The following is a 59175-nucleotide window of genomic DNA, read 5'->3' as shown; positions in this document are numbered from 1 at the left end:
TCTATTATGTTGTAGAAATCATTATTATCTCCAATATAAAAATTACAAGCACAAATTATCAAATTCTTTCTACTCCATATATTTTTTATTCTTTATCTTCCTTAATTTTTTATTTACATAATGATACCCTGAGAAGTTCCCGAGTCATCTTCAGACTGGGGCAGAGATAAGAGGAGCCGGGAGGTAGGGCAGGATAACTCGCATGGTGTGGAAAGCCGGGGAGCGGAGTCTCGAAAGAGTCTAAGAGAGAGGGTACGTAGGAGCTTGGTCGGGTGGTAAAACCCGACGGGTCAGGCCCTGGGAAGTGCGAGTCTCGGGGAGGCCCGAGAGTTACTTACCCGAGACGAAATGACAGGGTAGTTAAGTCAACGCATTGTGGGACACTCCCACAAATAATTCAAAGCCATGTTCCCTCCCATGACCAACTAAATGTGGCCCACGACCTTGTATCGTGACCACTACCCGAGAAATAAAAAAGATAAATGACTTTGAGGTTTTATAAATACCAGTGTTCTAAAAAGCGCGCTTAAGTACCGATTAAGCGCGATTAAGCGTGGAGCGTGGAGAAAAAGCTTCGCTTTGAAGCAAAGTGGGAATAAAGCGGTCAAATCATAGTTTGACAGGATTAAGCGTGATTAAGTGCGTTTTTTTTTATATTTTTTAATTTTTTTAATTTTTTTAATTTTGAAGGTATGTATGTTTTTTTAAATAATAAATTATTTTTAGAATTTAGATGTTTATTTTTTAAATTTTAATTATGATTAAGCGTATCTGACAATGATTTGGTCAATATTTAACATTTTTTATATGGTCTAATTGCAAAAACAACTAAAGAATAAATGCATTAGACTTAAATTTATCGTATTTATGAATTATTTTATCTATTTATTGGTTTGAGATAATTAAAATTACACTAAAAATCAAAAGCTTTTTCAAGCTTAAGCCCGTATTATTTCCGCTTAAGCCTGAAAAGCTTGGAGCTTGCCATCCACACTTCGGACCACTTCGCGCTTTTTAGAATCTTGATAAATACCCCAAACAGAGATAAAACAGAGTTCACTTTTATCTCACAAAAATACTCTCTACATTCTACTATTATCTTCCTTGTGTAAATATTTTTGTTGACTTAAGCATCTGAATGGTTATGCCGAAAAATATTCCGACGTCATACTAACACTTTCTTGTTCGAGTGTGTGCAGATCTCGGAAAGACATCACATTGACTACCCGGTAACTCCATCCAAGCCGGTCAGAACTTCTACCCATTATTTGAAAAAGCACCTATCCGAATACCTGATTTTCCCGGATGACATCACATAATTTTATGTATTATTACGTTGCAACTTACAAGTGCATGGCTTCAGCCTCTAGTTATTTGTTATAGTTTGTGATGGGTTTGCATGGCGTGGGGTCCTTAGCTCAGTCCTAGAGCAATGGATTGCATAAGCCATAGGTCACCTGGGCGGTTTGAATCCGGTAGGCCCTCATTTCGTAGACATTGTTTGGTTTGATGTATTATTAATTTATGTATAACTTATTCCAATCAATTTCGTCTTATTTTCGTCATATTATTTATCTATTTATTAATTAATAATTTTACATCAATTAAATCAAATAAATTATAATCTATCCATCAAATCAAATAATGTATTAACTATTTTTTATTATTTATTTTTAATTTTCATTATATTACTTATATATGGATTACTTATCCTATCACTCAAACTAAACGGTGTCTTAATGCATTCACAAGAACTTCCCCTGATCCTTTTTCAAGTTAGTATCTCTGCCAACTAAATAGTGTGTATACACACACACACACACACACACACACACACACACATATATATATATATATATATATATATATATTTGACAAGCACACACACATATTTTTTAAATGAAAACATAAAATAATTTAAGAAATTAGCTGTGTTTTTTTAATAAAAAAATGCTAAAATAACGATTTAGTGTTTTTTGCATTTCTTTTGCTTTTTTCAAATTAAATATATATATATATATATATATATATATATATATATATATATATATATATATATATATATATATTTGACAAGCACACACACATATATTTTAAATGAAAACATAAAATAATTTAAGAAATTAGCTGTGTTTTTTTAATAAAAAAATGCTAAAATAACGATTTAGTGTTTTTTGCATTTCTTTTGCTTTTTTCAAATTAAATCATAAATTATTTCTTGCAGAAACAATGTTATGAACGAAGTTTGGAAAATTTTGTTGTTGTGGTGTCGATCTTGTATTCTTGTTTTTAGTTATTATTATATCTTAAAATAATAATCTTAATTTTTTTTAGTTGTTCTATGTTACAACTATGTTTTATTATGATGTGTCCATTTCAAATTTCAATTAGCTCGATTGGTTGTATAGTATAAAAAATTTGACTTGTATTATCACTAAAAAGTTTATATTTTAGATCTAATTTTAACATGGCCTATGTTTTAGGGTCCAGGCTATGCTATACCGGGTGTGCTTCATCCTGTGCAGCATCTGTTATTCATTGGGTCCGGGACCCACACAACCAAGATTCCACCGGGTGAAGTTCACCCGGTGGAGCATAGTGCCTCCCATGTTTTAGCATTACATAGTTTTAATCATAAAACAAAAAGATATTCTATTTCTATTTGCACAAAATTTGTGTAGATATGGCCTTAATAGGTGCAAATGTATCAACTTGAGTGAAAAATAATGGAAATCTAACTCCCACAAATCAGACGACAATGAATTCCAAATTTAATCGTTGGTTCCAATCTCTTAAGAAAATATTGCGCTAAAAATAAAGGAAATGGCACTGGAAAATAAAAACAAACTCTCGACATAGGCCCCGTTTGGTTTCAAAAGCCAGACCAAAAAATCACTTTTTTAAGGGAGTGTTTGCAATAGATTGTGCTTTTGTAAAAGTGATTAATTTATAAATTATAAAAAAGTGAAGAAAAATCAAAAGTTGGTAGTGTTTGGAAACAAATGTGAAAATCTAAAAATCAAAGTTTGGTAATGTTTGATAAATAAGTGATTAGAATGATTTTAACAATGACCTTCTTATTATAATCACTTTTGGATAATCATAATCACCACATGACTAGCTTTTGGATTTTAATTAAGTTAAGCATAAGCTAACACATAATCTAGGTTTAAAAAACACACAAAAATAATTTTTTAAAGTCAAAAGCTAACAATCAATTTTTTTTAGTGATTGCAAACACTCCCTAAGTGCTTTTCAGTTAACAAGGTGTTTGGTGACCAAAAAAGTGCTTAAATAAGCACTTTTTAAGTCAAAATTAAAGCTTTTTCAAAAGCCAAAAATTATAGTTTAAAAAAGTGCTTTTTTTAAAAAAAATGCCTACCAAATCTAAACGATGCCATAATTTTGTATTTACAATAAACCGTTTTACTCATTTTTCTTTGTGTGTTCTTTCTCTGCCGATTCCTATTTCTTTTGTTCATACTCTTGGAAGTTTTCCTCACTCTTTGGTTCCACTTTACACAATCTCTTTTTTTTGTCGATAACTTGTAGCTTATCTAAAGCAAAGATTCTAAATTTAAGACGAGGTCTAGGCATAAAAAAAAAATCGTGTTTGGCTTGGGACAATTTCAATTAGCCAACTTAATTTTAGTCCAAACATATGCCCCACAAGTAGAATAATGCTAAAGGTACAACCAATATCTCGTACACCGATATATACAACAATTATGTCGTGATATTTTGTTATTATCTCGTGAGATTTTTATATGATATCGTGAGATTTTGCATTCAATGTATCGTGAGATTTGATAAATAAAATTTTGTATTAATTTTTTTTGTGGTGTAAAAATTATTGTACAAATTTGGATGTACATGTAGCATTGCTCAAACAAGTATAGCCCATTGAGCCAAAATGTCGCTATGTAATTCAATTTCTCCTCTTTCATTTCTCTCATTTACAATCACGAAACCCAAAGTAGTATTTACTGCGTCGGATCGCCAGATTCCTCCTGAAAATATTAGATATTCGGTAAAAATTATGGCAAAATTCTATTCTCACACAAGCTTCAAAAAATTCAAAAATAAATCTCCATCCTTGTAATTCTAATGCCCTAATTTCAAATTTTACTCCCAATTCACCCATAACTCACTCTCTCACTGAGTGACGAGTCTCATTCCTCACCAGAAATCTACAACACCACACTGTCAGCCACTTAATTCCCACATCACATTTACTGACCACGACTTTTGTAATTACACATCAACGATTTTGGTTGAAAATAAATATAGCAAACGGATTAGGTCAAGTTATGGTACATGGATGATGCGATCAAGTATCGTACCCACATAGATCAACGTTTAAGTACTAAGAATATGAATTATTTTTCTAAATTTAGATTAATAAAATTCAAGTGATATTGTGAGATAAATTAATTAAATTAAAATAAAATAAAATAAAATAAATAAAGCACGACAATAAAACTAACTAGGATAGAAACTTGGGAGAAAATTAAAATTCTTAAAAAAACGTACAATAATACCGAACCAAGTTATAATCTAAGTGTCAAATTAAATTCAACAAATTAATTATTCAATTCACAACGAAATTCTCTAAATCATCTATTAACCAATTCTTCGAATTAATAAATCTAATTAAATCTAACAATCTACTTATTTCTAATTGAATTTAATTAAATTAAACCACTTCAAGTCGTTATGAAATTTCAAAATTTCAACCTAAAGTCGTATACATAAATTGAATCTATTCCTAGTCAATTTTTCTATATGTTGATTGAGGAACAACATTGGTGTTGTACATTGAAAAAACCTTGATTTGCAATATTCCATATGTGTAATTAATTAAACATATTATTTTTTAATCCTGTGATATGAATTAGAGAAGCTAATTCAATGCACAGTATCTGATGTTGTTTCTCTCTTTTCACAGCAGAGGATCCAGATCCGTTGATTGATGCGATGACAAAAAATATTAATATATATCCTTTCGGTTTTAGATTAACCAACCAACATGCAATTTAATTGGTCAGATTAAAAGACACACATGATAAACAATATCAATCAATGATAAAATAAATAAATAATCAAATCAAATCCAAAAATAACTTGCTCGGTCCTATTGTGGCTTAGTCTTTAAAAGTCTACTCCATACATTCAAAACAAAAGCAAAAACTCATGTTTACAACCATGAAGGAAAACATGATAAAGAAATATTGGAGTCTTCTTCTCTAAGTTTTGCAATTCTAGCCGTTACGTTAGGAGAAATCTGCTGCTAGCTGTGTGAAGTATGCGTGTTTTTGTTTTTGTTTTTTTAAAAAAAAATCATTTTCAAATTAGACTCCAAGATAATAACAAAACTTTTATCAAAAATTCATTTTCTTGTTTTATTTTCTTATTTGGAGAATCTTGTAAAATATTCTTCTATCTTTTTTAGCACTGCGTAGAATTGTTTAACTTTATCTTCAAAATTAATCTTTTCCCACATTTTTGTCGAACCTAGAAATAATATAAAATTAAATCAGCGCAAAATAGAGAATAAAATTATATTATAAACACGAATACGTCAAAATAAAATGCTAAAATATGTATCGGATTCGATCTTAATTACAACATCCAACAACCCACGATAAATGAAACTCATTTAATTTAATTCATATTTTGTGGGGTACTTAATTAATTAAATAATATGTCATATGTAACACAAAAAATAAAATTATGTAAAGTAATTATGAATTGGTCAGGTATTGGATATGAGTCATATGACACCGTAAAAGGGAATCAACACTAACCAAGTAAGAAAGCTTCCGTAAATATAAATTTCGGGCGTAGGAATAATTTGTATAGGAGAGTAAAGATTTTAAATTGAAAATTTATTTGAAAGAAATATGATTCGAATTTAGGAGGACTTGGACAAAACAAGTCCATTTAAATGAATTAACAACATAGTGGGCTCACTTATTCTATATTCTATTCTATTCTAGAGTTAAAATAAGCTCAAACATAAAACAAAAACCCTCCCTCTCCCCCTTCCCCTTCCCCTTATAGTTCAGCCGCCAATCCACATCTACCTTTCCCTTCCCCTTAGTTTTCCAAACGAGGCAAGTTCTATGAAACTCTTGACGTACCATCAAAGCGATCTCTGTACTTATTTCAAATATTTTATGCGTGTGTAGATTTAAATTTCTACATATTTTTCAATGTCTTTCTCTTCCGATGAGTTTTATACATGTTCATGAAATAATTTAATTTAATTAAGTATGAAAAACATGAATTCTTTTCTACCAAGTAATGGACATGCCTTTTATTTATTCAAACGTGAATGATTTTCATGGAATAAAAGACTAAAATGTTTTCTTAGAGAAGTATTAATGAAGTTTTGATGTTTATGCGTATTTGTGGAGATAGTAAGAGATTAATTAGTACCTTGGGATGAGCTATGAAGATGACTTTTCCAAACTTATATAGATGGGGTGTATTAGATTCAGCCAGGCCGTGTCAAATATTATGATTAGGTTGGCCACTAAAAGTAAGATCATGCATACGATGAAAAGATCAGAGAATGATGACCACAATTGCGCAATAATTCATCTACGGCGAAAAAGAATGCATGTTTAAGTTCCTATAATCATGTTCTATGCATGCCGTATGTTCATAATTCTTATATGCATTTGCTAATATTTTTTTTTTTGTTATGTGAGAACCCGCTATCTTTTGGTGCGCATTGAATAAACTTTTAGACTAACGCAATAGCCTGCAAACTACGCTAGGGCAATACAGGGCTAGTACAAGAAAGTGTTGGTAGGGAGAATCGAACTCCTGACTTTTGGCCAATAGCTCACCTACTCCACCAACTTGAACACCCCATTGGGGGCATGCATTTGCTAATTATATTGTATAAACGTATTGAGTCTTTAAATTCGTTATACTTAAATAATGTAGGTGAGGATGTTAATAACAACGATGTAGAGACCGAGTAAGAGACAGAGTAATCAAGGTGACGAGAAGATTGCGTGACATGCATAAAACTCATCTGCGAACCTCGATGGTATTTAATTTCACAGTCGTATACTTTCAGTAGTGCCAGCTCTAGAGGGAGGCCAACAGCTGCCTAGGCTTTCCCTAATGTGGGCCCTTAATTTTTTTTTAAATATATCTATTATATATATAAATATGTAGGTTTCATTGTGAATTTACATTGTTGTTCTTGTGTATTTAATGGCTCTAATTAATGAGTTTTCTTTATTAATTTATAATTAATTTAATTATATGGTTTATACTTAAACATTACTTACATAAAACATGATGAAAAAATTATTGAGAGCTATTGTTTTATCCATTTGATTTCATATTTCTTATCTTATCTCTTTAGTTGTGTTGTTAGCTAAAACTTATGATTTTAAATATTAATTTTTATTTATCTATATAGATAATATATTATCTATTATCTATTTATTATTATTATTATTATTATTATTATTATTATTATTATTATTATTATTATTATTATTATTATTATTATTATCTATATAAATATATGTAGATTTCACTGTGAATTTGTCCCTGTGTATTTAATGGCTCTAATTACTGAGTTTTATTTATTAATTTTTAATGAATTTAATTATATGGTTTATATTTAAACATTACTTACATAAAACATGATGAAAAAATTATTGAGAGCTATTGTTTTTACCATTTGATTGATTTCATATTTCTTATCTTATCTTTTTAGTTGTGTTGTTAGCTAAAACTTATGATTTTAAATATTAATTTTTATTTATATATATATAAATATGCAAGTTCTATTATGAATTTACAAACATCTTCTTGTTTGTTTAATAACTTTAATTAATGGGTTTCATTTTGGTTTTCTAATTAATTTAATTTATATGATTTATTTTTATACATTACTTGTATAAAACATGGTGAAAAACTTATTGTGAGTTATTTTTTTTCCTTATTGCTTTCTAATGAATTTAAGTTATATAGTTTATGTTTAAACATTACTTGCATAAAATATGGTGAAAACATTATTGTAAGCTATTTATTTACCAATATGAATTATTATTTATTATCTCTTTGGTAGTGATTGTTTGCTAAAACTTATGTTTTTAAATATTAATTTTTATTTTTATTACATATAATTATGCGAGTTCTATTGTAAATTTACAAATATTATATGGTTGCCATTGTGTGTTTAATAACTTTGATTAATGAGCTTTCTTTATTACTTTCTAATGAATTTAAGTTATAGTTTATTTAAACATTACTTGCATAAAACATGGTAAAAAAATTATTGTAAGCTATTTATTTTCTCATTTGAATTATTATTTCTTATCTGTTTAATATCGGTTTTTTGCTAAATTAAACTTATATTTTCAAACATTACTTTTGATTTTTATTATATATAAATATGCAAGTTCTATATATTGTGAATTTATAAATATTTTCTTGTTTGTTTAATGACTTTAACTAATGAGGTTTCTTTTTGGATTTCTAATGAATTTAATTTATATGGTTTATGTTTATACATTAGTACTCCTATAAAACATGGTGAAAAATTATTGTGAGCTATCAGTTTTTTTTTCTTCATTTGTATTCTTATTTTTATCTCTTTAGTTGTGGTTGTAAGCTAAAAGTTATGTTTTCAAATAAATTTTTTTTTACAACCAATATTTTTTAGTTGAAATTAATTCTCCAATTAATTTAATTGTTTTTTATTTCCTCAATTATTATTTTGTGCATTGTTTGTTTGGTTTTTTCATAACACTTTATCTTTAACAAATCTACTAATTATGTTTAAAATAAGGCCAGAATTAATTTTTTTTTTCATTTTCTCATTAATATTTTTTGGCATTGTTTGTTTGGTTTTCTTCACACTTTGTCTCTATGTCCATTGATTATTTTAAAAATAAAGCTATAACTTATGTGCTTAAATAAATTTTGTTGCAACCAATATTTTGTGACGTTACAACTATAATGTGTTTTTTTTTAAAAAAATTCTTCACCAATTGGCTGGATTACATTTATCATTTACTCGTGTATACATTACTTGCATAAAACATGGAGAAAAAATTATTGTGAGCTATTTTTTTGTTTGAATTCTTATTTCTTATCTCTTTAGTTGTGATTTGTAACTAAAACTTATGCTTCCAAATATTTGTTTTTATAAGTAAATATGCAAGTTTTATTGTAAATTTACAAATATTTATTTATTTATTTAATGACTTTAAGTAATGGTGTTTCTTTGTGACTTTCTAATTAATTTAATTTATATGGTTTATGTGTATACATTATTTGTATAAAACATAGTGAAAAAATTATTGTGATCTATCTTTTTCTTCTTCTTTTTCTTCTTTTTTTTTTTCCATTTGAAATACTTGAATTGTATAATTAGTTTTTTCTTTGATAATTTTTTCATTTGGTATTTAACTCACAAGACACTATTATTAGAGCTTAAGGCGGAAAAAAAAAATTCAAAACATGTTCATACAGGACTCAATCACTAACTCATACAAAAGAACAATTATCAACATACTATATTGAAAATTGTCTAATAATTAATTAAACACATATATTAAAATAATTCTAATTAATTAAGCTAAAGTAATTTACAATTATCATATTTTATCTTTTGAACTAAAGTCATTTATTCTTAACATTTTTTCACAATTCCGCATGTTAATCTTGAATCTTAATTATGATGTATATTTTAGTTTGTAAATAGTTATTAAATTATGATTCAATAAATTTATTTTGACGCATAAATATTGATATTTAAAATATTAATTTTAGATGTATATTGTATGCATGTAATACATATAATCATTAACATAAAAGTTTAAAAAAACCCCATAAAACGTGAACTAGACAAGATATAGAAAAAAACTACATAATTACACAAAAAAATTATCACAAATAAAAACTAAATAATTGTCTATTACCTATAGCTTATTGATATTGAATTCTGAAGATTGAAGATCGGGGAAAGTGGGAGACTTTATTTAGTTAAAAAAATCTCAAAAATTAACATTTGATTGAGCTAAAATGACTCACTACAAAGTTAGTGGAGTAAAAGATGCAACACAATGTGAACTAATAAAAATATTAAATGAGTTAAACTGTATGAAACTCAAATATACAAGTATCTCATTTAGTTTAAAGAGTTCACTCACCTACATAGTTATGTTGCATCATTGCACAAAGTCAAAGTTCACATACTGTACTTGTGACGTCCGAAACTGACAAGAGGGTGGAGATTAATCGCCGGTGTCAAGAAATTAAAAAAAGCGGCTCTTGACAGCAGACTTCTAGGTAAAGAAGAACATGAATGAATCGATACCGAAATGAGAGATGTCTGAAACTATGTAGGTATGTGACTGTATGTGGTGTCGATCCTCAAATGTACTGACATTAATCTTGGACAAACACTGTCATAGGTAACCACACACGATATTTTATTGATCCACTGGGTGTCACACGGTTACAAGAAACAAGAGCTGAGCAATGCAACTAAACTGACTATCTCAAGGGATATCAGACTCAACATGTTTATCACATGTTCATACATAACATGATGGTATAAAAATACATCATATGATAGATAATAATGCAATACATAAACATGCATATTCAGCTGGATACCTATGTCAATAGTTATGTACCTCTAAAAAACCGGTTTAGGAGCACATAATCTAAGTACTAGCCTAAAGATAAGTGGATGTCATATCACTATTTTGTTTTTTAAATCAGAAGTATTTGCTAATCCAGCAGATACTACATAACTATTAAGGATTCAGGACAATAATTCCATCTATAGTTAGTCCATAGAATTCGAGAATGCCTTAATTGAGCATAATTTCTCTACAAACTCGGTAGCACACTGCTAGCCCTCGATAATATGGTTATAAACACTTAAATATAAACTGAATGACTCAAGAAACTCTGTTATACTTAGGAAGAATTTCGTGTCTATTTGAACTTATGTGTTTAAATCAAAGTTTTTTGCAACTAACATTTTTATGATTTTTATTTATAAATTAATTAAATAAAACAAAATAAAAAGGGGGAATTTGTGATAAATCCCTAATGGCAAATTTGAATTTCTCCTCAGTCCCCGTTTCAGACATTATTTGTTCTCAATCCCTGACAAAAGCCTGCTCTTTGTTTGAACTCCCTATTATGGCCAATTTACCAAAATGTCCCTAAATAAAATGATTTATGAAAAGAAAATAAAACATGATGGTTCCACTGTAATCGTTATTTTTCCTCTGTTCTTTTTCTTGATTCTCTTCTCCCAAACCTTTCTCTCTCAATCTTAAACATTTAATCTATCAACAAAAATGTCGCAGATCTATGTTTAATCGGTTAATGTTGAAGATATACATTGACGTGGGTTGAGGGAATTTCCCATCTTTGTGCTCAAACGAAAATTTTCACATATTTGCAGGTTAGTTTTTAGATTAGAAATCTTTTAAATTTTGAGCAAATAAATTATTGTCACAGCTTGATGTATGTCTTACAAATTTAAAATGTTGAATTGATGGAATTATTTGAGCTTTTTTATGATTATAGAGGTGGTGTTGAATTTTCGGGTATCGCGTTAGTTTTACAGATTAGCTTACTAATATCAATTTTCACGTCTGTTACTGGGAATGCAGTTCATTTCATGAGCATTTGTGATAGATTAGCTTATATTTCGTATTGTTCTCGATTATAATGTTTTAATTCTTAATTTTGGGGTTTTAGTTCTATAATCTTACATTTATACTGTGATTTAAATTATTAGAATTAAAATCTAGTATTCTGAATTGAATTTGTTATTTTGTACTGTTTATGTGTAATATATGATGAAAGAATATATTATTGCTTTGATTTACTGTATTGAAGAGCATTCCCCTTTTGTAGTTTGAGAATGGAGTTTTACAGATTAGCTTACCAATATCAATTTTTACGTCTGATGCTGGGAATGCAGTTCATTTCACGAGCATTTGTGATATATTAGCTTTTATTTCGTATTAATCTTGATTATAATGTTTTAATTCTTAATTTTGGAGTTTTAGTTCTGTACTATTACATTTATACTGTGATTTAAATTATTTGAATTAAAATCTAGTATTCTGAATTTGTTATTTTGTACTATTTGTGTGTAATATATGATGAAAATATATATTATGCTTCGATTTATTGTTTTGAAGAGCATTTCCCTTTTGTAGTTTGAGGATGGAATCTGGAAGTGGTCCTTGCAATCTTTCGTTTTTGGGTTGCTGTAAATTTAAGAAGCGGCTGTTTGTCATCTCAATCTTCAGTGGTTGTAGCTTGATGGATGTTTTTGCTAGTCTGAGCAAAAAATGTGCACAAATATCTCTGGAATTCACTATGCTTCAATACGTAGCTCCACTGCATAAGATGCTTGTGTCTTTGAATGATGATGATGATGTCCTTAATATGATTCATCTTCATATGTGTGTAAAGCTTACGACGATTGAATTGAGGGCAGAGAAAAGAAATGAACACTTCAACAACTTGAATGATGGGAGGTAAAATATATTTACTTATTATTAGCCGTATTTTCATTCTCCTATTTTGATATGTTTAGTAACATGTTTAATAAAAAAAATTAAAGGTTAAATATTGTAGATTGCTTTGTATAAATTATCAATTAGCTGTTTGAAACCAAGATTAATTTTTTAAAATTTAAAATTTGTTTTTGTGGTTATTGTTCTTTTTTATCTTATTAATTGTATATTAAACTGGTAAGGGTTGATGAGAAAGACACACAGTCGAAGAGTGACAACGAGGTTGAACAGCCCCCTTGCACCAATACTATAGATGCCTGAATTAATTGTATTCATGGTGTAGGACAAACATTCAAGGGTGCTGGTGAATTTAGGAATTATTTGAAAAACTTTTCTGTTGCCACAAGATGTTCATTTATGTATGTAAAAAATGAAAGCGAGAAGGTTATTGTGATTTGTAGTGAAAAGAGTTGCGGTTGGAGAATTTATGCTTCGAAACATAAAAGAGACAATCTTTTTGCCATCAGAAAATGTAAACTGCAACATAATTGTGGTGAGAATAATCTACGTAGCAGAGGGCATCCTAGAGCCGATGCCTATTGGATAGCAAATGTTGTGAAAGAAAAATTGAGAGGAGAGCCCTCTTATCGTCCGTGTACAATGCAGATGGACTTGCAAAGAGATTTTGGGGTAGAGTTAGAATACCGCAAAGTGTGGAAGGGTAAAGAGTTGGCGATGCATGATATTCATGGCACAGATGAAGGATGCTATGATAGATTAAGATGGTATTGTGATGCTGTTAAAAAGACTAATCCTGGTAGTGTTGTAGAGTGTGAGATTGAACCTTTGACTAAAAAATTCAGATGGTTGTTCATTTGTTTTCATGCATGTGTCATCGGTTTTGTTAGTGGTTGTAGACCATTGATATTTTAGGATGGTACTCATATAAAGAATAAGTATAAAGGATGCATCTTAGTTGTTGTGTCGAAAGATGCGAATGATGATTTTTTCATAATTGCTTATGTCATAGTAGATGCGGAGAATGATGCAAACTGGGATTGGTTTTGTTATCATTTGAGTCGTGTGCTCCTTTACTATCAATGCATTCCATTCGATGAGTTCATATTTTTCTCGGACAGACATCCCAGTATCATCAAGGTAGTGAATCAAGTATTTGTTGGGAGTCACCATGCTTATTGTTTGAGACATTTAGTAGATAATTTCGTTAAGCATGTAAATTCCAAATTACGAATCCCTGAGCAATTTTACTTTAATTTTTTCATATTATCTGATCATTTTAAGCTCGATCTAAATTTTTATTAATCTTTATAGGTGTTGAGAAGTTATCCCAGACATAACAAAAAACATTGGTCTTTGGTATTCAAGAAAGCTGCGTATGCTCCGTCTTTCAAGAGTACGAGCAACATATAAACAATATATTAGAGTCAATTCCACTTGCCAGAGGGTTTATTGTAAATTCTGATCCACAGAGTTGGGCCAATGCATTGTTTGTTGGCAATAGATGGGGTGTTATAAATAACAATATAGCCGAGTGTTGGAATAGTTGGGTTAGGCCAGCTCGTCATCTGCCTATTGTTGCTATGGTTGATCACATACGCGTGCAGATAATGAAAATGATGCACTGACGACGTGAATCAACTCTACGCATGACCAAGGAATTAAGTCCAAGAAAAGAAAAGTCTGTTGTAAGCGCATATATGGAATCCCGAACATTAAGAGTTCAGCGTTCGTGTGATTGGAAGTTTGAGGTTGTTGATGGTGAAAAGTCATTTGCCGTGGATTTAGTGGATATGACTTGTTCATGTAGAGTTTGGCATATCAATAAGATTCCGTGCAAGCACGCCATTTCTGCCATTGAGGCGAAATCTATATCTGTGTATGATTTTTGTGATAAGTATTTCAAGATCGAAGCATATCGCGCTGCGTACAAAGGACATATTAATCATATCCCAACCTTTGACATCAGTGAGTCATGTGTTGCTGAATCCAATATAATCCAAGCTCTTTCTGTGCGTAGTCAGCCCGGTCGCAGAAGGACGAAGAGAATACCATCGCAAGTTAATACACGTGTCTCAACATGTGGTCGTTGTCATGCAAGAGGACACAATAGACGCAGTTGCAAGGAACCGATAGAGTAGCTGTAATTGTTTAAAAATATGATGTTTTAATTATTTGTTATTAGCATAACTTTTTAACAAAAATTATTCAAAAATTATTCATAAATTAATCTTGACTGTTAAAAAAATATGCAGGGGCAAGCGATTACTGGAAGCTGGTTCGAGCATGAAATTGCCCTCGAAAAGGCACACACGTTCGAGTGGAAACATTGCTGGATTGCGCTTGGTTTGAGGCTTTTGTGGAACCATCTGCTGTCACATTTTAACTTGATCTCGGGTCGTTAAGTGTATTGTGTTGTCTTAAGTTATTCTGAAACCAACTCTGTTTGTGGTAAACAAATATGTAATGTTCGAATTTGATAAATGATCTTTGTCATTACTGTTTCAGTGAACGATGTCTTCTCAGTTAACTAATCAAGTAAGTCGTTGCTTTAAATTTTCAAATGACAGGTACTAATTGCTATGTATATCGTACAACTTGTATTTAATTTGGAATAAAACTGAATAAATTTGGAACTTATTGTCTGATTATTACAATAAACAGAGCTAGAAGTAAAATTAGTGCACGAATAAAACATGTGCAACCAAAACAACAACATATTTCTACGATATGGTCGGGCCCTGGTGTTCTAGTAGACTGGTTGTCTAGCACATCAGAGGACGAATGCTCCTTCTTCTTGTAATTGAACTGTTCTGTTGAATCATGGATGGACGATGCTGCAGATTGTTGATTCATTGAATATGCATAGCTCTCTATACCTTTCTTACTTGTGTCTGGTTTGAAATTTGATGATTTTTGGAGAGATTCACCGTGATAATCATCGTACCAAAAAAATCAATTTTTATGTTGCAGCTCACGAGGACAAATATAATACAACTCTCCCGGGCGGGTCGAACGTGGTCCGGCTCTTCGTAAAATCATTTCTTCGAAACCACATAAACATTGTGATGCAATCTTCATTTCCATTGTACTCGATCTTGAAGAATGAAATTTTATTTTGAAAATCAAAACCCTAACCAAACGAGAAAGAAGAAGTGAATGGATAAAGTGTACCGACAGAGCTTAATAATGAGGGGTAGGTGGGAGTCAAAGTCTATTTTTATTATTTTTGTTTTATTGTGAAGGTCAAAAGAGTAATTATAATACATGTGACATGTCATATTGTTCCGTAAATCAAACAGATAATTCCGCATAATTCAAGGATTGTTCCATATATGTGACATTTTGAGCCGATACACCTTAGCCATCTTGGTGCATTTGCAAACGATAAATCTCAAGTTCACAATGACATGTCATCTTATGCCTTAAATCGAACAGATTATTCTGAATATGTATTGGAACACATTGTTCTCGATTAAATAATATTTATCCCATCCATACGTACTAGTTGTGCTCGATCTCTCACTGACTTGTTCTTAAAGATGAGTGAAATTAGAGTAAATGATAGTCTTTAAAGACGAGAAAACATCATATTAAACAAGTTGTGAGTTTGGATTTTGGACAATATACCCATATTATATACATTGGGTGGCAATGGACATCTACAAATAATTCTCTCATTAGGTCATGATCAATGTCTCTCTCCTACACCTTAGACAATGTAGAGCACAATTCATTACTAGACAAACACTTGGGTGATGGTTCCACCAATATCTAAGGATTGAACACTTCTCTCCACTTGTGTCATGCAGTGTATTATATGATTTTGGTGCATGTTAACATGGACATGCCTTATTGTTCCTCATATCGAAAAGATTATTCTTCATAATTCTAAGATTGTTCCTAATACATGACATTTTGATCCAAAGCCACTTTCACTAGGACAGTGTAATTCTCATGGCCCACAATGTTTGTCCTACAATTGGAACACATTGTTCTCGATTGAATAATATTTATCCCATCCATGCGTACTAGTTGTGCTCGATCTCTCACTGACTTGTTCTTAAATATGAGTGGAATTAGAATAAATGATAGTCCTTAAAGACGAGAAAACATCATATTAAACAAGTTATGAGTTTGGATTTTGGACAATATACTCATATTATATACATTGGGTGGCAATGGACATCCACAAATAGTGCTCTCATTGGGTCATGATCAATGTCTCTCTCCTACACCTTAGACAATGTGTGAGGCCCGGTTACTCTAATTACATTTAATTATCATACAAACAAATAATTAGAAGTCAAAGCAGTGGAAAAACGATTTAAAATAAATTTTGGGCCTATAAAAATTTCGGCATGACCTCCCCGTAAGTAGGACATCCCAAAATACACAGACAACAGTTTATTTAAAATAACTAAAACTAGGACCTCAACAAACTTAAACATCACACAACCATGTGCCGGCCAGGCACGAAAACAAATTAAAACAGTTAACACATACCTGAGCCGACAAGGCTTGATAATAATTTAAAACATAGCAGGAACTCTCAAATACAACAAAAATACATCGGGGCATCTCCCCGGAGAATATAAAAATGACTCTAACATAATACATAATATAACTCCGATAATACATAATATAACTGGGAGACAAGACATGATCCAACCTCCTCAACGAGCTCCGCCAGCGGACCCTCCGCCTGGTGCTGAAAAGTCACTTGGGTAGCCTACCATGGTGCCAAACAGCAGCCACAGTAGCTGTAGTGACCCTGCATGGAATCACCTACTAACTGGTAACTAATAACATGCATTAAACTTAATACAGCAAAATACTTAACAGAGTAAAAACGTGCGGAAACATAATCCATAATTTACATATCAGCTTAGTAATATAATCCAGGCTTAAATCTGTAGTGATACAACCATATCGAAATTCTTAAACAGTAAACATTATACAGCTAATAAATCGAATCTTGCTGTATAATAAAATCCTCAAGGCTCCTGCTCCCTAGTCCTGCCTTGAACTACCAGCTCCGTCCATCCTGCGACCTGCCCCATAGAATAGGGTGTCCAAGATAACAACTAGGACGTGAGCGCTAACGCCCAGTACATAGACATGAGTAAACATATGTATATAATGCATGCAACATGATGACTGGTACAGGGTCATCTGAAAAGTCATGCTCAGAACCGGCGCCATATGAGTGCTGCCACCGCACGGATCAACCTCTGGGTGCAACCACACTCGTCTAGTACACCAGAGTAGACAGACATAAATGCCCCGCCGTCGCGGTACTCTCAGTGACAGACTATCGAGTATAGAGCTGAGCGGCTCTATAGTCAGGTATAACAAGAAATAGGCTCAACGTGTATATGCACATGACATATGGATATAGAAAGCGGTAAATCATATATCATGCCATATAATAATGCCAAATAAATGCAACATATAAACATGTATACTCGCTGGCAATCTCAGTCAATGTGTACGTACCTCTAGGCTAGTTCAAGTATAATAGGATCCTAGGTTCCAAGCCTATATTCAAAAGTTCACCGTATCACTACATAAATTCTATAAGCCTTAACTAAGCTAATAAGTACTCCCAAAACTTAAATAGATTCCCGGACCATACCTTCGTCCGTAGTTAGCCCTTTGGAGTCGCTAGTCCCGGATGACTATAACCACACCTTGGTTATTCCAGAACCTCTATTATAATCGATAGGGCCCTCAAGTGTATATCTCACACTATATAATTGAAGAAGGAAACGCGGGAATTCGTATTTCAAAACTGAAGCAAATGAGCCCTATTTATAGCCAAAATCTCGGCAACGATCGGAACCACCGATCTCGGGATCGGAGCTTCCGATTCCAGCTCATTCTGTGCATGTCCGACACGTCGGGATCGGAACCACCGTTCCGGGATCGGAACTTCCGATCAAACCCCCGATCAACACTTGTCAAAACTCACGGCTGAGTCATCGAGCATTGCTGGCTGGCTGAGATCGGAACCTCCGTTCCTGATCGGAACGTCCGATCTCCGTGCATCCGATCTGCTTCCGAAGTGGTCAGGATCGGAGCTTCCGAACTGGGATCGGAGCTTCCGATCTGGCCCGAAGTCAAAAGCCCAAATTCCTCTTCCGAAGTCCAATAACACTCCGAAATAGATCAATTACCAACCCTTAATCATGTTTAACATATTATTATCTTAAAATGGTTTCCGGGTTACTACATTCTCCCCACCTTTAGATATTTCGTCCGCGAAATAACATCTAAAGATAAATCAAGATAACAATATGAAACAACAAACCATGTCTTATTACAACAACGGTAATTACATCTTATATGGTAATCAAAAATACAAAGCAAACAACTCAGGATATTCTGCTCGCATACGACTCTCAGTTTCCCAAGTTGCTTCTTCAACGCCTCGGCGCTGCCACTGTATCATCACAAGTGGTATAGTCTTGTTCCGAAGAACTTTCTCCTTCCTGTCTAGGATACAGATTGGTCGTTCAACAAAAGACAGATCTGGCTCTAGCTGAATATCAGTAGATTGAATCACATGAGATTCATCAGCTATGTACTGTCGAAGCAACGACACATGAAAAACATTGTGTATACTGGAAAGAGATGGCGGTAAAGCCAAACGATAAGCAACATCTCCGATCTTCTCCAGTATCTGGAAAGGCCCAATGTAACGAGGAGACAACTTGCCTTTCACACCGAATCTCATCACCTTTCTGAAAGGTGATACTCGCAGAAAAACATATTCACCAGGCTCAAACTGAAGTGGCCTGCGGTGAATATTCGCATAACTGGCTTGTCTATCTTGAGCAACTTTGATCCTATGCTTGATCAAATCTATCTTGTCTACAATCTGCTGCACCAATTCAGGATCCTCGACTTGCCGTTCCCCGACTTCATCCCAGAATAACGGAGTACGACACCGTCGACCATACAATGCCTCGAAAGGTGCCATATCAATACTACGATGATAACTGTTATTGTAGGCAAATTCAATCAAAGGTAACTGATCTTGCCAAGATAAACCAAAATCCATGACAGAAGAACGTAGCATATCCTCCAGCGTACGAATAGTGCGCTCTGACTGCCCGTTAGTCTCCGGATGATACGCCGTGCTCAAACTCAGAGTGGTACCCAACGCCTGCTGAAAACTACCCCAAAAACGTGAAGTAAATCGCGGATCTCTATCACTGACAATACTCACTGGAATCCCATGTAATCGCACAACCTCCTGGATATATAAGCGTGCCATGCGATCATAAGAATATTACCGGTTATAAGGAATAAAGTGTGCTGATTTCGTCAAACGGTCAACGACAACCCAGATAGCATCACACTGACGTGAAGTCATAGGCAAGTGGGTAACAAAATCCATAGTCACGTGCTCCCACTTCCATTCGGGAATCTCAAGATTCTGCAGTAATCCACCTGGTCGTCGATGTTCAGCCTTGACCTGTTGACAAACCAAACATCTCGAAACAAACTGATAAACACTTCGCTTCATCCCCTTCCACCAGAATCTAGTTCGCAAGTCCTTATACATTTTCATACTTCCAGGATGAACTGATAATCGACTCCTGTGAGCTTGAGATAGAATATCATTCCTGAGTTCCGCAACATTAGGTACAACCACTCTATTGGATAGGTACAATAAACCATCTGCCTGAAAATGGAATCCAGATGTATTAATTCCATTGGCTAGACGTGCCAATCGCTGAGTCTTAACATCAGATATCTGAGCATCTCTGATCCGAGAATACAATGCTGGCTCAGATAGAATAGTATACAAACGAATCCCATTCCTCCTTTTCTTGTGCTTGAGAAAAACTCAATGAACAGCACTCTTGAATCATATGAGATATTTCATTAGTCTGAAGTGCAGACAGTCTCACCTGCCGACTCAAGGCATCAGTAGTAAGATTAGCAGAACCTGGATGATATTTGATTTCACAATCATAATCCTTCAGGAGATCCATCCAGCGTCTCTGTCGCATATTCAACTCTGCCTGAGTGAATAAATACTTCAAACTCTTGTGATCCGTAAATATCTCAAATTTCTCGCCATAAAGATAATGTCTCCAAATCTTGAGCGCAAATACAATGGCGGCTAACTCGAGATCATGCACTGGATAATTACTCTCATGCAACTTCAACTATCGAGAAGCATAGGCAATAACATGTCCATGCTGTGTCAAAACACATCCTAACCCCTGACCAGAGGCATCAGTATAGACAACATAACCTCCTGATCCAGAAGGTAGAGCTAGCACAGGTGCAGTAGTAAGACGTCTACGCAGCTCGTGAAATGACTCCTCACAATCCGAGGACCAAATGAAGGCAACATCTTTCCGAGTAAGCTGAGTCAAAGGCCTGGCCAACTGTGAAAAATTCGCGATGAACCGACGGTAATATCCCGCTAGACCCAAGAAACTACGAATCTCAGCAACCGTCGTCGGTCGAGACCAGTTCAGCACTGCCTCTATCTTACTAGGATCAACAGATATCCCTTCATTAGAAATCACATGACCGAGAAATACTACCCGATCAAGCCAGAATTCACACTTACTTAATTTCGCATATAGCTGCTTATCTCGTAACGTCTGTAGAACAATCCTCAAATGCTGTGCATGCTCATCCTTGTCATGAGAATAAACAAGAATATCATCTATAAAGACGATGACAAATCTATCTAGATAATCTCGAAATATCTGATTCATCAGATTCATAAAGACTGCCGGTGCATTCGTCAAACCGAATGGCATCACCAGAAACTCATAATGCCCGTATCTGGTCCTGAAAGCAGTCGTAGATATATCTGAGTCTCGTACCCGCATCTGATGGTATCCAGATCTCAGATCTATCTTCGAATAAACAGAAGTACCCTGTAGTTGATCGAACAGATCATCAATCCGCGGCAAAGGATACTTATTCTTGATGGTGACACGATTCAAATGCCTGTAATCAATACATAATCGCATCGATCCATCCTTCTTCTTGACAAACAAAACAGGTGCTCCCCACGGAGAAACACTCGGACGAATATATCCCTTGTCAAGCAGATCCTGTAACTGCCGTTTCAATTCCCTCATCTCTGACAGTGCCAGACGATAAGGTGCTCGGGATATAGGCGTAGTTCCTGGTACTAAATCAATACCAAATTCAACCTCTCGAACCGGAGGAAAACCAGGAATCTCATCAGGGAATACGTCAGGAAACTCGCTGACAACCGGTAGCTGAGCAATACCCGTACTACTCATGGACATATCAACTGCATAGATGAGGTAGCCCTCCCCACCTGACTCCAAGACATGACATGCCTTCAGAGCCGAAACAAGTGGCATCGGAGGTCGCGCACCCTCACCATAAAAGTACCAGCTATCACCCTCAACGGGATGAAACTGTACCAGACGCTGATAACAATCCACAGTAGCGTGATACAAAGTCAGCATATCTATTCCCAAAATACAGTCAAAATCCGTCATCGCTAATATCATCAAATTAGCCGATAACACATTACCCTCAAACTCCAGAAGGCAACCCATCACTAGACGCTTAGTTATTATCTCTTGCTCCAACGAAGTAGATACAACTAAATCCATATCTAATGATACGTAAGGTAATCTATGTCTCTTAACAAAGCGACTAGAAATAAAGGAATGCGATGCTCCAGTATCAATTAATACAAGTGCAGGAATACCACATAACAAGAAGTTACCTGCCAACATGCGATCGCTTCCCTCAGTAGCCTGCTCCTGAGACAGAGCAAACACCTGCCCTTGAGTCTGGGGACGATAACCAGAAGAACTCTGTGGTGCTGGCTGCTGACGTGGAAAAGTAGAAGCTTGAGATCCAACTTGTGATCCCGATCCACTAGCAGAACCCATACGCTGAGGACAATCTCTCCGCAGATGTCCCTGCTGACCACAAATATAACACGCCCCAGTCGCTCTCCGACATGAAGCTGCAGGATGCTTCCCACCACAGTGGCTACAAAACTCCTCCTTCTTCTTCTTCTTCCCAAAGCGGAAAGTACCTCGTGAACCACGAGAACCAGACGAAGTAGTAGGAGTAGAAGAAGACGTAGGTACAGATGGCACAACAGATTGAGCTCGAGGCTCAAAAGATCCACTAGGCTGTGCTGGCATCATCAACTGTGCACGCCTGTTGCTAGTCTCCACAAGATGGCAACGGTTCACCAAAGTCTCATAAGATACCGGTTCATCACAGACGACAATCTGAGAGTAGATATCTTGGTTCAGTCCTTGCAGAAAGATATCATATTTCGACGCATCACTCTCATTGATATGAGGACTGAAAGGTAGCAGATCAAGAAATCGCTGCTGATACTGATCAATAGTCATTGATCCTTGCCTCAGAGTAAGCAACTCCATAGATCGTGCTTGGCGAACAGCCGGAGGAAAATACAATTTCTGAAACTCCCGACAGAAATCCCCCCAAGTCACCTGTCCTCTCTCAGTACGTGCCTGAGCAACCTTGGCATCCCACCAAAAACGTGCTCTATCCTCTAGAACGAATTCTAGAACTTCCAATTTCTGCTCCTCAGTACACTCAAAAGCTCGGAACGTGCTCTCAAGTTTAGACATCCAGCTTCTAGCTTGTTCAGGATTCTCGCCTCCCACTAAGGGTTTCGGTCCTACCTGCATAAACTTATTAATAGAGTAGCGACGTCGACCCTCATGAGGACGATGTTGATCATCATGATGATGATGGCGACGATGATGATGACCACTTCCCTGGCCAACACTACCGTGACTCTCGTCAGCCATATCCTGAAAAGAATTGCACATTAAAATCCCAAATGCGCAAGAATTACTCAAGACTAAACTAAATCCCAAGTACTAATCCCAAAATCTATGCATGCTCTGATACCAAAAATGTAGTGACCCTGCATGGAATCACCTACTAACTGGCAACTAATAACATGCATTAAACTTAATACAGCAAAATACTTAACAGAGTAAAAACGTGCGGAAACATAATCCATAATTTACATATCAGCTTAGTAATATAATCCAGACTTAAATCTGTAGTGATACAACCATATCGAAATTCTTAAACAGTAAACATTATACAGCTAATAAATCAAATCTTGCTGTATAATAAAATCCTCAAGGCTCCTGCTCCCTAGTCCTGCCTTGAACTACCAGCTCCGTCCATCCTGCGACCTGCCCCATAGAATAGGGTGTCCAAGATAACAACTAGGACGTGAGCGCTAACGCCCAGTACATAGACATGAGTAAACATATGTATATAATGCATGCAACATGATGACTGGTACAGGGTCATCTGAAAAGTCATGCTCAGAACCGGCGCCATATGAGTGCTGCCACCGCACGGATCAACCTCTGGGTGCAACCACACTCGTCTAGTACACCAGAGTAGACAGACATAAATGCCCCCGCCGTCGCGGTACTCTCAGTGACAGACTATCGAGTATAGAGCTGAGCGGCTCTATAGTCAGGTATAACAAGAAATAGGCTCAACGTGTATATGCACATGACATATGGATATAGAAAGCGGTAAATCATATATCATGCCATATAATAATGCCAAATAAATGCAACATATAAACATGTATACTCGCTGGCAATCTCAGTCAATGTGTACGTACCTCTAGGCTAGTTCAAGTATAATAGGATCCTAGGTTCCAAGCCTATATTCAAAAGTTCACCGTATCACTACATAAATTCTATAAGCCTTAACTAAGCTAATAAGTACTCCCAAAACTTAAATAGATTCCCGGACCATACCTTCGTCCGTAGTTAGCCCTTTGGAGTCGCTAGTCCCGGATGACTATAACCACACCTTGGTTATTCCAGAACCTCTATTATAATCGATAGGGCCCTCAAGTGTATATCTCACACTATATAACTGAAGAAGGAAACGCGGGAATTCGTATTTCAAAACTGAAGCAAATGAGCCCTATTTATAGCCAAAATCTCGGCAACGATCGGAACCACCGATCTCGGGATCGGAGCTTCCGATTCCAGCTCATTCTGTGCATGTCCGACACGTCGGGATCGGAACCACCGTTCCGGGATCGGAACTTCCGATCAAACCCCCGATCAACACTTGTCAAAACTCACGGCTGAGTCATCGAGCATTGCTGGCTGGCTGAGATCGGAACCTCCGTTCCTGATCGGAACGTCCGATCTCCGTGCATCCGATCTGCTTCCGAAGTGGTCAGGATCGGAGCTTCCGAACTGGGATCGGAGCTTCCGATCTGGCCCGAAGTCAAAAGCCCAAATTCCTCTTCCGAAGTCCAATAACACTCCGAAATAGATCAATTACCAACCCTTAATCATGTTTAACATATTATTATCTTAAAATGGTTTCCGGGTTACTACATTCTCCCCACCTTTAGATATTTCGTCCGCGAAATAACATCTAAAGATAAATCAAGATAACAATATGAAACAACAAACCATGTCTTATTACAACAACGGTAATTACATCTTATATGGTAATCAAAAATACAAAGCAAACAACTCAGGATATTCTGCTCGCATACGACTCTCAGTTTCCCAAGTTGCTTCTTCAACGCCTCGGCGCTGCCACTGTATCATCACAAGTGGTATAGTCTTGTTCCGAAGAACTTTCTCCTTCCTGTCTAGGATACAGATTGGTCGTTCAACAAAAGACAGATCTGGCTCTAGCTGAATATCAGTAGATTGAATCACATGAGATTCATCAGCTATGTACTGTCGAAGCAACGACACATGAAAAACATTGTGTATACTGGAAAGAGATGGCGGTAAAGCCAAACGATAAGCAACATCTCCGATCTTCTCCAGTATCTGGAAAGGCCCAATGTAACGAGGAGACAACTTGCCTTTCACACCGAATCTCATCACCTTTCTGAAAGGTGATACTCGCAGAAAAACATATTCACCAGGCTCAAACTGAAGTGGCCTGCGGTGAATATTCGCATAACTGGCTTGTCTATCTTGAGCAACTTTGATCCTATGCTTGATCAAATCTATCTTGTCTACAATCTGCTGCACCAATTCAGGATCCTCGACTTGCCGTTCCCCGACTTCATCCCAGAATAACGGAGTACGACACCGTCGACCATACAATGCCTCGAAAGGTGCCATATCAATACTACGATGATAACTGTTATTGTAGGCAAATTCAATCAAAGGTAACTGATCTTGCCAAGATAAACCAAAATCCATGACAGAAGAACGTAGCATATCCTCCAGCGTACGAATAGTGCGCTCTGACTGCCCGTTAGTCTCCGGATGATACGCCGTGCTCAAACTCAGAGTGGTACCCAACGCCTGCTGAAAACTACCCCAAAAACGTGAAGTAAATCGCGGATCTCTATCACTGACAATACTCACTGGAATCCCATGTAATCGCACAACCTCCTGGATATATAAGCGTGCCATGCGATCATAAGAATATTACCGGTTATAAGGAATAAAGTGTGCTGATTTCGTCAAACGGTCAACGACAACCCAGATAGCATCACACTGACGTGAAGTCATAGGCAAGTGGGTAACAAAATCCATAGTCACGTGCTCCCACTTCCATTCGGGAATCTCAAGATTCTGCAGTAATCCACCTGGTCGTCGATGTTCAGCCTTGACCTGTTGACAAACCAAACATCTCGAAACAAACTGATAAACACTTCGCTTCATCCCCTTCCACCAGAATCTAGTTCGCAAGTCCTTATACATTTTCATACTTCCAGGATGAACTGATAATCGACTCCTGTGAGCTTGAGATAGAATATCATTCCTGAGTTCCGCAACATTAGGTACAACCACTCTATTGGATAGGTACAATAAACCATCTGCCTGAAAATGGAATCCAGATGTATTAATTCCATTGGCTAGACGTGCCAATCGCTGAGTCTTAACATCAGATATCTGAGCATCTCTGATCCGAGAATACAATGCTGGCTCAGATAGAATAGTATACAAACGAATCCCATTCCTCCTTTTCTTGTGCTTGAGCGTAAAACTCAATGAACAGCACTCTTGAATCATATGAGATATTTCATTAGTCTGAAGTGCAGACAGTCTCACCTGCCGACTCAAGGAATCAGTAGTAAGATTAGCAGAACCTGGATGATATTTGATTTCACAATCATAATCCTTCAGGAGATCCATCCAGCGTCTCTGTCGCATATTCAACTCTGCCTGAGTGAATAAATACTTCAAACTCTTGTGATCCGTAAATATCTCAAATTTCTCGCCATAAAGATAATGTCTCCAAATCTTGAGCGCAAATACAATGGCGGCTAACTCGAGATCATGCACTGGATAATTACTCTCATGCAACTTCAACTATCGAGAAGCATAGGCAATAACATGTCCATGCTGTGTCAAAACACATCCTAACCCCTGACCAGAGGCATCAGTATAGACAACATAACCTCCTGATCCAGAAGGTAGAGCTAGCACAGGTGCAGTAGTAAGACGTCTACGCAGCTCGTGAAATGACTCCTCACAATCCGAGGACCAAATGAAGGCAACATCTTTCCGAGTAAGCTGAGTCAAAGGCCTGGCCAACTGTGAAAAATTCGCGATGAACCGACGGTAATATCCCGCTAGACCCAAGAAACTACGAATCTCAGAAACCGTCGTCGGTCGAGACCAGTTCAGCACTGCCTCTATCTTACTAGGATCAACAGATATCCCTTCATTAGAAATCACATGACCGAGAAATACTACCCGATCAAGCCAGAATTCACACTTACTTAATTTCGCATATAGCTGCTTATCTCGTAACGTCTGTAGAACAATCCTCAAATGCTGTGCATGCTCATCCTTGTCATGAGAATAAACAAGAATATCATCTATAAAGACGATGACAAATCTATCCAGATAATCTCGAAATATCTGATTCATCAGATTCATAAAGACTGCCGGTGCATTCGTCAAACCGAATGGCATCACCAGAAACTCATAATGCCCGTATCTGGTCCTGAAAGCAGTCGTAGATATATCTGAGTCTCGTACCCGCATCTGATGGTATCCAGATCTCAGATCTATCTTCGAATAAACAGAAGTACCCTGTAGTTGATCGAACAGATCATCAATCCGCGGCAAAGGATACTTATTCTTGATGGTGACACGATTCAAATGCCTGTAATCAATACATAATCGCATCGATCCATCCTTCTTCTTGACAAACAAAACAGGTGCTCCCCACGGAGAAACACTCGGACGAATATATCCCTTGTCAAGCAGATCCTGTAACTGCCGTTTCAATTCCCTCATCTCTGACAGTGCCAGACGATAAGGTGCTCGGGATATAGGCGTAGTTCCTGGTACTAAATCAATACCAAATTCAATCTCTCGAACCGGAGGAAAACCAGGAATCTCATCAGGGAATACGTCAGGAAACTCGCTGACAACCGGTAGCTGAGCAATACCCGTACTACTCATGGACATATCAACTGCATAGATGAGGTAGCCCTCCCCACCTGACTCCAAGACATGACATGCCTTCAGAGCCGAAACAAGTGGCATCGGAGGTCGCGCACCCTCACCATAAAAGTACCAGCTATCACCCTCAACGGGATGAAACTGTACCAGACGCTGATAACAATCCACAGTAGCGTGATACAAAGTCAGCATATCTATTCCCAAGATACAGTCAAAATCCGTCATCGCTAATATCATCAAATTAGCCGATAACACATTACCCTCAAACTCCAGAAGGCAACCCATCACTAGACGCTTAGTTATTATCTCTTGCTCCAACGAAGTAGATACAACTAAATCCATATCTAATGATACGTAAGGTAATCTATGTCTCTTAACAAAGCGACTAGAAATAAAGGAATGCGATGCTCCAGTATCAATTAATACAAGTGCAGGAATACCACATAACAAGAAGTTACCTGCCAACATGCGATCGCTTCCCTCAGTAGCCTGCTCCTGAGACAGAGCAAACACCTGCCCTTGAGTCTGGGGACGATAACCAGAAGAACTCTGTGGTGCTGGCTGCTGACGTGGAAAAGTAGAAGCTTGAGATCCAACTTGTGATCCCGATCCACTAGCAGAACCCATACGCTGAGGACAATCTCTCCGCAGATGTCCCTGCTGACCACAAATATAACACGCCCCAGTCGCTCTCCGACATGAAGCTGCAGGATGCTTCCCACCACAGTGGCTACAAAACTCCTCCTTCTTCTTCTTCTTCCCAAAGCAGAAAGTACCTCGTGAACCACAAGAACCAGACGAAGTAGTAGGAGTAGAAGAAGACGTAGGTACAGATGGCACAACAGATTGAGCTCGAGGCTCAAAAGATCCACTAGGCTGTGCTGGCATCATCAACTGTGCACGCCTGTTGCTAGTCTCCACAAGATGGCAACGGTTCACCAAAGTCTCATAAGATACCGGTTCATCACAGACGACAATCTGAGAGTAGATATCTTGGTTCAGTCCTTGCAGAAAGATATCATATTTCGACGCATCACTCTCATTGATATGAGGACTGAAAGGTAGCAGATCAAGAAATCGCTGCTGATACTGATCAATAGTCATTGATCCTTGCCTCAGAGTAAGCAACTCCATAGATCGTGCTTGGCGAACAGCCGGAGGAAAATACAATTTCTGAAACTCCCGACAGAAATCCCCCCAAGTCACCTGTCCTCTCTCAGTACGTGCCTGAGCAACCTTGGCATCCCACCAAAAACGTGCTCTATCCTCTAGAACGAATTCTAGAACTTCCAATTTCTGCTCCTCAGTACACTCAAAAGCTCGGAACGTGCTCTCAAGTTTAGACATCCAGCTTCTAGCTTGTTCAGGATTCTCGCCTCCCACTAAGGGTTTCGGTCCTACCTGCATAAACTTATTAATAGAGTAGCGACGTCGACCCTCATGAGGACGATGTTGATCATCATGATGATGATGGCGACGATGATGATGACCACTTCCCTGGCCAACACTACCGTGACTCTCGTCAGCCATATCCTGAAAAGAATTGCACATTAAAATCCCAAATGCGCAAGAATTACTCAAGACTAAACTAAATCCCAAGTACTAATCCCAAAATCTATGCATGCTCTGATACCAAAAATGTAGTGACCCTGCATGGAATCACCTACTAACTGGCAACTAATAACATGCATTAAACTTAATACAGCAAAATACTTAACAGAGTAAAAACGTGCGGAAACATAATCCATAATTTACATATCAGCTTAGTAATATAATCCAGACTTAAATCTGTAGTGATACAACCATATCGAAATTCTTAAACAGTAAACATTATACAGCTAATAAATCAAATCTTGCTGTATAATAAAATCCTCAAGGCTCCTGCTCCCTAGTCCTGCCTTGAACTACCAGCTCCGTCCATCCTGCGACCTGCCCCATAGAATAGGGTGTCCAAGATAACAACTAGGACGTGAGCGCTAACGCCCAGTACATAGACATGAGTAAACATATGTATATAATGCATGCAACATGATGACTGGTACAGGGTCATCTGAAAAGTCATGCTCAGAACCGGCGCCATATGAGTGCTGCCACCGCACGGATCAACCTCTGGGTGCAACCACACTCGTCTAGTACACCAGAGTAGACAGACATAAATGCCCCCGCCGTCGCGGTACTCTCAGTGACAGACTATCGAGTATAGAGCTGAGCGGCTCTATAGTCAGGTATAACAAGAAATAGGCTCAACGTGTATATGCACATGACATATGGATATAGAAAGCGGTAAATCATATATCATGCCATATAATAATGCCAAATAAATGCAACATATAAACATGTATACTCGCTGGCAATCTCAGTCAATGTGTACGTACCTCTAGGCTAGTTCAAGTATAATAGGATCCTAGGTTCCAAGCCTATATTCAAAAGTTCACCGTATCACTACATAAATTCTATAAGCCTTAACTAAGCTAATAAGTACTCCCAAAACTTAAATAGATTCCCGGACCATACCTTCGTCCGTAGTTAGCCCTTTGGAGTCGCTAGTCCCGGATGACTATAACCACACCTTGGTTATTCCAGAACCTCTATTATAATCGATAGGGCCCTCAAGTGTATATCTCACACTATATAACTGAAGAAGGAAACGCGGGAATTCGTATTTCAAAACTGAAGCAAATGAGCCCTATTTATAGCCAAAATCTCGGCAACGATCGGAACCACCGATCTCGGGATCGGAGCTTCCGATTCCAGCTCATTCTGTGCATGTCCGACACGTCGGGATCGGAACCACCGTTCCGGGATCGGAACTTCCGATCAAACCCCCGATCAACACTTGTCAAAACTCACGGCTGAGTCATCGAGCATTGCTGGCTGGCTGAGATCGGAACCTCCGTTCCTGATCGGAACGTCCGATCTCCGTGCATCCGATCTGCTTCCGAAGTGGTCAGGATCGGAGCTTCCGAACTGGGATCGGAGCTTCCGATCTGGCCCGAAGTCAAAAGCCCAAATTCCTCTTCCGAAGTCCAATAACACTCCGAAATAGATCAATTACCAACCCTTAATCATGTTTAACATATTATTATCTTAAAATGGTTTCCGGGTTACTACATTCTCCCCACCTTTAGATATTTCGTCCGCGAAATAACATCTAAAGATAAATCAAGATAACAATATGAAACAACAAACCATGTCTTATTACAACAACGGTAATTACATCTTATATGGTAATCAAAAATACAAAGCAAACAACTCAGGATATTCTGCTCGCATACGACTCTCAGTTTCCCAAGTTGCTTCTTCAACGCCTCGGCGCTGCCACTGTATCATCACAAGTGGTATAGTCTTGTTCCGAAGAACTTTCTCCTTCCTGTCTAGGATACAGATTGGTCGTTCAACAAAAGACAGATCTGGCTCTAGCTGAATATCAGTAGATTGAATCACATGAGATTCATCAGCTATGTACTGTCGAAGCAACGACACATGAAAAACATTGTGTATACTGGAAAGAGATGGCGGTAAAGCCAAACGATAAGCAACATCTCCGATCTTCTCCAGTATCTGGAAAGGCCCAATGTAACGAGGAGACAACTTGCCTTTCACACCGAATCTCATCACCTTTCTGAAAGGTGATACTCGCAGAAAAACATATTCACCAGGCTCAAACTGAAGTGGCCTGCGGTGAATATTCGCATAACTGGCTTGTCTATCTTGAGCAACTTTGATCCTATGCTTGATCAAATCTATCTTGTCTACAATCTGCTGCACCAATTCAGGATCCTCGACTTGCCGTTCCCCGACTTCATCCCAGAATAACGGAGTACGACACCGTCGACCATACAATGCCTCGAAAGGTGCCATATCAATACTACGATGATAACTGTTATTGTAGGCAAATTCAATCAAAGGTAACTGATCTTGCCAAGATAAACCAAAATCCATGACAGAAGAACGTAGCATATCCTCCAGCGTACGAATAGTGCGCTCTGACTGCCCGTTAGTCTCCGGATGATACGCCGTGCTCAAACTCAGAGTGGTACCCAACGCCTGCTGAAAACTACCCCAAAAACGTGAAGTAAATCGCGGATCTCTATCACTGACAATACTCACTGGAATCCCATGTAATCGCACAACCTCCTGGATATATAAGCGTGCCATGCGATCATAAGAATATTACCGGTTATAAGGAATAAAGTGTGCTGATTTCGTCAAACGGTCAACGACAACCCAGATAGCATCACACTGACGTGAAGTCATAGGCAAGTGGGTAACAAAATCCATAGTCACGTGCTCCCACTTCCATTCGGGAATCTCAAGATTCTGCAGTAATCCACCTGGTCGTCGATGTTCAGCCTTGACCTGTTGACAAACCAAACATCTCGAAACAAACTGATAAACACTTCGCTTCATCCCCTTCCACCAGAATCTAGTTCGCAAGTCCTTATACATTTTCATACTTCCAGGATGAACTGATAATCGACTCCTGTGAGCTTGAGATAGAATATCATTCCTGAGTTCCGCAACATTAGGTACAACCACTCTATTGGATAGGTACAATAAACCATCTGCCTGAAAATGGAATCCAGATGTATTAATTCCATTGGCTAGACGTGCCAATCGCTGAGTCTTAACATCAGATATCTGAGCATCTCTGATCCGAGAATACAATGCTGGCTCAGATAGAATAGTATACAAACGAATCCCATTCCTCCTTTTCTTGTGCTTGAGCGTAAAACTCAATGAACAGCACTCTTGAATCATATGAGATATTTCATTAGTCTGAAGTGCAGACAGTCTCACCTGCCGACTCAAGGCATCAGTAGTAAGATTAGCAGAACCTGGATGATATTTGATTTCACAATCATAATCCTTCAGGAGATCCATCCAGCGTCTCTGTCGCATATTCAACTCTGCCTGAGTGAATAAATACTTCAAACTCTTGTGATCCGTAAATATCTCAAATTTCTCGCCATAAAGATAATGTCTCCAAATCTTGAGCGCAAATACAATGGCGGCTAACTCGAGATCATGCACTGGATAATTACTCTCATGCAACTTCAACTATCGAGAAGCATAGGCAATAACATGTCCATGCTGTGTCAAAACACATCCTAACCCCTGACCAGAGGCATCAGTATAGACAACATAACCTCCTGATCCAGAAGGTAGAGCTAGCACAGGTGCAGTAGTAAGACGTCTACGCAGCTCGTGAAATGACTCCTCACAATCCGAGGACCAAATGAAGGCAACATCTTTCCGAGTAAGCTGAGTCAAAGGCCTGGCCAACTGTGAAAAATTCGCGATGAATCGACGGTAATATCCCGCTAGACCCAAGAAACTACGAATCTCAGCAACCGTCGTCGGTCGAGACCAGTTCAGCACTGCCTCTATCTTACTAGGATCAACAGATATCCCTTCATTAGAAATCACATGACCGAGAAATACTACCCGATCAAGCCAGAATTCACACTTACTTAATTTCGCATATAGCTGCTTATCTCGTAACGTCTGTAGAACAATCCTCAAATGCTGTGCATGCTCATCCTTGTCATGAGAATAAACAAGAATATCATCTATAAAGACGATGACAAATCTATCCAGATAATCTCGAAATATCTGATTCATCAGATTCATAAAGACTGCCGGTGCATTCGTCAAACCGAATGGCATCACCAGAAACTCATAATGCCCGTATCTGGTCCTGAAAGCAGTCGTAGATATATCTGAGTCTCGTACCCGCATCTGATGGTATCCAGATCTCAGATCTATCTTCGAATAAACAGAAGTACCCTGTAGTTGATCGAACAGATCATCAATCCGCGGCAAAGGATACTTATTCTTGATGGTGACACGATTCAAATGCCTGTAATCAATACATAATCGCATCGATCCATCCTTCTTCTTGACAAACAAAACAGGTGCTCCCCACGGAGAAACACTCGGACGAATATATCCCTTGTCAAGCAGATCCTGTAACTGCCGTTTCAATTCCCTCATCTCTGACAGTGCCAGACGATAAGGTGCTCGGGATATAGGCGTAGTTCCTGGTACTAAATCAATACCAAATTCAATCTCTCGAACCGGAGGAAAACCAGGAATCTCATCAGGGAATACGTCAGGAAACTCGCTGACAACCGGTAGCTGAGCAATACCCGTACTACTCATGGACATATCAACTGCATAGATGAGGTAGCCCTCCCCACCTGACTCCAAGACATGACATGCCTTCAGAGCCGAAACAAGTGGCATCGGAGGTCGCGCACCCTCACCATAAAAGTACCAGCTATCACCCTCAACGGGATGAAACTGTACCAGACGCTGATAACAATCCACAGTAGCGTGATACAAAGTCAGCATATCTATTCCCAAGATACAGTCAAAATCCGTCATCGCTAATATCATCAAATTAGCCGATAACACATTACCCTCAAACTCCAGAAGGCAACCCATCACTAGACGCTTAGTTATTATCTCTTGCTCCAACGAAGTAGATACAACTAAATCCATATCTAATGATACGTAAGGTAATCTATGTCTCTTAACAAAGCGACTAGAAATAAAGGAATGCGATGCTCCAGTATCAATTAATACAAGTGCAGGAATACCACATAACAAGAAGTTACCTGCCAACATGCGATCGCTTCCCTCAGTAGCCTGCTCCTGAGACAGAGCAAACACCTGCCCTTGAGTCTGGGGACGATAACCAGAAGAACTCTGTGGTGCTGGCTGCTGACGTGGAAAAGTAGAAGCTTGAGATCCAACTTGTGATCCCGATCCACTAGCAGAACCCATACGCTGAGGACAATCTCTCCGCAGATGTCCCTGCTGACCACAAATATAACACGCCCCAGTCGCTCTCCGACATGAAGCTGCAGGATGCTTCCCACCACAGTGGCTACAAAACTCCTCCTTCTTCTTCTTCTTCCCAAAGCGGAAAGTACCTCGTGAACCACGAGAACCAGACGAAGTAGTAGGAGTAGAAGAAGACGTAGGTACAGATGGCACAACAGATTGAGCTCGAGGCTCAAAAGATCCACTAGGCTGTGCTGGCATCATCAACTGTGCACGCCTGTTGCTAGTCTCCACAAGATGGCAACGGTTCACCAAAGTCTCATAAGATACCGGTTCATCACAGACGACAATCTGAGAGTAGATATCTTGGTTCAGTCCTTGCAGAAAGATATCATATTTCGACGCATCACTCTCATTGATATGAGGACTGAAAGGTAGCAGATCAAGAAATCGCTGCTGATACTGATCAATAGTCATTGATCCTTGCCTCAGAGTAAGCAACTCCATAGATCGTGCTTGGCGAACAGCCGGAGGAAAATACAATTTCTGAAACTCCCGACAGAAATCCCCCAAGTCACCTGTCCTCTCTCAGTACGTGCCTGAGCAACCTTGGCATCCCACCAAAAACGTGCTCTATCCTCTAGAACGAATTCTAGAACTTCCAATTTCTGCTCCTCAGTACACTCAAAAGCTCGGAACGTGCTCTCAAGTTTAGACATCCAGCTTCTAGCTTGTTCAGGATTCTCGCCTCCCACTAAGGGTTTCGGTCCTACCTGCATAAACTTATTAATAGAGTAGCGACGTCGACCCTCATGAGGACGATGTTGATCATCATGATGATGATGGCGACGATGATGATGACCACTTCCCTGGCCAACACTACCGTGACTCTCGTCAGCCATATCCTGAAAAGAATTGCACATTAAAATCCCAAATGCGCAAGAATTACTCAAGACTAAACTAAATCCCAAGTACTAATCCCAAAATCTATGCATGCTCTGATACCAAAAATGTAGTGACCCTGCATGGAATCACCTACTAACTGGCAACTAATAACATGCATTAAACTTAATACAGCAAAATACTTAACAGAGTAAAAACGTGCGGAAACATAATCCATAATTTACATATCAGCTTAGTAATATAATCCAGACTTAAATCTGTAGTGATACAACCATATCGAAATTCTTAAACAGTAAACATTATACAGCTAATAAATCAAATCTTGCTGTATAATAAAATCCTCAAGGCTCCTGCTCCCTAGTCCTGCCTTGAACTACCAGCTCCGTCCATCCTGCGACCTGCCCCATAGAATAGGGTGTCCAAGATAACAACTAGGACGTGAGCGCTAACGCCCAGTACATAGACATGAGTAAACATATGTATATAATGCATGCAACATGATGACTGGTACAGGGTCATCTGAAAAGTCATGCTCAGAACCGGCGCCATATGAGTGCTGCCACCGCACGGATCAACCTCTGGGTGCAACCACACTCGTCTAGTACACCAGAGTAGACAGACATAAATGCCCCCGCCGTCGCGGTACTCTCAGTGACAGACTATCGAGTATAGAGCTGAGCGGCTCTATAGTCAGGTATAACAAGAAATAGGCTCAACGTGTATATGCACATGACATATGGATATAGAAAGCGGTAAATCATATATCATGCCATATAATAATGCCAAATAAATGCAACATATAAACATGTATACTCGCTGGCAATCTCAGTCAATGTGTACGTACCTCTAGGCTAGTTCAAGTATAATAGGATCCTAGGTTCCAAGCCTATATTCAAAAGTTCACCGTATCACTACATAAATTCTATAAGCCTTAACTAAGCTAATAAGTACTCCCAAAACTTAAATAGATTCCCGGACCATACCTTCGTCCGTAGTTAGCCCTTTGGAGTCGCTAGTCCCGGATGACTATAACCACACCTTGGTTATTCCAGAACCTCTATTATAATCGATAGGGCCCTCAAGTGTATATCTCACACTATATAACTGAAGAAGGAAACGCGGGAATTCGTATTTCAAAACTGAAGCAAATGAGCCCTATTTATAGCCAAAATCTCGGCAACGATCGGAACCACCGATCTCGGGATCGGAGCTTCCGATTCCAGCTCATTCTGTGCATGTCCGACACGTCGGGATCGGAACCACCGTTCCGGGATCGGAACTTCCGATCGAACCCCCGATCAACACTTGTCAAAACTCACGGCTGAGTCATCGAGCATTGCTGGCTGGCTGAGATCGGAACCTCCGTTCCTGATCGGAACGTCCGATCTCCGTGCATCCGATCTGCTTCCGAAGTGGTCAGGATCGGAGCTTCCGAACTGGGATCGGAGCTTCCGATCTGGCCCGAAGTCAAAAGCCCAAATTCCTCTTCCGAAGTCCAATAACACTCCGAAATAGATCAATTACCAACCCTTAATCATGTTTAACATATTATTATCTTAAAATGGTTTCCGGGTTACTACAGTAGCCCCCCAGAATTAACTGAGGTTAGGATTTTGGTATGAAACAGTTAGGCAACAACAACAAAACATATAAACTATGCATAAACACATTATAAAATGTAGTATGTAATGCATGAACTGGGCTCAAAGTAAACGGGATAACAGGAGCCAACAAATGGTACGATAACAACTGGAACAATGCTCGAGCTAGAACACAGGGGAGCTACATCGTCATGTAACTAAACCGCCCTGTCAAGTATGCGAGGTATGTCGTGCTGGGTGAAATTAAACACCCACGACTCGGCCTCCATACAGCTGATAACGATACAACAGATAGGCACAATAACGAACAACATACGATGTCAAGATTCCAAGTGCATATCACACAGAAAATGCATCAAGGAATAGACAATCATAATTTCGGTCTCAGGGATACTAGGCATAAAAAGCCACCAGCTGATTCCCGAAATAACAATACGTGTGCCCAGAGTACAATACAACATGATAACGGGTAACAAGAATGATAGGGCTCAACGTGTGATGTAGTGAATATCATTCCCTATTCTAAATGCCACAAAATATATCAAATAATTTAACATATAAACAACGAGGCATTTAAATTCACATAATCCATATAGTTCACGTAATCAACATAATATCGGCAAAACAATATTTATATTTTTATCGTTGTATGTTACCAACCGTAACATACCTATACCAATTCAAACGAAGGTCCAAAGCTCAATCTAAAATCCCAAGTTTCGGCCTACAACACAATTTATATTCCATAATATATCAAAACAATGTCATTTAATCAACGAGATCAAATTAAATCGAAGCGGGTAAAAATTCCAAAGTCGGGCAGCCCACTTTACCTCAACAAAACTAGCTGGAAACTCACGCTCAAGGCTGGAAGAATGGATTAAAACATCACAACTCGAAGCTAAACTAGTTGGACCGGGACAGCCTTCGAGCTCGCCGGAAAACTCACCGGAAAAGGCTGGAAATGAACTGAATGAATAGGGGAAGGTTCAGCTATCTATAAGCTTCGAAATACAGCAGAATTACTGTCTAAAAGACTCTGAGATCGAAGCTTTCTTACCTGAAGAAACGCAGCAGAAAATAGCAGCACGTCTAGCTTCTGAAAGTAGCTCGATTCGGGCTCAAACGGGCATCAAATTCATCGATTCTTAGCTTGAATCGAAGCCACGGATGTAAGGAAGAAAACCCAACAAACGAATCGAATTTTGGACTCCGAATGAAGAAGTTATGAGCAGTTTACCGGAGCTGCTCCAAGGGTGACGGGAATGGAAGGATTTGGGGATGACTTCTCTTTTCTTTTTCTTTCCTTAGCTTTTGTCTGAAGCGTGGATATGTATATATGTAAGGGTGTGTGTGTCCTTTATTTTATTATTATTTGGGCAACTTGACACAGTTAAGATATTTCAACTCTCGTGTATTATTTTAGCTCTAATATGTATTTATATCGTTTAAATCTCGATATTCAAAAATATATATTTTTAATACACTTACTAATTTATTTGGCATAAATAATTATTTTAATTTAGCATCTCAATAATAATTCTAATTATGCCAAATTACCAGATAATTAACTTCTGGGTCTTACATTTCTCCACCACTAAAAACAAATTTCGTCCTCGAAATTTCAGTTTACACACATACATCTTAAACGCAATATACCCCACTTCAGTACTAGGAATCAAACAAATATGGATAAGAAGTTCTTATCTTCTCCTCTGTCTCCCAAGTAGATTCCTCTACCCCATGCCTCGACCACTGAACTCGAACTAGTGGTACAACTTTGTTGCGAAGAACTTTCTCCTTGCGATCCAAGACAGACATAGGATACTCAGTATAAGACAATGCTGGATCGAGTTCAACCTCATCAGGCTGAATGACATGAGACGGATCAGGCTCATACTTACGCAACATAGATACATGAAACACATCGTGGATTTCATCCAAAGATTGTGGCAACTCCAACCGATAAGCACAAGGCCCAATACGTTCAACAATTCTATAAGGACCAATGTATCGAGGTGACAACTTACCTCTCATACCAAAACGAACAACGCCTCTAAACGGTGAGATTTTTAGAAATACAAAATCATCAACTTGAAATTCCAAAGGTCGACGACGTTTATTCGCATAGCTTGTTTGTCGATCTTGGGCAGCTTTCATTCTTTGACGTATCAACTGAACTTTGTCATGCATTTCCTGAACAATCTCGGGTCCAGTCAATTGCTTTTCACCGAACTCATCCCAACAGAGCGGTGATCTACATCTGCGACCATACAAAGCTTCAAAAGGAGCCATGCCTATAGTCACTTGGAAACTGTTATTGTAAGAAAATTCCGCTAATGGTAAAGCTTCTTGCCAACTCTCTTTAAAATCCATAACTACAGCTCTAAGCAAATCCTCAAGAGTTTGGATTGTACGCTCAGTTTGACCATCGGTCTGAGGATGATATGCAGTACTCATCGCAAGTCGTGTACCCATTTATTTTTGGAAGCTAGTCCAAAACTTTGAAGTAAATCTAGGGTCACGATCCGAGACTATTGCAACTGGAACTCCATGCAGTCTCACTATATTCTCAATAAACAAACGAGCCATTTTCTTGTACGAGTAAGTCCTTTCATACGGAATAAAGTGAGCTGACTTGGACAATCTATCGACCACTACCCAAATGGCATCGAAGTGACGAGAAGTACGTGGCAAATGAGTGACAAAATCCATAGCCACATGTTCCCAGTTCCACTGAGGAACTTCAAGACTGTGTAGTAATCCTCCTGGTCTCATACGTTCTGCCTTGACTTGCTGACAGACCATACAACGAGATACAAACTCAGCTACATCCTTCTTCATGTTCTTCCACCAAAATTGAGGTCTGAGAATATGATACATTTTCTTGCCTCCTGGGTGAATGCTATAACGAGTGCAATGAGCTTCATTAAGGATGGCTGTGCGCAAGTCAGGAATATCTGGGACAACTAATCTTCCATTCAATCGAAGAGAGTCATCTAAATAAATTGAAAATCCAGATTGATGTCCTTGAGTCACTAAATCATAAGACTTCTGGATCTGATCATCCGACTTCTGGGCACCTTTAATAATCTGAATCAACTCAGGTTCAACAGAAATCTGAGAAACACAGATAGCATTCCCTTGAATCTGAAAATTCAAACCAGAAGTGCAGATATCCTCGTGCAACTTAGAAATATAGATTGAGGAGAGTTGAGCATCATTATCGACTTTACGACTCAAAGCATCAGCAATGACATTCACTTTTCCCGGCTGATATTGGATCTCACAATCATAATCTTTCAAAAGATCCATCCAACGTCTTTGTCTCATATTCAAATCAGATTGAGAAAATAAATATTTGAGACTCTTATGATCTGAATAAATTACGAATTGTTCTCCAAATAGATAATGTCTCCAGATTTTTAGAGCGAAGACAATAGCAGCCAATTCCAAATCATGGACAGGATACCTAGATTCGTGTGTCTTCAACTGACGAGAACCATAAGCCACTACTCGGCCATGTTGCATCAAGACACAACCTAATCCTCGAGACGAAGCATCGGTGCAAACAACAAATCCTCCAGAACCACTTGGAATTGTAAGTACTGGTGCAGAAGTCAATCTCTTCTTCAACTCAACAAAACTTGACTCACATTCATCAGACCAAATGAATTTCTGATTTTTCTGAGTCAACAAAGTGATAGGTTTAGCAATCTTTGAGAATCCTTCAATGAATCTACGATAATAACCAGCTAAACCCATAAAACTCCGAATCTCTGGCACATTTGAGGGTCTTGGCCAATTCAACACTGCTTCTACTTTACTTGGATCAACAGAAATACCATGTTCAGAGATAACATGGCCTAGAAAGACAACTCTGTCTAGCCAAAACTCACACTTGGACAACTTTGCATAAAATTGTTTCTTTTGAAGAATTCGAAGAATTAACCTCAAGTGCTTAGCGTGTTCTTCTTCAGACTTGGAATAAATAAGAATATCGTCGATGAAAACAATGACAAACTTATCGAGATATTTTCTGAATACACGATTCATCAAGTCCATGAAAATAGCAGGAGCATTAGTCAAACCAAAAGGCATAACTAAAAATTCAAAGTGTCCATGTCTAGTGCGAAATGCTGTTTTTGTAACATCTTGTTGTCTAACTCGTACTTGGTGATATCCAGAGCGAAGATCAATTTTGGAATACACCGCCGTACCTTGCAACTGATCAAACAAGTCATCAATTCTTGGAAGCGGATATTTGTTCTTGATGGTTGACTTATTCAATTGTCTGTAATCAATGCACATTCTCATCGTGCCATCTTTCTTTTTAACAAAAAGAACAGGAGCACCCCAAGGTGAAGAACTTGGGCGAATATAACCTTTACTCAACAATTCCTGTAACTGTTCTTTCAATTCTTTTAACTCAACAGGAGCTAATCGATACGGTGCTCGAGATATAGGTTCAGTTCCTGGCATCAGTTCTATACTGAACTCAACTTCTCGTTCTGGTGGAAAACCAGGAATTTCCTCAGGAAATACATCAGGAAATTCGCAAACAACAGGAATGTCAGATATTGACCGCTCACCTTGAGACAGATCGACAGCATAAACAAGAAAACCTTCATTTCCTGAGTCCAACAGACGAGTCATTTCGATAGAAGAGACTAAAGGAATCTTAGCTCGTGAACCTCGACCATAGAAATTCCATTTAGGAGCAAAACTAGGTCTAAATCGAACTATTCCTCTATAACAATCGACAGTGGCTTTATTAGAAGTTAGAACATCCATACCCACAATACAATCGAAATCATGCATAGGTAGGACTATAAGATTCAGGTACAACACATTATCAGCATAGAGCAACACCGCATTAAACACAACATTATCAGTTATGATCATTCTTCCCATTGGAGTAGCAACTGATAAATTTCCATTCATACTAGTGGTGCAAAGATCATGCGAAGCGACAAAGGCATGAGAGATAAACGAATGTGATGCTCCCGTATCAAAGAGTACTCGTGCTGTAAAACCACATAGAGTGCAATTACCAGTAATTACAGTACCTGGAGCTGCCTGTGCCTCGTCCTCTGTCAAGGCAAATACACGAACGGGTGGCTGATTTTGTTGACCACCTTGTCCTCTTGATTGCTGATGTGGCCTGCTCGACTGTTGAGAAGAGTGGGATGGTGCAGAAAATTTGCCACCAGGTGTTCCACTACCTGCCTGCACTGATTTTCCTGTCTGACTGGGGCAAACTCGAGCAAAGTGTCCTGGTCTGCCACAAACATTGCAAAGTCCTTGAACTCCCACACATTGATTGCTGAAATGTTTCCCACCGCAGTTATCACAATAAGGACCAGTGTAGCGTTGTCCACTCTGCTTTCCAGAACCTTCAGAACTAGTAGAACTAGAGCCAGATTTCTTGAATTGTTTCCCTTTTGGACGTAAAGATGAAGTACTAAAATGACTTGAAGATTGCTTGCCAGATTGGTGCTGGATAGGAGTCTTGTTTCCACCTCTCCTTCGAAAACTTGCCTCAGCCCTTTTTGCCAATTCCACAGCTTCGGGATAATTCATTGGCTTTCCAGTCGAGACAAATGGATGCAAGCGATCATCTAATCCTTCAGTGAAGCTTTCAACAATAGCTCCCTGACTAGCAGCAACATGAGGAGCATACTTCAACAGTTCGTAAAAAGTATCAGCATAGTCTTGTACCGACATATTTCCTTGTTTCAAATTATGGAATTCAGTTGATTTGGCACTATAGAACGATGGAGGACAATAACTTTCCCTGAACTTCAGCTTGAATACATCCCAAGACGGTGTTACTTTCTGAGATTCCAAAGTCATCAAGGTAGTAGCCCACCACATCTTAGCACGATCCTTCAACTGATGGAGTGCTAGCTTCAAACGTTGCGCCGATGGATATTCAATCAAATCAAAGAGGTCTTCAATCTCAGTAATCCAGATTTCAGCTTTTTCAGGTCCTTCATTACCAAAATAACGAGGTGGACGCATGGTATGGAAACGGGCAACTAACTCATCCATCCTAAGTTGTTCTAATCGTCCAGCAGCTTGGTTAACCTTAGTATTAACATCAATGCGAGGTCTCCCACGACCACGACCACGACTAGCATTATTACCACTTTCAGCCATTCTATAAAATATAAATCACAACAAAATTAGAATAAAAATAAACATATCACATAGGCACGTAAACATGTTGAAAAGTAGCAGCAACAAGCGCAAAAATCAACTTTAGTGTCTAGACTCGAGTGTCCTAGACTCTAGTTTGAGCATATCCCAGTTTATGCTCTGATACCATGATGTGAGGCCCGGTTACTCTAATTACATTTAATTATCATACAAACAAATAATTAGAAGTCAAAGCAGCGGAAAAACGATTTAAAATAAATTTTGGGCCTATAAAAATTTCGGCATGACCTCTCCGTAAGTAGGACATCCCAAAATACACAGACAGCAGTTTATTTAAAATAACTAAAACTAGGACCTCAACAAACTTAAACATCACACAACCATGTGCCGGCCAGGCACGAAAACAAATTAAAACAGTTAACACATACCTGAGCCGACAAGGCTTGATAATAATTTAAAACATAGCAGGAACTCTCAAATACAACAAAAATACATCGGGGCATCTCCCCGGAGAATATAAAAATGACTCTAACATAATACATAATATAACTCCGATAATACATAATATAACTGGGAGACAAGACATGATCCAACCTCCTCAACGAGCTCCGCCATCGGACCCTCCGCCTGGTGCTGAAAAGTCACTTGGGTAGCCTACCATGGTGCCAAACAGCAGCCACAGTAGCCCCCCAGAATTAACTGAGGTTAGGATTCTGGTATGAAACAGTTAGGCAACAACAACAAAACATATAAACTATGCATAAACACATTATAAAATGTAGTATGTAATGCATGAACTGGGCTCAAAGTAAACGGGATAACAGGAGCCAACAAACGGTACGATAACAACTGGAACAATGCTCGAGCTAGAACACAGGGGAGCTACATCGTCATGTAACTAAACCGCCCTGCCAAGTATGCGAGGTATGTCGTGCTGGGTGAAATTAAACACCCACGACTCGGCCTCCATACAGCTGATAACGATACAACAGATAGGCACAATAACGAACAACATACGATGTCAAGATTCCAAGTGCATATCACACAGAAAATGCATCAAGGAATAGACAATCATAATTTCGATCTCAGGGATACTAGGCATAAAAAGCGACCAGCTGATTCCCGAAATAACAATACGTGTGCCCAGAGTACAATACAACATGATAACGGGTAACAAGAATGATAGGGCTCAACGTGTGATGTAGTGAATATCATGCCCTATTCTAAATGCCACAAAATATATCAAATAATTTAACATATAAACAACGAGGCATTTAAATTCACATAATCCATATAGTTCACATAATCAACATAATATCGGCAAAACAATATTTATATTTTTATCGTTGTATGTTACCAACCGTAACATACCTATACCAATTCAAACGAAGGTCCAAAGCTCAATCTAAAATCCCAAGTTTCGGCCTACAACACAATTTATATTCCATAATATATCAAAACAATGTCATTTAATCAACGAGATCAAATTAAATCGAAGCGGGTAAAAATTCCAAAGTCGGGCAGCCCACTTTACCTCAACAAAACTAGCTGGAAACTCACGCTCAAGGCTGGAAGAATGGATTAAAACATCACAACTCGAAGCTAAACTAGTTGGACCGGGACAACCTTCGAGCTCGCCGGAAAACTCACCGGAAAAGGCTGGAAATGAACTGAATGAACAGGGGAAGGTTCAGCTATCTATAAGCTTCGAAATACAGCAGAATTATTGTCTAAAAGACTCTGAGATCGAAGCTTTCTTACCTGAAGAAACGCAGCAGAAAGTAGCAGCACGTCTAGCTTCTGAAATTAGCTCGATTCGGGCTCAAACGGGCATCAAATTCATCGATTCTTAGCTTGAATCGAAGCCACGGATGTAAGGAAGAAAACCCAACAAACGAATCGAATTTTGGACTCCGAATGAAGAAGTTATGAGCAGTTTACCGGAGCTGCTCCAAGGGTGACGGGAATGGAAGGATTTGGGGATGACTTCTCTTTTCTTTTTCTTTCCTTAGCTTTTGTCTGAAGCGTGGATATGTATATATGTAAGGGTGTGTGTGTCCTTTATTTTATTATTATTTGGGCAACTTGACACAGTCCAGATATTTCAACTCTCGTGTATTATTTTAGCTCTAATATGTATTTATATCGTTTAAATCTCGATATTCAAAAATATATATTTTTAATACACTTACTAATTTATTTGGCATAAATAATTATTTTAATTTAGCATCTCAATAATAATTCTAATTATGCCAAATTACCAGATAATTAACTTCTGGGTCTTACACAATGTAGAGCACAATACATTATTAGACAAACACTTGGGTGATGGTTCCACCAATCTCTAGAGATTGAAATATCCTCTTCACTTGTGTCATGCAGCGTATTATATGATTTTGGTGCATGTTAACATGTGCATGCCTTATTGTTCCTCATATTGAAAAGATTATTCTTAATAATTCTAAGATTGTTCCTAATACATGACATTTTGATCCAAAGCCACTTTCACTAGGAAAGTGTAATCCTCATGGCCCACAATGTTTATCCTACAATTGGAACACATTGTTCTCGATTGAATGATATTTATCCCATCCATGCGTACTAGTTGTGCTCGATATCTCACTGACTTGTTCTTAAAAATGAGTGGAATTAGAGTAAATGATAGTCCTTAAAGATGATAAAACATCATATTAAACAAGTTATGATTTTGAATTTCGGAAAATATACCCATATTATATACATTGGGTGGCAATGGACATCCACAAATGGTGCTCTCATTGGGTCATGATCAATGTCTCTCTCCTACACCTTAGACAATGTAGAGTACAATACATTACTAGACAAACACTTGGGTGATGGTTCCACCAATCTCTAGAGATTGAAATATCCTCTTCACTTGTGTCATGCAGCGTATTGTACCATCTTGGAGTGGAATTATAAGGACAGGTCATCTTGTGCCGGATTTCGAGAAGATTATTCCAAATTCATATTGGATTGTTCTACATAACTGACATTTTGATCCAAAGATACTTCCACTTGGGGAGTGTGATACTCATGGTCCACAATGGTTGTCCCACAATCGGAACGCATTGTTCTCGATTAAGTGACATTTATCCCGTACCTGGTTACTAGTTGTGCTCGATCTCTCGGTCACCTGTTCCTAAATTTGAATGGAATTAGAGTAAATGATAGTCCTCAAATTGTTGTAGTAGATCAAAAAAAATAGTCATCATATTGTATTCTACCACTGCATACGTCTTACAAATTCAGTTCAAGTTCATGAATCGCACCACGCAAGAGAGATTATTCCATTTATTAAGGATATTATTCTTAATATGTGATAATATATTCCAGAATTAAATTGTACAAAATATGAGGCTACTCGAACTTGTTTCATCCCAAATAGAGTTTTGCAAAATAATATAAACAGAGTTACGTACTATAGATATTTTCATCAATCACAAAACCTTACAAAGACAGTTATGTAGAATTATTTTTGAGCAATCCCCTTTCATAAGATAAAATACTTGCAGCCATTCGAGCACGATATGTGTCCATCTTCATTGTATTATGATATTCCCACATCTCAGCCGAGTCACGGGCTAGACACTCTACCCACATGCATGCAAAAACACCACAATCAAGTGATTCACCTTGATGATGCATACGTTCTCTCAACACATTAGAGTCGGGTATGACGAAATTTGAATTATGGCGAACCCAACCAACCAAAAAACGTGCCTTCAAAGATAAAGATTATTAAAAAAAACATTCGTACAAATCACATGACATGACACAATAAAGACTCACCAAAGTTCTACAAGCCCCTAAGCTGAAAGAATCGGGCAGTGAATTCCACATTTTGAATATCCCCTCTTTTGCGTGAAATACTAGCAGAAACCAATGCACTCTGCTATTAATTGGGAAAATGAGGTATTTGCATCTCTTGAACGTATCTCCGTTAATTTTCTGCAAACAAAACTTAGAGGCAGCTGAGAGTTCACCAAAAAAGGAGTCGTAGTCATTGTTCTGGACCTTCATTTTTTTCCCCACTCTTCCGAGGAGATTAAACACTTTTCTCTACGTTAGACAAAACAAAATAACATTAAAAACCATAAACGAACTCAAATGTATACTAACTCACCGATGCCGCTTTTATATTTCTACTAACCTGCACCAAATTGTCCATGCAAAATATTTAATTTCCTTTATCCACACTGTATTTTTCCATCATGCTCATTTGAACATTGATAATTTCATTGCTAACAAGCTTACCAAACAAGAAACCACAGAACACGAACCCTGACATATGGACAATTTCATCTTGCCAAACATCGACACTACAAAAATAAATGAATTCTATTGTATTAAAAATGATTCTAAAAAAGTGATAAACAAATAGAGAGAGCTTTTAGTGAGAAAATTCATACGTGATGTCATCCCTAGAAAGATAATCCGTCAACAACTTTTTCTCTTCGGCAGTGGCTTCTTCATGTCCACAAAAATCTGTTCTACCTTGATACTAACTAGTCCACTAGTTACTCAAATCATTATTTTGTTCAAGCTCAACATCAATTATTTTTCCTCCCTACGGCAGAATACACAAACATGGTCAACATCAGTAACACGAAGTAAAATATAGGACCTCAAAATCAATTAACCAAGGTTAAAGTTGGTTTCAAGTAAAGTCAAACCTTTTTCCTGCCCTTCCTCTTCAGTGTGGTACTGGGTGGAGTCACAAAGAATGATGGCTTTCATTTTTTCACCCGATCACCCCTCGTTCGGACATTATCGACGATGGAAGATGGGAAATTAGTGCTTTTCGCAACCTTCTTCGAATTATCATCACTCTCGTCGATCCCTCCACTTTTTTCAGAGGTATAGTCACCAGTATCCCTTTCAAACACATTGGTTAACGCGGTTGTTGAAATATCAACCTCAGAAATATTATTTTCCTTAACGACTTTTGATACAAGATTATCCAACATTTGATCAATCTCAATCAAATCCTCAGTACAAGAATTCCGTCCATCGGCTTCGGTAATTTTCGTTCCCAATGGATCACTTTCTGCATTTTTTTCACCCTCAGGCTCAGCACCAACAACACTTTTTTCATTTCCAATACCCAATCCATCGTCACATGCATCTTCACCTATCTTCAATTCACCAAAATCTGGAACATTGGTCTTATCCAATTCACCAACAACACATTTTCCCTTCACCAAGTAATCAACACAGTTCTTGACAGGCACATCAACAAAATCATATAAATTACCCCCTAAGTCATGACTCACACTCAACTCCTCTTCCTCATCGGTTTCATTGATTCCATCAGCAGCTTCATCAACACTCAGATCATTATCAACTACAATGTCCTTGCCTTTGCGATTTTGAGCAAATTCTTTCTCCAAAACCAGATTTTCTTTCAAATCAACCAGCTTCCTCTTAGCGCCAACTCTCTCACGTTTCAACTGCGCACAAATTCTTTTCAACATTTTTGTAAGGCCCAAAAATATTAAGTTCTTAATTATGGGATTTAAGATTTAAATTCCGAATAAGAGAGAAAAGATGAATTTATGAATTTATGAAAATTAGAGATTTCAATTTCGGGTCAAAAATATTTAATTTGAGGATTTTTGGATTTTAAGATTTTAATATCCGGAATTCTTAAATTAAAAGATTAAAAATATTTGAATTGATATTTATGGAATTTAAGATGTAAATTCCAAGATTATAAATATCAAGATTTAATTTGAGGATGAAATCCGAGCAAGGACCCATTTGCAAATATTGAGCAATTCAAGGACTAAAATGCGATAAGGTCTGAAATAATTTATTTTAATCCAAGAATATTTAATTTGAGAATATTTAGAGTTTAGAATTAAATTTTATTATTCTTAAATTATTTAGGATTGAAATTGAATTAAATCGCTTGTCCGGGGACTGAATTGTAATTAGGCCAAAGTTCAGGGACTAAACTGCAAATAGGCCAATATATATCCAAAATTCACATATTTACTAGCATTTCATGTGTGTTCAGCAGAAAGGAAGGGAGAATAACCAGCAACGTTCCTAAACCATATTTTCTCCTTTTCAAACTCCGATAAAAATTGATCCGCCCGATAGAATTTCCGATTGAGCATATATTTGCAATCACGGCTCCGAGTGCTACGTTTTGACGTAAGTTTTATGAAGTTCTACCATGTTTGAATTTTATGATATTGTTAGAATTAAGATTTGATTGTATAAATATGTTCTAGCATATACGACGATAGCATAGTTCAGACGGATCGATAAAAGATCGTCGTTTGAACATGATTTTGATTTTTGAAAGAATTATCGAAATTATGAATTTTGGGGAATGTTTGTACGTGTATGTACTGCTGAATTAGTGATGAATATTGGTTTAGATGGTTGCATTAATAATGATAATGCATTTGGCATTTCCGGTTTCGTACCGTTATGCCGCCGATTCAAGATTTTGAGTTGATATGCATTATGAATGTCTAGAGCTGATCTTTAAGCTTATTGAGGATGAATTGAATATGTGATGATGTTGAGAATGAAGATATAATGATATTTGGATCGAAAGATTTATCGGACTCGAATAGTTACGACGTCGGTTTGAATTTCGATTGTATTAGCAAGATTTGAACTGTATAAGCTTTAAAGAACCATCGATTCAGATTGGAAATTGATGTTTATATATGTTATAATCTATTTCAGATTTGAATTGAAGATTATCGAAGTTGAATCGACGAGTTCGAGTTCGAATGACTTGAAGTGTTTGAAGTTGAATAAAAAACACCTTCAAGTAGCACTGATTGAAATGAGCAGAATTGTATGATCGATTTTGCTAGTTTAAGGTTGATCAGCATTGGCACGAGTTCGCAACAGATTCAAGATGTTTGAATTGCGATAAAAGGTATGAGTCGACATTATTCTCGCCAGGTAGAACAACTCGAGAACGTGGTGGTTTTCGAGTTTTCCTGAAATCACATACTTATTTGTTTAAGTGCTCTTATGTGATTTTACTTGCTCTTGTTGCTATGAATGATTCTTGATTTGTGTGTTCAAGATGTCTATCAGTAATTATATGATTTAATGCATCAAGATTATGTTGCATTCATCTTGAACCCTACCTTGAATAGCACAGAGGGCAGAATGGCTTAGAGTGCATATGACGTTTGGAGAACTGTAGTTGAGTGGCATGGAATGTAGATTTACTTTCAGAGTCAGATGACTCATGGCACGGAATATAGATTTATATCCAGAGCTAGATGACTCACTATAGTTGCACCAAAGTTAGGGGAATTGAGATATTTAACACCACCTCGATTGGGAGAGTCGGTGGTTAGTTAAAGATTTTATTCCCCGGGATCCCAAGAACTAAGCTTATTGGTATCAGATTTGATAGCCTATTCCTTGACATATGCATTGCATTTATGCATTAACCTAGAGATTTCTAGGGTTTAGAATATGCAGTTATCAATGCTAGCATGTTGTGATATGTCATTCTAGATATGAATGTTTTGTTATGCTTTGTATGCTATTTCTTTAGATGAATAGTTATGCTTCAAGAATTTAAGAGTCGATGATGATTCTATGATTTACATGTTATTACATGTTTTATGATTTCAGATTATTATGGCATATAGATTCCATATGCTTTAATAATGTATATGCATGTCTTTCATACTGGGAATTATTCTCACCGGAGTTATCCGGCTGTTGCTTTATTTGTATGTGTGCATTGCATCAGGTTGGGGCATGATCAAGTTAGAGTTGGCTTGGATAGCATGAGATTGAAAGATTAGAAGTGGTGACTCGGGCTTTAAGCAGATGATATGTATTGTATGTAAACATGTTAGAAGAAAAGGAACCTTGTACATGTTTCTATTTGGTAAATCCTAGTTTATATTCACAAATTGATGTATTTAAATGATAGGATTTATTTGTCAATGCATGTATTTTATTGAGCAGCATGATGAAAATTGAAAAGCATCAAGAAAGTAGCAAATTTAGCAATTGAACAGTTGCAGATTTTGAGCAGGGTATGCTCGCTCGATCGGTTGAATTGTACCGATCGAGCGAGGCCTGTTTTTATCAAACCCGAGAAGCATATTTTTCTGCCCGCTCGATCGGTAGAGTTTAATCGATCGAGCGAGGCCATATGTTTTTCAAACCCGAGAGTTACAACTTTATGCCCGCTCGATCGGTAACATTTAACCAATCGAGCGAGGTGCCTTCTTTAAAAAAAAAAACTTTTGGGTTTGATTACTTTTTATAATGTTTGATTAATGTTAATTATTCATTTATTGTTTAAATAATTGTTTTATTAAGAATTAATTGCCTTTAAGATGAGATTAGCAACCCGGGTCCCCACAACAGGTGGTATCAGAGCATAAAGTCTTGGACTAAGATAGAAGTTGAGCGGGGTAGATTGAGTCGCATGCATTTATAGTATTGCATGAGTATGCTTTACTTGCTTTACAGAATTGTATGCGATTATGAGTATTGATTGCCACTGCTTGCTTTACTGATAGAATTACATGCTTATATGCTGATATGTATGCATGATTTCTTGAATCCATTAGCATAAGTGAATTCGTTGCAAGCATGTATTATATGAAAAAGCATGAGACTTTGCAAGCATGTGTTCTATTCAGAAGCATGAGATTATATGTATGTTATACTGACATTGTATGTTATAATCTCTACCATATATATTGCTTCTGTTATCGAATAAGACAGATTATGCAGATAGCATGAGAACCTCAGACAGAACAGAATCGCAGACAGAACAGAACAGTGCTGAGGTATGTTTTTGAGTCGATCGATATGATGATTGCACTAAAGAGTATGTTAGTTGAACAACTCCAAAGCTATTACTCACCAACTCAGAAAGATATAGAATATGCTATGTCTAGAAAGGGGTTGATTTGAAGAGCTGGATCAGTTGTTCAAGAGAATAATATTCAGATGAAAATAGAATCAACTTGATTTTATATCAACTCCAGGACTTAGCAAAAAGTTGGTGAAGTTGCCAGAAGAAGTATTGAAATGTTTGGCAGGTAAGTAAACAGAATTGTTTCTTTCCGTATATGATAAAGAAGATAGAAAAGTAGACTTTGCAGAATAGAAGCATAAGTTGATTTCAAACCAGTAATAGAAGAACAAAATCATGAACCAGTAGTACAAGGCCGAGTTGAATGTTTATTCACGCCTCTGTAATTGTGAAAACCTATGATCATCACCTTCACTATAACTTTCATAGCAGTATAGCTATGAAGAAAGAGATAGTCACAATAGCAGCAAAGATCGATTCAGCCTAAACGCCAGCAGATGAAGACATATAAGCATAACTCCCCTAGCTGAAACAGATCAAGAGAAAATTTGAATGACAGATAAGGTCATAGGCAATAAGCAAGTACAGAAAATAAGACTCAAGTTGTATCAGATAAGAATATTACAGGTAAGTGAGTTAATTCTAGTTAACCGCTTATATATTGATTGCAAAGCATACATTCATAGATCGGTGATTTGTTATGCTATAATCCGTATCTGATGAGCCTTTATTCATAGTATTTGCTGAGATTTTGCCTTTGAGTAGATGGAACACATTTGTAAGATTCTATGAAATACAGAATTGAGGAAATAAGATTGAATGTACGGATATCAGGTGTACGTGAGATATTAAGCTAGAATGCATTATAGATAGTAATGCAATAACTGAGTACCAGTTAACAACTGATTAAATCCGTGCACTGATAAAGCAATAGAAATGAATAGAAATTTATGATATGAGTTTCAAAAATTATATTTTGTTATTTCGGTACTGGTCATATCACGATGACTGTGGAGGAATGTCAGTAGAAGTCTAGTCGATATATTGAACTATTATAGAATTAACCTAGAATTGACAGCTATGTCAGTGGTTAGAATGTATAGAAATAGTTCAATGACATATTTCGACCTTTCTACGACATGAATGCAGTTCTATATAGAGTGGTGTTTAGTACGAAGGTATTATGGCAACTCGTATAGAAGAGCATTACTTGAACTGAAGAACTCCAGAAACAGCTAGACGATTGAGTAGAAAAGAGTTCTTGAGTACCGAAATGATGATTAATTCTATGACAAGAAGTAAAGTCGAAAAGCTTATATTCGACTATTGTAATGTAGAAATTTAGGGATAAACTCATATCAATAGAGTATAAGAAAAAAATCTGTTACAGATGAGCTTTCTCTTCAATTTTGCTGAACCTATTACATCATAGAAATCATGATTCTTGAATTTCTTGATATCGATTCTGAGGTTTTTGTATTCGACCTCGATTGAGTTTGATGGACTCTTATTCCTTTGCTAGAGTCTGATTTGATTTACTCGCTTTAAGTTTTGATATGCAAGTGAGTTGTTTTCACTGTGCAGATTTTGTCATTCAGAATATTTGATTTTGGGTGACCTTGACTTGAGCGAGTTCCTTTGATTTGAAATTTGAGAATTATTGATTATTTGATGTGTCTATTCAGTGTATCTTGAAGAATTTGGCTCGTAACTGATAGAAATTCAGATTCAGACCATCATCAAGATTTTTGGGTTTTAGATAATTGCTTGATTGATTGAGTACAGATTTTACTTGATGTAGGTTTGTGCTTGAATTTCTAGACAAATACTCATACAATCAGAATTGTTGCAATTCAAGCTAAACTCGATTGGTTTGGAAAGATAAAATCCACATTAATCTTAGATCAAACAATAGAATATTGCTTGAGAATGCTAGATTAAGATAAGAGATAAGACAGCAGAATAGAACAGATGAATTTTTGCGGTGACTAATCGTTTGATTATGCCAGATATTCTAGATATATAATATCAGATTTTGAAAGAGGCATATGACAACATATTTAATATCCATTCAGTTGTCTAAACATGTATGACTTACATGTAGTCATTACTTGGAAATTCGTATTGGTGAAAGAAATGAAAGTAGATACGACATAATTAACAGTACCAATACTAAAATTCCTATAAAAGAAGCAGAAAATAAGAACTCAAGTGGTTTATGTAACAGATTAGTTACATAAGAGTTGAAAGAAGATCAACTTTGCGAACGACTTTAGTTCGAATCTATTCGAATCGTCATGATTTTGCGATTTAGAGTGTAGTAGATTTTGACAGATTCACGAATATGTTGTATTAGATATGATACAAACATAAAAAGATACTTGTCAAATATTTAGCAAGATGATCAGATTATAGGAATCATTGAAATCTATTGTCGAGATATAGACTTTAGATTTGTTTTCTAGATTGTGGAATTGATTGTCAGATGTTCTGAGTGTTTGGTTGTATGAGATTTTATTATACCATTCTCCGATTAGTGGAATATCAGATGTGATTATCCAGATTTCCGAGGATATGCTCAGAACGATAGTACTAGATTCGGTACTAGTTGATTGATTATTTGCCACTTGATTACTATGATTCCTGTGACAGCTATTTGTTAGATATAAAGACAATATTTTGATGATTGATTGATCAGAAACACAGAATTGTATTTATAGTGAAACAATATTTCAGAAGTAACAACTATCAGACCAGATATGAGTCAAGAAACGATAGAGAATGTGAAGATTGCTGTAACGCCCGGGATTAATTGAATTAATCCGAGAATTATTTAATTTTAATCCGAGTATATTTAATTTGAGAATTTTGGAGTCTATTTTCTCAATAGAATTGGATTGATCTTGAGGGTAGATTTTGATAGAGGTTTGGTTATGTTACTTGTACAGATTGGTCAGCTAGAAGACACCATAAACCTCACAATCGAAAGGTAAAAGTGGACTACTTTTTGAATGAGATTAAAACTCGAGATGGTTTGTATCGAGTTTCCTAAATCACATACTTAATTGATTCTTTGCTCTTATGTGAATTATTGACTGTGTCTATGATGTTGTTGAATGAATATATGATGTTTTATATTGCATTCATTTTGTGAGACCTATCCTTTGATTTTTGAAATGAACGGAGTCGTTCGATTAGACGATTTGAGGAACTATATATGTATGGCCTGGGTGGTTGTATTAGCCTAGCATCTGAATTACATGTATGGTGGCTTCAAAGTCTAGGAAAGCAAGATAAGTAGTCCCACCTCGATCGGGAGTGTCGGTGGTTTAGTTACGATATCTTCTTCTCGGGATCCCAACCGATGAAATAAGAGAGTTCTTGAGAAAAGCCTGTTTTAAAGCATGCATTGTCTTCTATTTTATATCTTGAGCTTGATTGATATAATTTGAAATGCATGTTAGTTGCTTTTACTGAGAAATATGTTTCTCACCGGAGTTATCCGGCTGTTGTCGTGTTTGTATGTGTGCATGGCAACAGGTGGTTCAGGAACAGGGCAACGACGGGCTTGAGAAATCAAGAATTGAGAGATTAGCGTGATGATCCGGTGTAGATGTGAAGTTGCTGTCATCTTATGTTAGTTTCAACGATTATGCTTGTATAACAACTTAGACTTGAACTTTAGTCTAAAGGGTTGCTTGTTGATCTTATGTTTAGAGTTGGAGTTGTATAGATGATAGACTTGAACTTGTAAGCACTTTAACTAGTGTGTTACTCCTACCTTTGAGATGTTGTAGTTGATGCTCTAAACTTGTTCATGACTTCACTTATATTGTTTCATGCTTTTTGGAACTTGTATAATGATTTTTGCATTTAGTTGAGCTGATATATTGAAGCAAGGACATCTTTTGACAGCAGCTGAGCTACTGCATAATTTGCTGGACGAATGGCCTGCTCGCGCGCATGCGCAGGCCAAGCCAAGGGGGCCGCTGCCCCCTTGCACTGCGCGCGCGCGGGGAGCACCCCTCGCGCGGGTGCAGCACACTTTAAAAAAAAAAAAAAATTTTTGGCTTTTGAATTTAGCCTCTAGTCTTGAACCTTGGATTGTTTTTAGTAATTGAGAGATTATGAACCGGGTCGTCACAACAGGTGGTATCAGAGCGTAGGTTCTGGACTGATTTAGAATGAGCGGGGTAGATCGAGTTTGCTTGATTTCTTTATTCGCATGTGATTGAATTCTTTTTGTGATTACCTGAAATACATGCGAATATTATGTTATAATTCCAGAACTATATGATCGCATGATTTTGTGATTTAAATTATCGAGCATGCTTTACTGTTTTTCAAATTATATGATGCTATAATTCTGTGTTCAAATGGTAAGAATAGCATGACGTACAGATGCAGGAATTACATGCTTTCCTTATTATCTGAGTTGATTGGAAGTGTGTATTATTCGAGAATGAATCAGAACTCGATCTTTTGAGAATGCACAACAGTGTTGATCAGAGGAGGACTGAGACAGAATTGTTATACATGAGATTGTATTTTATACTAATCTGTTTGAATTAGCAGATATGCCTCCTCGTCGAATGATGAATAGACAGACAGAGACAGTTCCTCAGCCAGAACAGGTGAATGTAGCCCCGACAGTGCCACAAACACCTGAAGCTCCGAGAATAGAGCAAGGCAGTACATTGAGAGATATGAGTGATGTTACAGCATCACCAATGGAGATACTTCTGAAAAGATTTCAATCTTTCAAGCCACCTACTTTGAAAGGAACTGAGACTTCAGTTGACTGTGAAGGTTGGTTAGAGGATATTGAGATGATGTTTGATTCCCTTGATTATGCAGATGATAGAAGAATTAGGCTGATTGGGTATCAATTGCAAGATGTTGCAAAGAGCTGGTGGATTACAACCAAGAAGGCTCTTGAGAATCGAGGTACGACGATTAATTGGAAAGTGTTTAAAACTAAATTTTATCAATGATTCTTTCCAGTTCGTATAGAAAAGATAAGAATGCAGAGTTTGCCAATCTGAAACAAGGCAATCTGACTATTGCAGAATATGTTGCTAAGTTCTCTACTTTGGTGAAATTCGCTCCACATATAGCTAAGAATGAAGAGGCTAAAGCTGATCAGTTTATTAAAGGACTGAATCCAGATGTATTTACTTTGGTGAATGTTGGTAGACCAAAAACCTTTGCGGATGCACTTGATAAAGCAAAGGGAGCAGAGACTGGTCTGATGAAACAACGAGAAGCATTGTTTGTGTCACAGTCTCAACGACAGCCATTGACTCAGTTTCAGCAACCATTTCCCAGATTTGAGGAAGGTGGTAGCAGTTGTGGCAAGAATGATTCTTTGAAAGCAAGAGAAAAGCAGTTTAAGAAATCAGGAGATAGTTCATCTAGCTCTAGTGGACAGAGGCACATTAGTTCAGAGTATACAGGTTTGTATTGCAACAAATGTGGTGGAGGACATCCTAATGATAAGTGCAGAGGTGTACTTGGGAGTTGCCATATATGTTATCAAGCGGGACATTTTGCCAGAGTATGTCCGCAACGTGGTTTGAAAAGATCACATAGTGCAAGGTCATCGAGAGAAGTGACTCAGCCGAAAAAGCAAACATCAGATGATGTTTAGCAGGTAATTGTTCTTGTTATGATTCTTTTGTGTATGATGATATTGAACTGATATGAGATGGATTGAAGTTGATTTGGATGATAGAATTGATAGATTTTAGTTTCGGTTATCGAATTTATACCGTTACGCCGTCGGTTCAAGATTTTGATAAAGTTTGAATAGATGAGTTGGAGCTGTACTATATATAAGTTCTTGCTGATATAAATGGTTTGGAAATACTTCATTCCAGATTTTTATGGAGGTATTTCGAGCTCGGGAAGTCAGCTTCAAATCAAGAAAGAATTTAACAAGGTTTGCTTGAAGATTAGTTTGCAAGACTTAGTTGTTGAGCAGAGTTTTATTGAGGATTGAATTGGGCCAAGATTTGAAGAGTTGAAGAGCTTGAAACTAAGATTGGAAGGTATAAGACAACCTTTAAAGAAAGGACTTGCACACTCAATATGAATCTATTGAGTATTCCTTTCTAAAACCACATACTTTGTGCTTCTATTGTTAATAGATGCTTATATGATTACTTACTTGATTTAGTTCATATTTTTGGTCTTGACTTGATGCGTTTGAGTTTGTTGCATTCATATTGGGCCAACTTTCTTTCGAGTTTTGAGGGCTGAGTTGCCCAGATAAAATGATAGGACGTTTGGGCGTATATTGAGGAATTTAGGTGATTGAGTTGTCCCTAATGTTTAACGGTTGGGTGATTGAGTCATCCCTAACGTTTGACGATCAATATAGTGGACCAAAGTCCGGGAATAAACACTCAACGTCACCTCGAATGGAGAGTAGGTGGATGGGTTGACACGTTTCTTTCCCAGGGATCCCAAAACGAGAACCGATATCGATATGATAACCGATTTTAAATCATGCATTGCTTTCAATTTAAATAGATGAGTTTCTATTATTTGTTAATTTGAAATATTGCATGATTGTTTGAAAAGTTGATATTAAATTAATGACTTGATATGAGTTGTAGTTGTTGATAGCATGTCTTGCTTGATTTTATAGTTTGCAACTTGATTTATAGCATGTTGAGTTAATATGCCTTAAGTTGATTTGAGTATTATTTGCTGAATGAATGTTAATATGCATCAAGTTGAATTACTTGAGTTTATGCATGTTTATGTTGTTTTACACTGGGATTAAATTCTCTTCGGAGTCTCTCCGGCTATTGTCTTGTTTGTATGTGTGCATGACAATAGGTGGGACTGGAACAAGTCCG

The 59175-nt window shown here is 37.4% G+C and overlaps 1 protein-coding gene and 1 long non-coding RNA gene across 2 annotated transcripts; both read right to left on the bottom strand.

The window, feature by feature from the left end:
• Positions 1–16873: 16873 nt before the first annotated feature.
• Positions 16874–43505, bottom strand: LOC140875942 (uncharacterized). Its single transcript, XM_073279778.1, has 2 exons — positions 42369–43505; positions 16874–17283 (listed from the first exon to the last, which is right to left on the bottom strand). The coding sequence occupies exons 1-2, from the start codon at positions 43459–43461 to the stop codon at positions 17228–17230; spliced, it is 1149 nt and encodes a 382-aa protein (XP_073135879.1). The 5' UTR covers positions 43462–43505; the 3' UTR covers positions 16874–17227.
• Positions 37968–38589, bottom strand: LOC140875943 (uncharacterized). The gene is made up of 3 exons (XR_012148617.1): positions 38360–38589; positions 38133–38268; positions 37968–38023 (listed from the first exon to the last, which is right to left on the bottom strand). It is a non-coding gene; the product is annotated as an uncharacterized lncRNA (long non-coding RNA).
• Positions 43506–59175: the final 15670 nt, after the last annotated feature.

The sequence above is a fragment of the Henckelia pumila genome, chromosome 1 (assembly GCF_033568475.1).
Source record: "Henckelia pumila isolate YLH828 chromosome 1, ASM3356847v2, whole genome shotgun sequence".
Lineage (NCBI taxonomy): Eukaryota > Viridiplantae > Streptophyta > Magnoliopsida > Lamiales > Gesneriaceae > Henckelia > Henckelia pumila.
The sequence above is the reverse complement of the archived record's forward strand: the minus strand, read 5'-3'. Positions and strand labels throughout refer to the sequence as shown.

Excerpts from the sequence above, each read along its gene's own strand:
- LOC140875942 (XM_073279778.1), bottom strand. The coding sequence starts at position 43,461 with ATGGCTGAAAGTGGTAATAATGCTAGTCGTGGTCGTGGTCGTGGGAGA. Across the intron at positions 17,284-42,368 it reads CGAGGCACAGGCAGCTCCAG|GCTACCCAAGTGACTTTTCA; the intron begins GTACTGTAATTA and ends GCACCATGGTAG.